Genomic DNA, 60,948 nt, shown 5'->3' with positions numbered 1-60,948 from the left:
ACAGTCAACTTAAGCGATAATAAATCATTTCATTTAATTAGTTATTAGAACTAAAGTGTTTTATTCAACATAAAAGCACAACACAAACTTATCACGGAGACTTGATCAATGCCAACCACAAGGAGAGTTGCTTTCTTTTTCTCCTCCCTGTGGAAAACCTGTCATTTCTCCACGGCCAAATCGTGGTTTTACTTCCATCATGCGTTCCGTCGTAATTTCACCGCCCACATCCTTTGTGAGCTGTGCCGCCCACATCCTTGTGTGAAATAGTGAGTTGTTTTAAGCCTCCCGACATCCGACCGACGATAGCTGTCATATAGACCGATCTTCTCAATTAGGGTCTTAATCCCATAAAAAGCGTATTTCTTGCCTGATTTCGCTGAAACTGTTACTTGTATATTTTGGGTTTTTAAGGACACTTTTATCATTTGTTAGCATTCACTTAGCTACCATTGCAAATTGCAAATTTTACCCATGAACATTCCACTAAGGAACAGGGGCAAACTTCTCACATATCAATGAGTGCAGTCCGATTCAAGTTTAAGCTCAATGATAAGGGGCCTCCTTTTTATAGCCCAGTCCGAACGGCGAGCCGCAGTGCGACACCACTTTGGAGATAAGTTTTACATGGCATAGTACCTCACAAATGTCGCCAGTATTAGGAGGGGAAAACCATCGCTGAAAATTTTTTCTAATGGTTTCGCCAGGATTCGAACTCAGGCGTTCAGTGTCATGGACGGACATGCTTACCTCTGCGCTACGGTGGCCTCCTTACAATAACCCTATAAAAACAATTTAAACCTGCCATCTTGGTGGTTTTGGTTTGTTTTTGTAGTCTCATTTTCATGTGGAGGTGGCGATCATCGTCAGGCTCCTGTAGGTGAGCAAGCTCGTTCAGGTTCAAAGGACCGATCGCCGCGGGAACAGGGTGGCCGTTGGTTACTTAAAGGCGCCAATAACCCGCCTTGTCATATCGAGCATCATAGGCACTCAGTATTTGTGCAAGAGTCGGTGACGCCCGGCCTCTCACTGACACTCTCCGCTCGATACCGCTGATGGTCCACGTTGCAGCTACTACGTATTGAGAATTCCACTATCCGCAACCTGTGGACGAGCCAGGTATCTCGCAGCAAAGCTTTTCGTTACAGCAATGAACACAACACAGATCGGACCTCAATGTTCCAGCCAGTTTTGTGGGCAAAGCCTCAGGAGCTAATTGGTATTTTGAACATTTTTAAATATGTGTTTTCTTGACACTCAGCAATCGATCAACTTCTTTCTTCTTGTTCTGATTGGTCGAAATCAATCAATCAACTTCTTTCTTCTTGCTCTGATTGGTCGAAATCAATTTGTCGAAAATTTTTTCAAATGTCATGGCGAATCGAATTTTCTTCGCCCTGTTTACAAATTTTGACATATCAAGTTCCCAAAAAAGATGCTTTGTTGTAACAATTCGCCAATGCGGCCACCTTATTAAATACGCCTTGGATATATCTATTCGTTTTTCAATGTTGCTATTTATTTTTGACACTTTACCAAATTAATAAAAAATATATATAGATATCTCTATTCGATTTTAATACCCACTGCCACTATATGGCAGCTATATCCAGATTTGGATATAGCTCACAAATGTCGCCATAGACCGATCTCTCGATTTAAGGTATTGCGCCCGTAAAAGGCGCATTTATTGTCCGATGACGCCGAAATTTGGTACAGTGAGTTAAGTTAAGCCCCTCGATATACTTCTGCAATATGGCACAGATCGGCCCAGATTTGGATATAGTTGCCATATAGACCGATCTTTGGATTTAAGGTTTTGGGCCCATAAAAGGCGCATTTACTGTCTTATTTCGCCGAAATTTTGGACAGTGAGTTGTGTTAGGCTCTTCGACATTTTTCTCCAACTTGGCCCAAATCGGTCCATATTTGGATATAGCTGCCATATAGACCGATCTCTCGATTTAAAGTCTTGGCCCCATAAAAGACGCATTTATAATCAGATTTCACTTGTCGTATATGGTTCAGATCAGTTTATATTTACATATAGCTAGTAAAAAGACCAAGAGTTTGTTATACACAATTGAACAATTTGGGACAGTGAAATACTACTTATTAGGATTTGGTCCAAATCGGAACATATTTCGATATAGCTGCTATGGGACATAAGGTATGCATTTTTCACCGGATTTTGGCGAAAGGTGGTTTACATATATACCTGAGATGGTGGGAACTTTACTTGTTGAGCACTATCCAGGAATTTGTTTTTTGAAAATCGGACCACAAATGAAGATTTGGATCAAATGACCGATCTCAAATGACATATTGTTTACTAGTTTTTTTCGTTTTTATCGCACTGTGCAACGGAAGTTAATGATATTGACTCCACGGCTGCATGATTTTGTAACGTATTTTTTTTTATCAGTGCACTATTTTACTTATAAATAATCATTAATGATCAAAACATTTACATGAATGACAAAGATTAACACTTCCTTTATTTCCTAATACATATGGTTATATAATAAGCGTTATAGGGGGTAAAGCAATGTGTTTGTAGGAGTATTATTAAGACCCGCCAACTGTATTGTTTTTATACGAAAAAAATGTGCGGATGACCGACTGGAGAATTATATCGCTGCTCTCAACAAAGCCCTCGATGTAATCCCATAATATCCAACCAACTATCCCGGCAATGAGTAACTTAGAGAAGCAATCCAAGCAATATTGGAACCGTAGTAAAAGGCGGGCTCGTGGAATTGTTTCGTCACTCTCCCCCAACATATACTTCCTGATTCCCATAATGTAGTGGTGTATATATTGCTCGAACTGCAGTTGATTTGTGTCCATATTAAAAATGTCGGCATCAGTTTTGTTCAGATTTGACATAAGCTCTTCAAATTTGTAGGTTTCAAACACCCACTCTTTTGTGGTGTAGTACTGCATTAATTTAATACCAGCGGATACCTTATGTTGCACTTTTACTAAGCTAAAATAGTCAGTAGAAATAAAGCTATGTTAAAACTATCAAAACGATAATATTTTTGTCGCTCTACTCACAAAGGTTTCTTTCGCAGTAGTAATAGGAGCGAATCCAAGAAATATGCTGGTAGATAGTGAAAGAAAATAACACAAAATTTGAAGTACAAATAGTTTTTTGTAACATCACCGTTTGGATACCACAACGAAAAACTTAATGGAGTTTTGTAAAATAGGCGTTTTCCAGTTTCGATACACTCTCCCCAGGTTTGCAGTGATTTGTTTGCTACTGACAAATTGACAAACTCGGTGGTAATCGACTTCTGAATGCATTTCTTATATCCAGCCACTATCATTCCGTTAATAGCAGTATCCACAGGAATAATGGTAGACGAATTATCGGGGTTACAGTACATGGTGCGAATCACGCCTCGAGCGCCGCCGATGATAAGACCTGTGGGCCCGTTGATACTTTCAACCCATCCGGGAAGGGGTTCTCTCCAAGCAGCTGTTACTGAAATTGAAAATATTTAAGAGTTTAACGTTTAATATAAAAGTAATAATATAAAAATAGATTTATATTATTTTTAATTCGCAATTTACAATAACTCAATTCGAATGACCAAATAGGAATGTTGGCTAAAAACGACCATTGTTTTAAATGATAAGGCCAAATTTTTTTCCAAATAGGGAAACGCATACCCTCCATTTTTTTAAAACTTTGCACAGATTCTTTTTTTTTCGTCCATAAGCAGATTAAGTTCGAAGATGGGCTATATCGGACTATATCTTGATATAGCCCCCATATAGACCGATCCGCCGATTTAGAGACTTAGGCCCATAAAAGCTATATTTATTTTGCGATTTCGCTGAAATTCGCTAAAATTTCGCTAAAATTCTGTGAAATTCGTTAAAAATTCTGGTTAAGCATAGCTCACCCTATTAAATTTCATAAAAATGGGATAAAAATACGCCATTTTTTGGGTTAGAGACCTTCAATCGTGACATCAGTCAATATAGAGGCTATATCCAAAAATGGTCCGATCCAAACCAAACTCGGTATATACTTTGAAGGGATGAACACAGCTCACTTTGTAAAATGAAATTTTAGTGAAATCGGATAAGCGGGAAATCGGTATATATGACAGCTATATCCAAACATGGATCCCCTTAGGACATACTCAGAAAGAATAATACAACTCTTTACTTTAATTGGCTATGACAGAACATTTGTTCAACTGTATTGTATTTGTATTTTGTATTGTATTTGTACTTATTTTTATTGTGATAATACCCATACAAAAGACTAGGTCTTATATCAAGTATGGGTAAGGTAAACGTACAGTTTGATTTTCAACTTAGTTAAAAAGTAAAAATTAAGTGATATATTTTAATTTTTACAAATTGAAGGGATTGAAAATTCAGAGATCGAATTAATAAAAGAGAAAAAAGTTTATAAATTGTATAAAGTAACTATGTAGTAAATTATAAATACACATGCATTTTCGCATTTAAACAATGTGTACCAACAACGAACGTAGAATGCAGTTCCAAGGACCTCGATCTTCTGAGATGATTTTATAGTCTCTGACACGAACTTTCGAAGTATCTTCCACCACTTGATCTTTCCATTGGGCTTTTGGTCGTCCCGGGTTGCGTGTACCACCGTGTTTGCCCTCAAAAGACATCTTTGCTGGAGCTTCTTCATCCATTCTGACAATATGACCTAGCCAAAGCAGCCGTTGTATTTTGATGCGTATAACTATGCTATCATTGTCATACAGTTCATAAAGCTCGTGGTTCATACGACGCCTATATTCTCCATTAACGCAAACTAGTCCATATATTTTACGAAGAATCTTTCTCTGAATCACTCCAAGCACTGCCTCACCCGTTTTCACAAGTACCTATGCTTCAGAAACGTATAACAACACGGGTAGTATCAGTGTATTGTATAGTGTAATCTTCGTTTCTTCGAGAGGTGGCCTAGTTTCTAAACTGCTTACTTAATCCAACGAAGCATCTGTTTGCCAGTATTATTCTTCGCTTTATTTCAAAACTGGTGTCATTTGTTTCGGTTATGCCGGTGCCATGGTAAATTAAGTTGCTGACTATCTCAAGGTTATGGTTTCCAACTTGCTCCAATTTATTTATCTGATCGGTAGTACATAGCGTTTTGAGAGTTGATACCATCCATTTCGTTTAATCTCCATTTACTGCCAGACTCATTTTCAGTGGTTCTCTTATGATTAGTGTCCCATATCTATTCACATCTGCATCTCGTATAATCATCTCCCACAGGATATTAAAGAGATCATACGATAGGCTGTCTCCTTGTCTGAAAGCTCGATTGGTATTAAATGGTTCGGAGAGATTCTTTCCCATTCTTACTGAGGAACGAGTATCAGCAAGTGCCATCCTGCAAAGTCTTATTAATTTTGCAGGGATACCAAACTCAGACATGGCTTGAAATACCTTTGAACGTATAGGGGTATCGAAAGCGTCTTTGTAGTCAAACAAAGAGATGGTAGGTGTTGATTTCTCCTTCTCGGGTCTTTTACAGGATTTGGCGCAGTGTGAATATCTGATCTAGGGTGGATTTACCAGGTCTGAAGCCGCATTATCTCATTGACTTTGGGTTTTAATCTTTCACACAGTATGCTCAAGAGTATCTTGGTTGCGACGGGGAGGACACTTATTCCTCTGTAATAGCCACATTCCGTCTTGTCTGCTTTCTTGTGCACGTGACATAGTATGCTGAAGTTCCAATCATTGGGTATCCGTTGTATGCTCTTATCAGCGTGTCGCCTCCGGTATTAAATAGTTCAGCGTGTAACCTGTCGGTTCCTGCTGCCTTGTTGTTTTTCAGTCGGGCCACAGTTACTTGGACCTCTTTCTGACTAGGAGGTAAACATTCTATACCATCATCAGGGGTTGGTTCTGCGGTATCCTCTTCGCCGCCATTGTCGGACACATCAGTTAAGTAAAATGTTTTTCCATATCTTCAGCATGCTATCTGTGTCAGTTACTAGATTACCTTCTTTGTCTCTGCAGGAGGATGTGCCGCACCAATGCCATCGGTTTGATGTTTAATTCTTTGGTAGAATTTTCGTACTTTTCTGACTCCTGTACATTGCAATTCGCTCACACTCACGTCTATCCACTTCCTTTTTCTTTCTGCGGAATAGATGTTTCTCCTCTCTGTATGCGGCATTATTGGCTTCAGTAGTATCTCGACACTCTTGGTCGTACCATGGGTTTCTTGGGGGAGGCTTCCGGTTTTTTGATAAAATGCTTCATGGAAAATATATTTATGCTCCAGTAAATTTGTGTGAAAATTAAATTCTATTTGTATGTAAAATTTTTGCACTCTTTCAAATAACGAAGCAAACTGTATGTCAAATAACGAAACAAAAACCCACTGATCGACACGCCACTATACACGCAACACCAAACAACAAAAACACACAAAAAAATCCTACACTTTACGATGATTGTGTGGACACAACAAGCGCTCACACACACTCATACTCACTCTCATACAAGGACACACTTTTGCCCGAAATTTAATTTTGAGGAAAAACCACGAACCGCTGCCCAAATATACCAACCCATACAAAGGCAGACAAAGCATATCCACACATACACATTCAGAGAAATACACAAAATTTTTTGACAAGAAGTTGTGATTTTCTTTGCTGAAATCTGTTAAAGATATTAAATTAGGATAAATGTGATTACCATTTGCCACCATTAATGAAAAATATGAAAAATAAACAATTGATTACAGCAAATGAATTTTGTTTTTTATGTGTGTAAAAAATTCCTAAAAAACTAATTTTGTTTCGTTAATGAAAATTTATGAAAAAAATCTTAACCAAACATGCTGATTGTTTTGTAAAGAAGTATATCTTCAACAAGATGTTAATGAAAATGTCTTAAAAGTGCATTTACATATTTAAAAGATCATGCATACCATATTTCATTCCCCACTTACTAAAAAATTGTATATTAAACTTGGCCTCACAACGTGGCGGGCTTCATACTGACATGTCCCGAAATTTAATGGTAATAAGCATCAGTAAAAATTTGCTACAAAAAAGTTATTTGGTTTGTTCCAGATTACAATTTAGGATGAAATTTCCCCTTCGGGGAGCATTTTTGAATTGAATTAAGTTTTTTAAACCGGTTGTAAGGAAAAATTTTTAGGAAATTTACCCACTTTAAGTATATGAACTAATTGAAATTTCTTTGATAACAGGATATGTTCTCGTAATTCAGCAAAATAAAATTTTTGAATAATATTTGGGTAAATGTTTTAATAGATAATACGATACCCTTTTTTAGTGGGGCTTCTTGAGCCCCATGAGGATACAACTATTATCCGATTTGTCTGAAATTATGTACTATGAGGTTTTTTTGTGACGTTGAACAGAGATGCCATGGAATTTTGCACAATGACTTCTACTATGGTCTCCAACATCCAAACCAAGTATGCCCTGAATCGGTCTATAACCTGATATAGCTCCAATAGCATAGTAATTCTTGTCCATTATCCTTTTTTGTTATAAATAGATACCAGGCGAAGAACTTGACAAATGCGATTGATAGTTGAGGGTATATAAGATTCGGCTCGACCGTACTTAGCACGCTTTTACTTATTTCGTCTTATATTTCCCTCCAAGTAAAAATTTTTTCTTATATTTCCCTCCAAGTAAAAATTTTGCTTCTTTTTATACCCTCCAGAGGATGGGGGTATACAAACTTCCCTATTCCGTTTGTAACGCCTCGAAATATTGATATTAGAACCCATAAAGTATATACAGAGGCACAGATAAGTCTACATACCTTTTCGTAAATGGATTCGTAAACTGAGAGTCACGTAATAACACAGATAAGTCTACATACCTTTTCGTAAATGGCAGCTTCGTAAATTGAGAGTCACGTAATAAGGATATGATATAACTCCATAAATGTTTGATAAAAATAAAAGTTCTGGCTAGGGAGAACAATTTTAGCAACCTTTGATATTTGGCGAAAAAAAATTTTCGTATATAAATTCGTTTTATATGTATGGTATGGTATGGTGTGTAGACTTTTCTATGCCATTGTATATTCTTAATCGTCTTGACATATTAAGTCGATCTAGCCCTTTCCGTATGGGACATGTCAGTCTATATTTAGATATAGCTGCCATATAAACCGATCTCCAGATTTTTCTTTTTTAGCCTCTAGAGGGTGTAATTTTTATCCAATTTTGCTGAAGTTTTGCACAATGACTTCTTCAATGACCTCCAATTTACGTGGCAAGTGTGGTTTAAATAGGTTTTCAACCTTGTACCAACCGCCCGATTTGACTTCTTCGGCCTCTAAGGGCGCAATTCTTATCGGATTTGGCTGACATTTTGTACTCTGACGCCTTCTATGGCATTTAATTTATGTACCAAGTATCAACCAACCGCCCGATTTGACTTCTTCGGCCTCTAAGGGCGCAATTCTTATCGGATTTGGCTGACATTTTGTACTCTGACGCCTTCTATGGCATTTAATGGATGTACCAAGTACGGTTCGAATCGGTCTAAAACCTGATAAAGCTCCCATATAAACCGATCTCCTGATTTTAGGTCTTAAGCCTCTAGAGGGCGTAATTCTTATCCGATTTTTCTGAAATTTCGAGCAGTCCCTGTACCTATGACCTCTAACAAACTTGCCAAATATGGCCATTTTACTTATTAAGTCCCTCTAGGGCGCAATTCTTATCCGATTTGGTTGACATTTTGCACAATAGGATCTAATATTGTCTTTAACATCTAAGCCAAATATGGCCCGAATCGGTTTATAACCTCGCATAGCTCCAATACCAAGATACTGGGCAAAGAACTTGACAAATGCGATCCATGGAGGAAGATATATAAGAATCGGCCCGGATGAACTTAGCACGCTATTACTTGTTTTTTTACTCATCACCATAGGATTGGGGTATACTAATAATCCAGTTGTTCCGTTTAAAACACCTGGAAATATTGATCTAAGATTCCCCTAAAGTGCATATATTCTTGATCGTCTCGTCATTCTGAGTCGATCTAGCCATGTCCGTCTGTTGAAATCGATAGCGGTCGAGCGCGTAAAGCTAGCCGCTTGAAATTTTGTACAGATACTGACTATTGATGTGGGTCGTTGGGGATTGTAAATGGGCCATATGGGATCAGATTTGGATATAGCTCCCATATAAACCGATTTCCCGATTGGACAACTTCAGCCCCCGGAAGCCGCAATTTTTTTCTGATTTAGCTAAAATTTTGCACATAGTGTTCTGTTATGAGTTCCAACAACTGTACCAAGTACGCTCAAAATAGGTCTATAACCTGATACAGCTTCCATACAAACCGATCTCCCGATTTGACTTCTTGAGCCCTTACAAGCCGCAATTTTTATCCGATTTGGCTGAAATATTGCATGTAGTGTTCTGTTATGATTTTCAACAACAGTACTTAGTAAAGTCCAAATCGACCTATAACCTGGTATATCTCCCATATAAACCGATTTGACATCTTGAGTACTTTCAAGCCGCAATTTTTGCCAGATTTGGCTAAAATTTGCACAATCCGTGGATGGGAGTTCTCAAGATTCTGTCCGGCCGAACTTCGCACGCTTTTACTGATATCGTTTACGGTTGAGTGCTCCAATAAAAAACTAAACATCGTTTCTGCGTAAAACTTAACAATATTTTTGAGAAGGGTGCCACTTTACACGAAAATATTTATTTTCATACTACTGCAACACTTCATTAGGGAACATGGGCAAACAGTTTCATAATAGATGTTTAATTTAGAGATTGCTCTATATGGCATCCATATCCGTGATTACTGATGGGTATAATGCATAACATTGTTCAAAATTCAGAAAGTCGGATATTAATTACTTCCTTAAAGAGTTACTGAATTTGATTATTGTAGCTAATATTCATGTAAATCGGTTTATTAGATAAAGAAGATGTAGGGTCCACAAGGTTGGGAAGGTCGGTTCTATGTCCTCTTCTACCAATGTCTAGAACATTTTGTATTGTTCAGATCAATAGATTAAAACTTTGGAACATACATATATCTATTTTTTTCGTTTCGACCGCTGTGCAATGTCAAAACGGGTTTAAAATTTTAACCTTTATTATAACTTTAAACTATCGCAGTGAATTGGGAAGTATTGAAAATTTGGTTACCATTTTTTAAAACAACACTTATTATTTTTGAAACCCAGTTTTGGACCGAACATTTTTTTGCGTTTTGCCATAAATTGAAGCTTGCAATTAAAATTTCAGTTTGAAAAAAAAAAATAAATCGACATTTTATTTTAAAAAATTTTACATTTTTGAATGAAAATTGTGATTAAAGTTTTGTCATTGGAAAAACATTTCATTCAAATTTTATTAAAAAAATTTGGCACAAAATGTCATATTCATTTTGTCATTCCGTTTGCAACAGGTTAAGTTTGAAGATGGGCTATATCGGACTATATCTTCTTAATTGAAATTTAGGCCCTTCGACATCCTTATTCAATTTGGCTAGATTTGGATATAGCTGCCACATAGACCGATCTCTCGATTTAAGGCTTTGGGCCCATCATAGGCGCATTTATTGTCCGATGTCGCCGAAATTTGGGACAGTGAGTTAAGTTAAGCCCCTCGACATACTTCTGCAATATGGCACAGATCAGTCCAGATTTGAATATAGCTGCCATATAGACCTATCTCCCGATTTAAGGTTTTGGGTCCATAGAAGGCGCATTTATTGTTCGATGTCACCAAAATTTGGGGCGGTGAGTTAAGTTAAGCCCTCGCCATATTTCTGCAATTTGGCCTAGATCGATCAAGATTTGCATATAGCTGCCATATAGACCGATCTCTCAATTTAAGGATTTGGGCCCATAAAAGGCGCATTTATTGTCCGATTTCACCGAAATTTGGGACAGTGAGTTGTGTTGGATCCTTCGACATTCTGCTTAAATTTGGCTCAGATCGGTACAGATTTGGATATAGCCGTCATAGAGACCGATCTTTCGATTTAAGGTTTTGGGGCCATAAAAGGCGCATTTATTGTCCGATTTCCCCGAAAATTGGGACAGTGAGTTGTGTTGTTCTGCAACTTGGCCTAAATCGGTCCAGATTTGGATAAACCTGCCATATAGACCGATATCTCGATTTAAAGTCTTGGCCCCATAAAAGGCACATTTATAATCCGATTTCACTGAAATTTTTGGTTGGTCCAAATTGGAACTTATTTCGATATAGCTGATATAGGGAATAAGGTATGCATTTTTCATCGGATTTTGACGAAAGGTGGTTTACATATATACCCGAGGTGGTGGCTATCCAAAGTTCGGCCCGGCCGAACTTCACGCCTTTTTATTTCTTTTTTTAAGCGTTCCCTATTGTCAGCCGCTGAATCATAAACTGTAAATGGAATAAGCAGAAAGGCTTTTAAAATTTCTAATGCACATTTTTTTAATTTTTTAAGAGGTTTACATTAATATAGATGTAATCAGTTTTTTAAAAATCTCGAAAACTTACACCGGGTTTTTCAAAAGCTTTTTTGCGATGTTTTGTAAATAGATTTAAGGAAAAACACGGTTTAGTGACCACCCTTGTTTAAACTAGTTCATATAGAATGATATCGTGCGGAGAACTGATGAAGAAGTGATTTTATTTTACGAACTGAATGCGGTTTTAGTTGTTACAAACTTCTGTTTTTAGTTAATATATAAAAATTTTTTAATGCATTTTTTCATTAAATAACTTTTGCATAATCCTACAAATGATTTTTATTTTTATTTCTTCCTGTATTTGTATGTTAAGACACTTACCAATTGATGGCCTTGTAATAACTATTGGAAATGTGTGCTCATATCGGTTAATTAAATCTTCTGACAGCGCCTTGCTGAAGGCATATGTGTTTGGCAAGCCATTTAATAACCTGCAGATAAAAATGTTATTGAACGGAAACCCGATCGAATTAAATTGTTTACCTTGGAGTAACCTGCGCTATTTCGTCATCAGTCATATTTTCGAGCATTTTAATAACTTCATAAGGATTGCAATGGGCTGGGTAAGCTCGTTCCTCTACGACTGGTTCGTTGCACTAAAATAAAAAAGAAAACCAGAAAAATGTGAGCAAAGAAAACAAGAATTCGATTGTTTTTTTATCAAGACAATTATGTCGTGTTGTTGTAAACAAATCTCAATAGGTACATGATTTAAAAAGAGAGTTTTAAAACATTGAATTGTGTTTATTATACCCTTCACCATGGGATGGGAGTTAGGGTGATGAATTTTTGAGTTTCATTCTCAAAACTTATTTCCTGTTGAACGAATTAATGAATTTTTGCTTATTAATGACTAAAATAAAATCCACTTTGAAATTAATTTTTATGAAATTCCTTAAATCGTTTTGTGCGTGAGGTTTTTTTTCGAAGATTTTCTCTAATCTAAAATAAAAATTCATCAAAACATGTTACAGGGAAACCACTACTACTAAATTTCGCTTGATATCAAAACTTCTCTGATATCAAAAAATGCAATTCGATCAAAGTTTAAGCTTAATGATAAAGGACCTGCTTTTTTCTTCCGAGTCCGAACAGCGCATAGTGTTGCCTCTTAGTGTATTCGTTGGACAAAAATAGTTAGAGTTATCATGGAGCTCTACAATTTTGTACAGAGGTATATTTGAGTGTAATATAGAAAAAGTGGAATATGATCCAAATCGGTCTATAACCTGATATAGCTCCCATATTATTTTCTCCCGATTTATTTTCTTGAGTCTCCAAAGGTCGCAATTATTGCACGATTTGGCTGAAATGAAATGGCTGCATGATGACATCTGTTAAGAGTCTCAACAACTACCACAGGAATGGTTTAAATCGATCTATAAGCTCATATAGCTCCCATATAAACTGCAATTGTTATCCAATTTGGCAGAAGTTTTGGACAATGACTTCTGCTATGACTCTCAAAAACTACACCAAGTATGGTCCAAATAGGTATATAACCTAATATAGCTCCCTCTTGATTTGAGTTCTGAAGCCTATAGAAGGCGTTTACTTTAACCTATGACTTTATCCCTTAATTGTGTTTTCCCTTTTTCTAATTTCTGGTGTTTATATTAAGTTTTTGGTTTTGGTGTATTCACCAAAATTTTCCGGCAAAAATTTTTGCAGAATATTTTGATATACTAGAATCCCAATTTAAAGGAGTTTTAAACCTGTTTCAAAATAATCCAAAATATTGATTTGGTGCAAGTCATTTTGCCACAATCCCAAAAAAATTGACCTCACCCAGTGCAAGAACTGGTGAGGGATTTAATTGCTAAACGTTATAAATAAAGTAATGGCAAGTCTTCTTCTGCAGCGTATTTCACCTGCACTTGATAGCATTTTGATGAAGGAACAGGCAGGTTTTCGGCCAGGACGTTCTTGTGTCGACCACATTAATTCCCTGTGCATAATCATTTTCAATCTGCAGAACTTAATACACACCTATACCTTTTATTCATTGACTTAGAGCGTGCTTTTGACACAGTTTCGCGAAGTTCCATGTGGAGGGCATCCCTGAAAAGATCGTGACACTAATTAGAAAGCTGTCCGTTTCAATAGAAAAGGAGCCGACTTTTAGGGATCGACAAAGGAGTGAAGCAGGGTTGCATCCTGTCACCGACGCTATTTTTATTTTATTAGACTACGTGTACGAAAAGATATGTATAACACGGTGCGGCCAGCCGTATAGCGACACCACTTAGAGAAGTTTAACACGACATAACCTCATAAATGTAGCCAGCATTAGTAAGGAAATAACCACCGCTGAAAATTTTTTTCTGATGTTCACGCTGGGATTTGAATCCAGGCATTCGGCGTCATAGGTGGACATCCTAGCCTCTGCCCCACGGTGGTTTACGTGTCAGTTGTGCAAAAGTCATCACCATAATGAATAAACAATAAGGATACTTTGCCTTCACTATGTTTCTGCCCGGCAAGTCAATTTGGGACCTTGTTCATATGGTGATGACTTTTTGTTTTTTTTTTCCAAAAATTATTTCCTGTTGCACCATGGATGAACACTTATACCATTAAAATATTAAAAAAAGGTCACGCACAAACTACTTCGAAATTAAATTTGTTAAGTTTTTTAATCATTATGTGCCCGAGGTTTTTTTATGAACCACCTTAATGTCAGATTTTATCTAATCTTACATAAAAACTCATCAAAATATCATACAGGGATATGAGGTTGTGAAATAGTCATCACCCTAAAGCGGTATACTAACATCGCCATTCCGTTTGTAACTCATCGAAATATTGATTTGAGACCTAACAAAGTATATATATTAGGGCGGGACGTTTTCCTAGATCATATAGCAAACACGTAAACTATTGTACATACAATTCTAAGAAGTTCTAAAATAAAATCCTAATCCGCACCTCTTGACTTCGAAACATTTTTCCCTATTCTTTCGATATTCTTGTAATGTGCCACTATGTGTGCATAACTTTATCAAAATCGCTCAAATTTTGTATTATAACGTTTTTTATGACAAATATTGTTTGAATCGGTCAAAAACCTGATTTTTGCCCCCATATAAACCGGACCCCCCGATTATACTTCTTGAGAGGCTCAAGGAATTTAATCGGAGGACGAGATTTCTATCCGATTTATTTATTATAACGTATATAGCATGATAGTACAAAAAGTGAAATTTGAAGATAAAAAAATTAAGCATTTTTAAATGTTGTATGAGTAAATGTGTCATGGTTCAGGAATTTAACAAAAAACATAAAAAGTAAAGAAAATTGAAAATTTAATTAAAAAAGAATTATTTACATTTAAAATAAAAATTATAACCGAAATCAACTATTGAAAATCGTATAGTAAAACGAAAAATAATAATTCAATTGGGCGGCAATATTCATTGTGTTGAAGAAAAATGTCTAAGAAGGTTACTTTTAAATGTATTGTAATTAGGTTATTTCAAAGACGCACAGTGTTAGTGAAGAATTGTCTTTCAGAAATTAGGTATATATATATATATCTAGTTGGTGTAACAAATTTTAATCTTGATGATAGAGAATTCAAACTTTCATGCAGGCATTTTGGTTCACCAGAATAAATAATCTTTTGAAGAGTTTAAGTACAACGGTAGCAGTTGCGCAAAACTCATTTGGTAAAAATCTTGGGATAAGTGTCTCACACTTTTATATCTCTTAACATCATACTCGAACCGGACTATATCATTAGATGCGATTCTAAGTTTGTTTCTGTGATTTGAGTCACAATTGGAAAAAACTTAACAGCAATACAGCAGTTTTAGAAAAAGATACAAGTTAGCTATGTCGTGCCGAATGGGCATTCGAATGAAATATTGGACATACCACATTGTACGTTTGCCCCATGACAGCTTGCTTTCAAAAATAACTTCACATCATCTACAAGTCTACATAATTATTAATATAAAGGCACAAAACGTCATCCTCAATAATACCACGTCTCGATACAACTAAACATTTTGTCTTCCTAAGATTCATTTGGAGACCATTTATCGAAGCCCAACGGCTTATTTGCTTCATGTTTTCGTTAATATTGCTGACACAAGCTATTCAATACTCACCATTGTACTCGAAAAACAAAGTTGGATATCATCGGAGTAAAAATGGATATCACAATCACTAGGTATGTTAACAACGTCCTTAACATAGAGCGAAAAAATCAAAGAAGTCAGTAATAGTCAGCTTTCCCCATCAGCGGAGACAGGCAGGTAGGAATCCATGAGTTTAACAGCACAGGGACGAAATTTGAATCTGTCTGCAAGTTTTGATATTAAAACATCATGACACACTGTGTGAAAAGCTTTGGAATGGACGATTAGAACCAAAAACAAACACTATTGTCATCAATTTTTGATCTTGTATTCTCTGTGGCGTCCAGGAGAACGGTGGTGCAACAACGTTGAGTTCTTAACCAGTTTTGCCTCAGTCAGCAAATTGTTGTCAGTTATAAATTCATCAATCTGTTTATGAAAGAGGTTTCAAACGGCCTATATTAACCTCTTCTCTTGGGAATTGGTACAATCCTCGCCCGTTTCCAGCATAACATAATTTAGTTTCCATACAAACTGATCTCTCGATTTGACATTTTAATCATCTACAGAAAGTAACTTTTATCCAAATATAAAAGAATTCATGGGTATTTCTTGTTATGACTTCCCATTATCTTTCATAAGCTTCTGCCTGGAAGGAGAACCCTCTTTGAACTTAAGAAACGCGATTCATTTCGGAGGGTATATAAGATTCGGCCCAGCTGAACATGGAATGCGCCTTATGTCTTTCATTAGCTATTGTCTGTAAGGAGAAATCGTGCAAAGAACTTTACAAACGCGATCCATGGTAGTGGGTATATAAGATTCAGCCCAGCCGAAGTATAATATAAAAATAAACAAATATTTGGCTCACTTGAATGGCACCATCCTTATTAAATTATTATAGACGTGAATGTTTAATTTAAATATATATTTTTTTATTATTGTATCTAAATTGAGAATGAAGTTTTTAATACATATTCAGTAAATGGTACCTCTCTTCTGTTTAATGATCCATTGCGTTATCTAGCTATTTTTTGAAAGAACGCTGTTCTTCCATCTTTTAAAATATGATCTAGCGAATTCAACGTTTCATGCAGGCCTTTTCGCTTTCGCTTTCTTGATAGAAACATATCTTAGAGCAAAGATCCCTGGAGATCGCCTGTCTCGGAAACAGCATTTATACAGTAAGAGAAAGTTCATTGAAACAACCCTTCACGACTTAGGTATCATTTCTGGACATTGAAGGTGATTTCCATTATGTAAAATCGACGTCAATCATGAAGGAGTTGGAGTTTCTAGGCATCCACACTACCATAAGAAAGTTTAATAATAACTTACTTATTGAAAGGTGTATTACGTCAGGCTTGGGATCTTTAAAACTGAAAAGATGGATCAGCAGAGGAACAACTCAAGCAAGTGGTGTACAATCTCCTCTACTTTTGAATATAGCCATTAACAGTACATTATTGTCTTTGGAAGAAAATGGTGTTGAAGTGGTCGCGTATGCTTATGGCGTGGCTATTGCGTTAGAGGAAAGTTTCCCAGCACTCTTAGAGACATACTTCAGGAAAATCTTAATGCTACAGCTAAGTGGGCTACTGAAAGTGGTCTTGGCGTATATCCGTGAAAGACAGGAGTAGATCTTTTCAACAAAAGAAACAAGTTACTTACGGTGGCACCTGTCTCCTTGGGAGGACCGAATGTACCATTTACTGAAAGCGCAACATACCTGGGTGTTTTTCTGGACAGGAAATTTAACTCAAATCTAAAATTTTGGAAAGGGAAAGAAAGACAACTCTTGCCCTATTCACCTAAAAGAGAGCCATTGGCAAAAGTTAGGGGTTTAAACTGCGTGTTATGCGTTATGCTGCAGTTGTCAGACCTATTAAGCTATAGGGTGTAGTGGTTTGTCGGAAATTTCACCTATTGTTCAATACTCAGGCGAATCCGAAGGATGGCTTGTTTATGCATCACAGCCGGACTGAAGACTACGCCATTTAATGTACTAAATTTAATGCTACCCCTAATGCCTCTAAACATTGTGGCTAGACAAATTGCTGCGACCACTGCAGTGAGGCAAACATAGTTCTATGATATTAGTTTTAAATTTTAATAGCTCCAATATTCTACATTTTATTTATTTTTCTATTTTATAATAAAAGTGTCGCTATGCCCAGTTTTTAAATAAAATAAGAGAATAATATAAATGTAAACATAGATGCATTTCACTAGAAAAATTCGAAAAACTATAGAAACGGCTTGTTTAAATTGCATTTGCAAAATTGTGAGTATGTTTCAAACATACAATTTACACACCTAAGCTAGTAATCGGCTTGTTGTGTGCTCTTTATACTAAAAAGTAACCTCGAACAACTAAAAAGGCATTAATTTCGGCCAGGCCGAACTTTGGATACTCACCACCTCGGGTATATGTAAACCACCTTTTATCATATTCCTATAAAAAATTAATAATTTATGCCCCCATAGCAGCTTTACCGAAATATGGTCCCATTTGCACTAAATTCGACACGGATATTGAGATGTCTAATAAGTACAAGTCATTGTTCAATTTTGTAGAACAAAATATTGGTATTTTTGGTAGCCATATCCAAATATAGACCGATCTGAACCATATACGACACGGATGTCGAAAAGTCACAAGTCACGGTCCCAAATTTCGGCCAATTCGATCAATAAATGCGCCTTTTATGGACCCAAAACCTTAAATCGAGAGACCGGTCTTATGGCAGTTATATCTGAATCTGGACCGATCTGGGCTTAATTGCAGAAAGTTGTCGAAGAGCCTAACGCAACTCACTGTCTCAAATTTCGGCGAAATCGGACAATAAAGGTGCCTTTTATGAGCTAAAAACCTTATATCGAGAGATCGGTCTATATGGCAGCTATATCCAAATCTGAATCGATCAGAGCCAAATTAAAGAAGAATGTTTAAGGGCCTAACACAACGCACTGTTCAAAATTTCGGGGCCTTTTATATGCCCAAGACCTTCAATCGAGAGATCGGTATATCCAAATCCAGACCGATCTATGCCATATTCCACTGTCCCGAATTTTGGCAAAATCGGACAATAATGCGCCTTTTATGGGCTCAAGACCTTAAATCGAGAGATCAGTCTACATGCAAATCTGGACCGATCTGAGCCAAATTCACTGTTCCGAATTTCAGTAAAATTGGATAATAAATGTGGCTTTTATGGGCCTAAGACCCTAAAACGACGGATTGGTCTATATGGGGGCTATATCAAGATATATTCCGATATAGCCCATCTTCGAACCTAATCTGCTTATGAACAAAAAAAAAAAAAGAATCTGTGCAATGTTTCAGCTCATTATCTCTATTTTTAAAGACTGTTGCATGATTTCAACAGACAGACGGATGAACATGGCTAGATCGTCTTTTACTTTATAGGGTCGGAAATGGATATTTCGATGTGTTGCAAACGGAATGACAAAATAAATATACCCCCATCCTTCGGTGGTGGGTATAAAAAGAAAATCTAAGTCAGGAATTCCGTGCTACTTTCAAAATCCCTAATTGTCTTCAATACCACGCCCCTAGGTTGGTACCTAAATACCGATGTCTGTTAGCCGGGCCGGTCATTGTCATAGGAAATACTTTTGGTAACATGCAATGCTTATTATTGTTTTGATTTATTTTAGTCCTATCCAGTGCCAGTCAGATGTTCTGGTTAGAATATCAGTGCAAAGTTGTACTGGAAAGTTATCAGTATCATACGATTACAGATACTAATAACGTGATTTGCACTATATAACACAAAAATAAAACACAGCATATGTTACAAAATTTTCAAAAATGAAAATAAAAACGTTTCTAAAATTCACTTTAGGTTAGGTTGAAAAGAGGTTGCGGATATTAATGCGTCCTTTGCCACTATGGACGTACACCTTAGCCAGTAATCGGCTTGTGGTGTGATCTAACTACTAAAGGTAACCTCGAATCGAATTTTCGTCGTTTTACCGACTGTTTCGCTGTTCTATAATGTTAAATGTGCGTTCGTAGCCCACGATCTTAACTTTATTGACGGCAGTCCTCTGTCCTTCATTGTCAATTCGTCTGCTTTCTCATTGCCAGTAACTCCGCTGTCCCGCCAACCAAAAGATACGAATCTTGCCATCCTTAGAGAAGGCGTTAATATCCTTCTTACACTCCAAAACTGTTCGTGACCTTACCGTCCTGGTTGTTACTGCCCTGATAGCCAGTTTACTGTCCGTAAAGATATTAACACTCGACGTCCTTACGTTAGCACCACACCACTTCACGCATTCCGTGATCGCCCGGATTTCCGCCCTCAAGACCGTATTATGGTCAGGCAGTCTAAAACAGAGTTCCTGGATTCCCAATGAAGACTCCCAGACCCACTCTGCCCTCTAGCTTTGATTCATCCGTGTAACATGATCTTCCAGATGGCAATACTAGGGTTCCGTCAGTCCAAGACTGTGCCGCTGGCAACAATGCCTCGCACTCGACCTTAATCTGTCATCTCAGGTATCCGATCGGAAACCTCTTTCTTTCCTTCCAGATTTCCTATCGTTGCCTCGATTATACCGCGATGGTATGAGCTGCACCCATCCTCAATCCATTCTCCCATCGCCGTAAGTCTTATAGCCGCATTGGCTGCCTCACACTTCATCCCCTAGTGGGCATGGTCCTGTTCTCTGAACTTGTTGTATGGTCCTAATGTTGTACTTTTTTTCCATAGCAGTCCACCAAACTATTAAAGCGTAAGTAAGTATTGGTCTAATCACACTTCTGTAGAGATAGTTGACTATCCTCGGAATCAGGCTTCATTTTGAGCCTACGGCCCATCTTCATAGAGCCCAACATCTGTAAGCCTTCTCGGAACGCTCCTAAATGAGACACTTCCAATTCAGTTTCCGGTCCTAGATCACTTCTAAATATTTGACCTTGTTAGATATCGAAATCGTTGTATTGAGGAAACGTGGAGCGTTAAATTGGTTCAACTTTGTCTTCTTTGTGAACAAGCAGATTTCGATTGAATTCATTTTAACAATTTTAACAAATGATGTTGCAGAAAAAAACTGAATTTCTTACATGTATTCATGGAGAATATGAAAAACATTGTGCAAAGAATGTTCCAATTTCATTTTGCGGCAGCAGAAGCGCACCTTGATAAAATGCAAGGTATACGAGATTTCTTCAGCAGAATATTCATCTATTGTATTTGCCACATGACGTGTCAAATTAATCTTATGACAGATACATGCCAATTAGAGCGCGCTCTATTCATATCTGACTTACATAAGGAAAGCTATAAGAATATAGATAGTGGCATGTCATATGACAAATACATATCGTCTATATAAAGCTTCAATAATAGGGGTGTTTTATTTACCCATCAAGCGGATTTCGCTCGCAAAGTTGGTATGTAGAAAAATGCTATCCATGATTAGCTAATATTATCTATAATATTATTATATATTCTTAAAACATTTAATCATATGTTGTGAACATTTAATTTAATTGACAAAACTATAAGAGGATATGGCCCATTTGCAATCCCCAACGACCTACATCAATAAGAAGTAACTGTGCAAAATTTCAAGCGGCTTAGCTTTACACGTTCGACCCCTTTCGTGATTTCGACAGAGGACGGTCGGACGGACGGACATGTCTAGATCGACTTAGAATGTCGAGACGATCAAGAATATATATATACTTTATAGAGTTTCAGGTCAATATTTCGAGGTGTTACAAACGGAATGACTTGATTAGTATTGACCCATCCTATGGTGGTGGGTATAAAAAATGATGCCAGTAACACAAACAAAAATGATGCCGGCAATGGTTTCAAGGGTTGCCACAAGAATTTTTTAGCCAATTCCTCATTAGAAGCAGAGTGCTACTTTTCTGCCTATTCTTCGCCAACGTTTCGTTGACATATTTTTTATATGGAATTCTCTGCTAAACAGAATACTCTCCTTAAGTTAACGAATCCGCTAGACAGCCAAATAAAACAACCCAAATATTGTGATAAAATGCAAACAGCCTTACCTGACAAAAGGTTGTAGACACATGCACGAACACTTTGAGATTTTCCATACTTGAAGCTAACTCCAGAACCTTTAGTGTCCCCATCACATTCATCTGAATCATGGGACGAAGTGGTTGATCAAAGCGTACATTAGCAGCACAATGAAATATAACATCTATATTTCTAATTAAATTATCTCTGTCGATTGAGTGTATACCGAGATTATCCTCCAAGACATCACCTCCAATAACGTGGATCTTTTTTCCAATGTCAGGGTAAGTTGCAACCACTTTGTTAAAAATCTGAAAAACGAAAAAAAAGAATTTTTACAACTCTAAATAAGACTTTTGTTTTCAGCCAACAGTTCTAAGACTATTGAGACTATTGTCTTCCCGTCCGTCCGTTAGTTGTAATCACGCTTTCAAAAGTGAACATGCTAAACTGAAGTTTTGCGTAGATTTCTGTTTTATGAAACAAAAACCTTCATACGATACGAAGACCGATCATGTCAATATGGATTCAAATTAAAAGTAAATTGAAGTAGAGTACGAATTTGACATTAAAATTTAAGTTGAAGTATCCGAAACCCGAAATCTTTATATATGGATAGCTAAAAAGTATTAAATGCATTTCCAAGAATAGTACAAATCATTCTTTAAACGATGTCACAAATTTCCCTCCAGACTACTTATTTGTTGTTGTTTTAGCACTGTGTTGTGTTCTATCTTTCGCTTGCTTGATTCTGCTGAATATCCAGATCTAGGATCATAAAATTATATAGCCTATGTTTCCTTCCAGACCATTCTACACAATCTGTGAAAATTAAAAGAAAATAGGTTCAGCCGTTTTTAAATCTACGAAACAAACAAACAAACCGAGTCCCATATAGTCATAATTTGTTAATGTGTCCATTTTTTAGTGTCCCGATCTGTATACATTTTTTTTTGGGTGGTACTTTTGGGGTAAAGCCCCAAAAGTACTACCTATCCTATGTTTCCTTCCAGACCAACCTACACAATCTGCGAAAATTTCAAGGTAATCGGTTCAGCCGTTTTTGAGTCTATACGGAACAAACCGCTGCGCCTGTTTTCATTCTCTTATTTTTCTGAGCCCTATGCCGTCACGTCGGGAAATAAGTCCTGTTTGGGGGTGCTTTCAGACATTTCGAGCCATTTTGGGCATTATATTGGTGCTCTTCTCCCAAATACCTTTCATTGGATCCGTATATTGCTATGGTCGGTAAATATGTCCGGTATGGAGGTGTTTTTGAGAGTGAGGCGGATTCCCATACATCAGATTCGTGCTCTGGTCTCAAATGCTTTTCATTTGAGTCCCACATTGTAATTAATGGTTTATATTCTATTTGGCTGGTGGCTTTAAGGTTGCGCGGCCCCCTAGATATCCCACCCATCTCCGAGATCTGGGGTTTTTGGAAATAGGGTAAGGGGAGGGTCCACCCATTAATGTTTAGATGTTAGATCTACTTCATTCTCTTGGATTTGGTGGTGGATTGGAGTAGCCAAACTCTTTGCCCCAAAAGTGGATATCAGATTGTGGTTTATATATGAGTGGTTTAGGGGGAGTTTATGAGGTGAGGCGTCCCTGAAACACTTGGCCATGAAACAGATACAGATTTGAGCACCTTTTTGCCATAATACACAAATATGTCCAGTTTGAGGGGTATGTAGGGTGGGACGGCCACACACGTACTTACAAACAAACAACAAATTTTGCCCATGAACATTCCACTAAGGAAAAGGGGTAAACTTCTCACATATCAATGAGTGAAGTCGGCTTCAAGTTTTAAGCTCAATGATAAGGGGCCTCCTTTTATATCCGAGTCCCAACGGCTTGGCATCTTAAAGATCCGCAGGGCTTCCTGTTTCCATACTAATTTGATGGTAAAAAGTATACTCTACTACTAAAGACCTTTTATTTCTGTCCTTTTCTATCCTGATTGGCCTTTATAAATTATTTCATGTTATTCATATATTATTCTTAATTCCTTTTTTTTGGGTAGGATAGGGGGATTGCCCTCTGACACGTCCTTTCATTGAGTAAAATATATTTTCGGTCATCTTACATGAGTGCAATATATTCTCGATCATCCGACGCAAAGAACCAAACGACAATTTATTTGAGTCTTTTATTGTCGCGATCTACTGTCCTGCGGAACGGTAGGACGTGACCCAGATACCTGAATGCTTATACTAACATTAGATTCGAAATATCCTGTCATAGTCCTTTCTTTTAATTGACATATTATCCCGATCGAACTACACGTCCTATTAAAGGGTATTTAGTAGGTGGGCCGGTCCCAGACTCTGCCCTAATTGTGCATGCCAGATTCGTAGTCAAGTCCCAAGGACCTTTAATTCGATACCCATTTTGTGACGTTGTACATTTATGCTCGTTTTGGGGGTTTTTTTGGATTGGGGAGGCCCCCTAGACACCTTGGACCAAATTCTTATAACAGATGTGTACTCAGCTTCCAAATGTCTTTCGTCTGATACCCATATTATCCGAATCGGTAAACATGTCCTGTTGAGGGGTTTTGGGGGTGGGGAGGCGCCTCAGACACCAAGGAATAAATTTGTATATAAGCATTGGACTCTACCTTTAAATAGCTTTCATTTGATATCCGTATTTTCCCAATCGGTAAATTTGTACTGCTATGGGGTTATGGGTGGTGGGGAAGGCCCTCAGGTCCAACAAACGTTTGCAAATAGTGAGTCCCCCTTGAATCTTTTTTGAAGACGCAGTAGGGTTCCTTTTGCTACATAATAAATCGAAGGTTATCAATATGTTTGATGTTTTACGTATGAGTTCGAGTGTTTCGGTCATTTCCTACTATTGTTTTTTCATAGTATTTTGATTAGTTTTCGTAGTTTTGGGCCAATTCTCGCCTTTCTTTGGAACAGTGCTTTTTACGTCCCTCTATTACAGAAATTATTGTTTTAACCTTATTCTAAACAATTGCAACCGCTTTATTATGACTTTTATATATTCAGAATTCACTTCTTTGGTTTACTTTTATAACAAATCATTCATACTCCTAGTTTTTTGAACAAAGCGATTCAAAAACCAAACGACAAAACAATCAATCCCATTAAAAAAATAAACTATTTATTATGATCTTCTATTTGTAATTTTACTTCTAACATAACCTTAGAATAGCACCTAATTTGGATGTTGATATACCAACAAATTGAACTTGTGAAAATGTGAGGTGGTAGCACTCCTATTTTTTCAAACACAGCTGTATGTATGTTTGAGCAACTATTATTTTAATGCTATTCAGAAAAGTCCGGTAAAACATATCAATGGAGATATGTACATATGTATGCAAAAACGATAGTTAAGTGAATTAGTTGATAATGAATGTTGGCATGTGTATTTAGTTTATTTACATACCACACATTTCAAATATTGGTCTTTACGATCTGCCGGTGTGAGATCTCTTTTCGGCCGTATCAGCAGGTACAGACCCTCCAAGTCAGAGCAGCTTCTAAGAAGTTTTTCCACCAATACTTTACCCATGAAGCCTGTGGCCCCGGTTATAAGTACTTTTTTGCCAGCATACCAAGATGCTACCTGCGATTGCTCTTCTTCAAGACTCTCCTTCAACGACTCCATGACGTTGTAACTGGTTGTTTGGATGTTTTTGTACTAGTCCACAGATTGCTGCAAATAAACATGGACAAGACTTAAATAAATAAACCATTACAGTGCGGTATCATAGTCCCCATCATGTTCATGTCACCATGAATTTAAGCCACAATTTATGATGGTAGCGGAGCCGATGATGACGTTTAATGGGGAAACCATTTTTCCCACAAGTGTGAATCATTGCTTATTTACTAGTTAATCTAGCCAACAACATTCTGTGGGACTTCCACAGATTGCATTAGTAGTTTTTTTTTACATTTGATATTTGCTGAGTGTTTACTTTGTGTAATTACCATGAATGGTTTTTGGGGAGGGAATAAAAGGTGCCAAGTACAAATTCATAGTAAATCATAGTGTAATTTCAATCAACCTCTAAGTTGGTCAAGTTCACTTTCAATGACCTGACATAAATGTCATCTACGGTATATTAAAATTTTTTTTTTCAACAAGTCGAAACGCTTTAGGTTCTTCCGAGTCGATTCGATTTCACAGTTTTTATATGAATTTCAAGGTTTTTGAACATTATTGAGATACATTTGTTAACCCTTTTTGTATTTTAGAAAATTTGCATTTAATCAAAAAAAGAATGGGATATATGTCTCATGTTTCTTTCTCATATATGTAGTAACATTTTTACTATTTTGGCGATAGTCGATAAGATTATTTTAAGTGTAAATAGGTTAGCTTAGGGAACCCATGATGGTTTGAAAAGTCGACTTTTCGGCTTTTATCAAAATACCAAAAATCGATTTTTCGACTTTTTGACTTATTTTTGCGAAAAGTCGACTTTTCGACCTTATTAAGGTCGACTTTTGCTGACTTTTTGTCAAAAATTTCCAAAATTTTCTAAATAATTTTCTATTTCCTATAAGTCTTCGTAGACTTTTGCCATGGAGATATATTCATTTCTTTGTATTTTCCTAAAGGGGAGTTAATAGGAAAAATTTTAAATGCAAATTTGGCTCATTTTTATGTCAAAACTACCCCGCTGTCTTAAAGCCAGTATGGCTGATTGCAAAAGTTCCACATTCCTGTTTATTTTGCCTTTTTTGTGGTTGAATTAAAGCTTGAAATGGTTTACCTAGACGACTTTCAACTAGTGTTGCTCCCAAGTAGAACATCACATTTTATTGCAGTAACGAAGTTTTATTCTTTATCACTTTCTCTATAAAACCCCAGAAGAAACACAAAATTATCTCTATTCTATCAGATTTTATGCATCCGGCATTAACAAAGACCATTTTTCAAAAATGAAATTAAACATGACAACAGACCGTCTTCACCAAATCGGAATTTAGAATAGATCTAAATTCCAACTTGACTTCGCTAAATTCGGCGCAAAAATCTCTATTTGTGAAATGTACCCCTATAGGGAAACTACTATAAAATATTGTTTGATTCGTCCATGGATTGGACTATACTTTTACCATGTTGCTTGCTAAATTTAAAACTAATATGTCTGTGCAGCTTTCTTTTGGACTTCAAAATCGACTATTCTACTTATTAATCATTGATAGTCGACTTCGACTTTTTTGCACAAAAAGTCGACTGATCGACTAGTCGAAAGTCGACTTTGCGATCCCTAGGTTAGTTTGAAAAGAGGGTGCTGATAATAACCCGCCTCACGCCACTGTGGACAAACACCTAGGCCTGTAATCGGCTTGTTGTGCGTTTAAAATACTAAAAAGTAACATCGAAGAAAATTTAAGTCAAGAATTCCTCCTACTCACAAAATCCCTAATTGTTTTCAGTACCACGCCCGATAAGTTGATTTATGTCTAATATTGTGTCCAAACCTAAGTGCCGGTGCGGGTTAACCTCGAAAGCTGAACAGTGACATAATACAAATAACGTGTGCAATAAAATCAAAACCTTGGAGAGCGACTAATTCTTCGTACTCAACGGGTTAATTTGCTAACATATATATTGTCTGATAGCATCTTTGCAGTGCACAACCACAGGCTAATTCACCCAAGAACAAATTCAATGGAAATGAAAATAGGTTAAGTGCTTCATTAATATTTGATGATGAAGACGATGATTACACCTACAGAGAGTGAGGCATAAGGAAGAGAACACAACACGGTTGTAGTATACGGTCTATTACACTCAACCAAATTTGTTATTAAAAACAGCAAAAATGTTTGCTAAAACAGCAGTTTTTGTCTGCTGAAAATGGGAAAGCAGACATTATTGCTGTTTCAGCAAACATAGGGCTTCTGTATTAGCAAACATTTCTTACTGCTATTTCAACTAATAAAGAAAAAGGAAATGGAAAGTAGTGAGTGTAAGCGAATTAATATGTACAGGAGTCAGAATAAAGTCCGGAAATTCTACCAAAGAATCCAACCGGTGACTTTGGTGCGGGCACATCCTTCTAGAGAATCAGTGAATGTGGGTCTGGCAGTAAATGGAGCTAAGGAAAATTGGTGGTGTCAACTCCCAAAACGCCTTGTACAACCGATCAGATAAAGAAAATGGAGAAAGTTGGGAAACACAACTTTGAGATAGGTTAGGTAAGGTTAAGTGGTTGTCTGCCATCAGACTCACTTAGACGTTTTCGTCCATTGTGATACCACAGGAACAGAAGAAGTAAGATGGCGTTTAGTTCTAACCGTTGAAACATCCAGATCGCTATAAAAAGCCCAACAACTTGCGAATTTTCACATCCGCTAAATTGGACAGGTTCTCAAAGAAATGAGAAGACCAAGTTTATTGACGGCAGTCCTCTGGTCTTCACCGCCAAATTGTCTGCCCTTTCTTTCCCCTTACTCCGTTATGGCCGGCACCCAAACGATGCGGATTTTACCATCCTCAGAGAAAGCGTTAATCTCCTAATTATACTGCAAGACTGTTCGCGAACTTACCGTCCTGGTTGTTATTGACCTTATGGTAATTTTGCTGTTCTTAAAGATGTTCACACTCGACGTCCTCGCGTTAGCACTACACCACACCTCATCACGCATTCCGTGATCCTGTCTTAGATTACACTTAAGTATTTGACCTTGTCAGTTATCGAAATCGTCTTATTGAAGAAACGTGTTGTCAGTTTTCTCTGGGTTAACATTGAGACCTCTGGGTCTAGCCTATTCGTTTGACATATGCAAGACTCTTTTGGCCCTTCTGCATAGCTGGTTCGGATCCTTACCCCTAAGAAGTATTATAACATCGTCTGCATAGCAGACGGGTTCAAATTCCTCCTTAGTCAGCATCCGTAATAGGACATTTATGGTTGGTCACCCATAGGAGTGGCGATAAAATGTCCCCCTGTGGCGTGCCCTACACCACTTTCTCCCTTATATTAATGCCATGGGAAACACAATTTATCCACCTTTTCCTTAGCATATGGTTTATACAGTCTCTAAGGACCGAGTCCACCCGATACTGGTCTAAGGATTGGATCAGTGTGTCGGTCCGCACACAATAAAAAGCTCGTTCGATGTCAATGCATACCGCCAGGGTGTACGTTTTGGCTTCGAAGGATTCTTCTATTTTATGCACAACCTCGTGCAGGGCAGTCTCCACTGACCTTCCCTTGACATAGGCATACTGTTTGTATTTAAGCAGTTCGCTGGATGTCCTACTCTTACCATGGTGTCCACAATAGGTTCCGTGGTTTTTAGCATATGTTGCCTTGATGGGAAGCGGTATAAATACGACCCTGGCATTCTGCCAGGCTTTCGAGGTATATGCAAGCCCCAGGTGAGGCGCCAGATAGTCTGCCTCTTCCTGTAGTACCGCCGAAAATATTCCATCAGGTCCGGGTGACTTAAATGATTTGTAGCTCCTCAAGGATTCCTTCACCATAAATTCCGTAATTATAAACTTTCGATCAACATTATTATTCCAAGATTCCGATGTCTCCGTGAGTCCCGTCGTATCTTGTGGAAAGTGGGCTTTCATCAAAAGCCTCAACATGTCTTCCTTTGTCTCTGCTCTCACTCCCATGTCGTCTACTAACGTTACAGTTTGGACATGGGTTTTTGAGAGAGATTTTTTTTAGCTTGGCTTAGCCATCGACCTGTTCGCAGAAAACCTTTCAAGAGGCACGTTTTGCCGCTCTGGCAATCTTTTTGTATTCCTTGAGCTGTGTGTAATACACATCCCAAAAATCTTCCGCTTTTTACGACGTGCTCTGTTAAAAAGTTTGCGGACCTCTTTGTCAATATTGCGAGTCTCCCCGGTCATCCAGAGTTTTTCTTGGGCTGATTTCCATTCCCCTCATCGGGACTATCTTCAAAGAACCCCACCAGTGCAGTCGTAACATTTCGTTGACATATTCGTCAATGTCTTCTATGCTTGGACAATCTAAATTATCTTCCCAATTCTTCTTCTGAGTAGCCTTCTGAATTTTGTCCAGTTGGTTTTAAAATTATTCCGGAAGCTTTAGGGATTCGGCGCTGGCCTTACTATTTTAAACCTAAAAGACCTAACCTAGAACCTAAAAGAGAAAGAGTGTTCCATGGAGACACTCCAATCCTGATCCTCATCGATTAGATTTTCCGAACATATCGTCACATCTAATACCTCCTCCCTAATCCTATTGACAAAGATGTGTTACCAATATTAAGGCGCATTTTAGTGTTGGTACTACCCTACGAAATGTGGTGAGAGTTCGCATCGCACCCGTTTATTACCTCGTTTCCTGTCTGTTTTGCTTTCCTCGTCATCCGTTGCAGCTCCGACGTGGGTGGCGGTGTCGGAGAGTCAAAAGGCACATAAAGTGATGCCTGGTATGCTCCACCGTCTCCCTCTCTCACCACTGTCGCATCCGACGTTGACAACTTTGGGGAAAATATATAATTAATGTTTATGACAAATAACGCAGGTCCTCGGCCAAGTACCAGTGTTAGCATAGAATAATTGGTAGTTAATATGGTTCAGTCTAGAAACTTTGTTCCGGGTAGTCCATGGCTCCTGAATTAGGGTAATATGAATCTTGCCCTTGCTGATTTTCTCCATCATAGCGTGAGTAGCTGTCTCGCTCCGGTGGACGTTTATCTGGATTACCTCAATCATTGGTCCTGCAGTAGATGGGCATCTTGGGAGAGGGTAATCTCATCGTCTGCTCCCTGTTCTCTAGACTGCATAGCCTTTCCTGTCAATGCACTGCCTGATGTCATCGTATTAGGTTCGATGCCAATCCTAGTCTTCCGAATCTTTATGAAGTCGGTAATGATTCCGTCGTCGGGTCCCTGTTCTTTAGGCTTTTTTGAGTTTCCATTACCTGTACTGCTTAATGTTTCTATACTAGGATCTTTGCCTATCTTAGTCTTCCAAATTCTAAGTAAATGGGCTTCTTGGGGGTTGGTGATGGTACCATCGTCTCCTCACTGTTCGTTAGGCTGCATTGAGACTCCTGTCGTTGCGCTGCCAAATGTTTCAATATTAGGATCTTTACCTATCCTAGTCTTCCGAATCTTGAAGTCGGTGATGGGTCCGTTGTCGGGTCCCTGTTTGTGAGGCTGTGTTGGGTCTCTCGCCACTGCACTCCCTGATATTTTAATATTAAGATCTTTGCATATCCTAGTCCTTCCAATATTGAGATAGGATGTGATTGTCTCGTCGTCAGCCTCCTGTTCATTGGGCGGTATTGAGTCACCTGCCACTGCACGGCCTGATGTCTCAACATGAGGATTTCTACCTAACCTAGTGTATCCAATTTTGAATAAGTTATGACCTTAATTTTGTTCTGCAGACTAATATACAGCCAATGTGTGCATTTAAATTTTCGCCAAGTCACTGAAAACGCTACATTTGTCTAAAATGGGTTCAAAAATTAAATAAAATTGGACAGCCAAATAAAGAGAGTGACGAAGTGGGATTACCTATAACTCAGCTCAGGAGGAGGAGCACCACCGCCCGTCTTTTGATGGCAACCATATATATAAAATCGGTTTATTGACCCTTTAGGTGGTCACAGCTAGATGAGTGAGGGGCCAATCGCCTTCTTCGTAGGACAAGTCCATGTTTCTTTCTATGCCTGAATTCATGGGTATTAGATTATGCTGGGACTAGCTTTGGTGCGTGAAGAGCTAGCGAAAATACACGCTTTTTGTTAGTCCTCGCTTTTTCAACACGCAAACACAAAAAATTATATGGTATATACGAGAAACTAGTAGTCATTGAAAATGTAACGCATTTAACAGCAACTTTTATTTTATGGCTGCCTGTAGTGCGTTTATGGTCAACATTGAATGAGTTTAGTGTTGTTCCTCTTTTTTGTGTGAACTTCAATAAAAAAAGAGTTTAAAAAATTCGTTGGGAGATTAGTTTGAGAGAGGATTTCATCTTGAGCTTTAAGACAATTCGCTACAGAAAAGTATTCATTTGGGAATAAATCGTTACAGAAAGGCTGAAAAAATATGTTATTGGAGCTGCATTAAGTAATGGTCCAATTCCGACCATAACTGAATAGAAGGTTGGAGATCATAGTAGAAGTCATTGCGTAAAATTTCAGCCAATTCGGATAGGAATTGCGCACTTTGGGGGCTCAAGAAGTAAAAACAGGAGATCGGTTTATATGGCTTATCAGGTTATAGACCGATTCAGACCATATTTGACACGTGTGTTGAAGGTCATAGGAGAAGCCGTTGTACATCATTTCAGTCAAATCGGATAAGAATTTCACTCCCTAGAAGCTCAAGAAGTCGAGATCCCATATCGGTTTATACGGCAGCTATATCAGGTTATGAACAGATTTGAACCATACTTAGCAGAGTTGTTGGAAACAAAAACAAAAAAATCATGCAGAATTTCAGCCAAAAAAGTCAAGAAGTCAAAATCCAAGATCGGTTTATATGACAGCTATATCAAAACATGGACCGATATGGCTCATTTACTATCCCAACCGTCCTAAGTAAGAAGTATTTGCGCTTGAGCGCCTAGCTTTATTCCTTCAAAAGTTACCGTGCTTTCGACAGTCAGACGAACGGACGGACGGACACGGCTAGATCGACTTAAAATGTCATGACGGTCAAGAATATATATACTTATGGGGTCTTAGATGAATATTTCGAGGTGCTACAAAGGGTGTAAGGTATAAATATATAGGAATACTTTTTTGAAGTTTATCATAAAATTGCAAGGAAATGTTCCATTCAGTGTTGCCACTCAAGAAAATTATGTCCTACCAAAACTTAAGAAAAATCCTACCAAACTCGACTTAAACCTAACAAATGCTATGCAAGCCAAACATGTGCTATAGAATGTATTTTTATCCACCACCGAACAGTTGGCCTTTTTGCCATTACATTTGGAACATTTCAAATTATATTATATACAATGGCCTCTATCTTGACGTAGTACCCTTTATACTGAGAAATCTTGAGTTTATAAAGTCGTATTCGTGCCCCGATTTCAATGAACCTACCGTGACGAGTTTGGATAAAGCGGTCCCCCAATTTAAGTGTTTTAGCCCAGAAACGCGCTTTTACTACCCATTTTTGCAGTTATAGTGGGTCCATGCGGACCCTGAGTATGGACTATATTTGACTATATTTGTATGCAGCTGCCACATATCGCAGTTTTTCGACAGAAGGCTTTGAACGCCGCATTTCCTATCTAGAATTTACGAAATTTAGAAGAGATCCCTTTCGACAGAAGGCTTTGAACGCACAAAGGCCGCATTTCCTATCCAAAATTTACCAGTTATAGTCAGCATTAGAACTTACGCCCTTTTCAGGAATTTTGAATCAGTGAGACCTCTTGTTACAGAATTTGGCAATTCGACTTCCATGGTTTTGCTGCTTCACTTTCAAACATCTTCAGTTTGGTCTATAATTTAACCATTAATCGTCTTAAAAACGAACAATACTTGCAAGTACAATAATATATATTTTGTTATCAAAATGTGTGCTCTGTTAACAAAGTTCATCGCGCGTTTCTTCCATTGAGCGACGAAGGTCATTTTTAGTAATTTTTTATTGCAGCATTTAGCGCTATTTTTTTAAGTCACCGTAAGCAATTATATAGTATAACACAGCTTTAGAGCCACATATATGAAACATTACATAGGTCCATCAAACACACAAGGAAGTTATACATTCAAGTTGTCATTGGAGAGGATTAATCTTAGTGGGAGGTTGTCCTTATTGCGGCAGAAATTGTATAAGTGTTGAATAAATTTGATCGCACGCTCACAGCACTGGTTGTATCGGGAAATTTTGATTGGAGATTAATCTCTCTTCCAGTGGGTCTTCAAGCTTTTGGGTGGTCATTCAGAACTACAGATAGTTTTTTTGAAATCCCTAGGGCTGTACAATTGACTGCTCAACCAATGATCATCCCATGAGTGAGAATAAATGAACAGATTTTACGCACCCTGTTCCGGGTTTCAGGCATCAAAATAATCGCAGGAACAGCTAGAATAGTACGAGAGTTCCAGCATGTATTGCAGATATTTGAGATCTACTTAAACTTTAAAAAAAGGGATCCCACTCCTCTCTGTCAAGTGATGGAAGACACGAGTTTGTTGGAAGAGAAACTTCATTTCAGTTTTACCATTGCTGAGGGCTTCTTTCAATTGGTCATAATTGCTCTTTAAATCCTGCACAAAAAAGTGCAGGATGAGCCATGGAGCTCATCGCCCATGACAAAACCAAACACGCACATGGTGCTGGAAATTGTTGAACGTGGATGGGGGTTGGATATTTATCATCGAACGTTTGCTGCAGTCAAACCACAATCCTACACTTTCTGGAGTTCTTCTGCGATTTTGTTCTCAAGTAGTTTGTCTTCAAAAAGCTTGTTCCACTTCTCCGTGCTTACCAAGTAATCCTTCACCCGAGTAGCTTTTTTGTGGATTCCTGGCTAACAAGCACTCACAAAAAAAGTTTGCTGAAAATAGCAAACACTATCTGCTGAATAATAGTAGTGAATTTTGCTGCTATATAGCAGTAGTTTTGCTGTTACAACAGTAGCTCTGCAATTGTAGTGCAGCAGTCATATACACTCAGCTCAGCCACATTTCGAAATGTAATCCATAAATTAAAATCATTTCTTCCAACAAAATTTCTCAAAAATTTATAAAAAGATGCCTAAAGTAATCAAAACAAGTAACAGGTAAACGTAAAAAAAACAAAAATTTTTTCAGCAGATTTTTGACTTAAAATAGCAGATGTTGTTTGTTGATTTAGCTGATCGAAATGTTTGCTAATATAGCAGCAGACAAAAACTGCTGTTTTAGCAAGCAGTTTTGCTGTTTTTGTCAAAAAATTTGGTTGAGTGTACCATGAAAAAGTCCCCCATATCCATTATGTTGCCTCCATCAGGATTAATTGCCTTTAAAATATATTGAGAGTCAAGTTAATTTGTTGACTTGCAAGGTAAAATACTACGGCGTGCACCAAACAAAAAATTTGACCCTCAGCACGGTGTGCCTGGAGAAATTTTAAATAAAAATTTTTTGAGATTCCGAAACTTCAATGTCCACAAACAAGAAAATCAAAAAACAAACAAGTAAGAGCGTGCTAAGCTCGGCCGGGCCGAATCTTATATACCCTCCACCATGGATCGCATTTGTCGAGTTCTTTTCCCGGCATCTCTTCTTAGGCAAAAAAAGGATATAAGAAAAGATTTGCTCTGCTATTAGATCGATATCAAGATATGGTCCGGTTTGGACTACAATTAAATTATATGTTGGAGACCTATGTAAAAAGTCAGCCAATTCGAATAAGAATTGCACCCTTTGGGGGCTTAAGGAAGTAAAATAGAGAGATCGATTTATATGGGAGCTGTATCGGGCTATAGACCGATTCAGACCATAATAAACACGTATGTTGATGGTCATGAGAGGATCCGTTGTACAAAATTTCAGGCAAATCGAATAATAATTGCGACCTCTAGAGGCTCAAGAAGTCAAGATCCCAGATCGGTTTATATGGCAGCTATTAGGTTATGAACCGATTTGAACCTTATTTGACACAGTTGTTGAAAGTAAGAATAAAATACGTTTTGCAAAATTTCAGCTAAATCGGATAGGAATTGCGCCCTCTAGAAGCTCAAGAAGTCAAGTCCCCAGATTTGTTTATATGACAGCTATATCAGGTTATGAACCGATTTGAATCATACTTGGCACAGTTGTTAGATAACATAACAAAACACGTCGTGCAAAATTTCATCCCAATCGGATAAGAATTGCGCACTCTAGAGGCTCAAGAAGTCAAGACCCAAGATCGGTTTATACGGCAGCTGTATCAAAACATGGACCGATATGGCCCATTTGCAATCCCAACCGACATACACTAATAAGAATTATTTGTGCAAAATTTCAAGCGGCTAGCTTTACTCCTTCGGAAGTTAGCGTGCTTTCGACAGACGGTCGGACGGACAGACGGACGGACATGGCTAGATTGACATAAAATGGCGCGACGATCAAGAATATATATACTTTATGGGGTCTCAGACGAATATTTCGAGTAGTTACAAACAGAATGACGAAATTAGTATACCCCCATCCTATGGTGGAGGGTATAAAAATCCGTGGAGAAATTTTTAAATAAATCCACATTGAAAATTCATGCTCACGAAGTATGAATTTTTTTTTTTGAAAACGAACACTTGTATTTGAAATATTCCAAGAAAAAATTAATAAAGATATTTTATTGATTTTTTCTGCGTTTTTTGGAAAAAAGTGTTCTTAAAAATTAATTCTGCCCGAATCTTTTTACAAAAATACCCAAAATACCCATTTCAGGCAAAGATGGTTTACAAATCGACATTTTTGTGTAAACTGGCTGTGGAAGCTAGAAATATAATTTGAAGCAACATATTTTTTGCCTGTGTTTAAGTAGTAAAATAAAGAGATCGGTTTATATGGGAGCTGTATCAGGATATAGACCGATTCGGACCATTTCAGCCAAATCGGATGATAATTACGGCCCCTGGAGACTCAAGAAATCAAGATCCTAGATCGGTTTAAATGGCAGCTATATATGGTTATGGAGCGATTTGAGCCATATTGAGCACAGTTGTTAGAAATCAAAAATTGCGCCCTCTAGTGGCTCAAGAATTCAAGATCGGTTTATATGGCAGCTATAGCTTTTTAACCGATTTAAACCATACTAAGCACAGTTGTTGGAAGACATAACGTAACACGTCGTGCAAAATTTCAGTCAAATCAAATTTAAAAAGCAAATATTTCACAGACAAGAAGAGATATTGTATACCTCAAGCTGACTTCTTTGTAGAAATGTGTCAGCACTATCCAGCAAAAAAAAATTTAAAGTGAAGATTTGGCAGCCGGAACAATTTTTCGAAATGCCGAGGTGACCAAATTTAGGGGCCTATCAAGAGTCGCCCGGACTACCTAGGGCATTAAAATTTTGCACATGATCTCAGCTTTAAAAATTTCATATTTCAAAGAGTTATCTTCATCCATTATCAAATTACTAGTTCCTTTCGGTTCTTTCCCACTGTGCGCCGAGTCCGAGTGGCGCACAAAGGGAGTTTAAGGTCTTTATAAAAAAAAACTTGCTTTTATTCCTCAATTTTTGCTGTTTATTTTGTAAAGAGAACATGTTGTACATGCGTTTGAAGTGAAATAAATATCAACTTTAACGGGTATTAAAATAGGCAATGTCCCCGTAATAGGCAATATTTGTGGCATCCACTGCCAATTAAAAAAAATGGCGATTTGGAAACCATATTTGCCTAAAAATGCTATTTTCGATATTTTTGTGAAAAAAATTCGGGCTGAATTTATATATTAAGGATACTTTTATCTGCAAAACGCAAACAAAATCATTAAAATATATTTATTCGTTTTTTCTTAGAATTCTTTCAATTTAAGTTTTCGTTTTCAAAAAAAAAAAAAAAAAAAATTAATCGTACTTCTTGCGCTTGAATTTTCAAAGTGGATTTATTCAAATATCTCTCCACCAGTTTTTTTCTCGTTTATGAACATTGAAGTTTCAAAATCTCAAATAATTTTCCAGGTGTAAGACCTTTTTTTTTCAAAGTTGGTTCAGGCGCACTGTGTTAGTAGCAACATCATAATATTAAAATGCTTTTTCATGGTATATTGTGGTTCCTAAACGTAAAAAAATTCAAAGTATGGATCACCATTTCCATAGAGATATAACGGAGAAAGTAATTAAAGCATTTGTGTTTCACAACATGCCAACTTCATTCGTTATTATGGACGACAATGCTCCAAAACTTGCTTCCAGGGGCGTTTAACCTAGGTTTTATAATAAAAACATAGATTTATTCTGGTCTGACCCTCTCAGATCACCGTATTCAAACCCATTTAAAAACTCTCGGAAGCTTTAGGGAGGAGAACAAGTTAAAACTCGGCCCCTGTTCCTATTCCAATATGTACAAGAATTTTGACTAAATATCTCCCACGTTCCCTAAAAAGTTAGATGCAGGCCTTCCCCCCCGTTTGAAGAGCAGTATTAACATAAAAGGATTACCCAACTAGTTATTAGAGCTGCCTGTGCCCTAAGAACTAATTTAAGTTACACAAATCATACCTCTTTTTACTTAATACATGAAAAACGTAAGTGTCCTGAATTAGCTGTCCAAGCTGTTAGATGAAATATTTCCTTGCTTTTTTATATTAACTCAACAACTTTTTCGCCTATATTTTTTAAATACACATTTTCCTGATCATGACGTATGGGATTACTAATGAAAAATTATGTTTTTATCATTTAATTTCAATAAAACGTAAATTTTTCAAAACTAAAAACGGTGTTCCTGTTTATACAACCATCAATGTACATTTGGTTCAAAACGAGATAGGTTAGGCCGAATGGGTTGCCCATCAAAGTTGAGTTCACTCGGAGGCCAGTTTGATCCATAGTAGTACCTCAGAGAGAGCAAGGAAAGACAAAGAAGATGTGAGACCTCGGACTAGAGATTATATACGATTAAAAGAAAGACAGGAGGAATAGAGAACCCGAGCGGGGGTGAAGAAACGCCCGTCCCCACGCAAGCACGGATGTACCTACACCGTCGGAACCATCCTGTTTGTCCAACAAACCTCAGAAAACATAACAGAGGTACGTTCGCAAGTTTACCCAGTTCACAGAAGAAACGGCTCCCCAGAAAGGAGAGCCTACGTCTCTGCAGACGCGAACAAGAACACAGCAAGTGCTCAATAGTCTCCTCCTCATCCTCATCGAGGCAACTCCCACAGAAGTCATTGTGCGGTATTCCCATGCGCGACGCCTTGCGGCCTATGGCACTGTGCCTGGATATGAGCCCTGTCAAGGTTCACATCGACCTCTTATCGAATGCCAGCAACTCTCTCGTCCTCCTCTGGTCGATGACTGGCCATAGCGCCTTTACGGTCCAGCAATCATCCACCGAGTCCCACCTCGCCACCGACGCTTGCTTGGCCATCCCCTCTACCATGTTCAGTAGCTCGACAAATGGCACTTAGGCAAGACCGATGACTGGTCTTCCGGCGCAGACGAACCCCTCCTGGCGCACTCGACCGCCCTCATTTCAGCGTCACATAGTGGACCCGGAGCCTATCCAGGGACTCCAAACAATCCGCAACGTATCTCGACCTCATAATCCTCGACCCTAAGGCCTTGAGCGCCGCCATACTGTCCACATAAATTCTGAGTTTCGGGGGCGATAAATCCCTTACCAGAATTTCTCTTGCGGTCACTGCAATGGCACAGATCTCTGCCCGAATGGCCGTACACTCGTCCGGCAGTCTCAGGGACATACTAATATTGAGTGCATCATAATATATACCATAAAATTGGTATGTCAAAACAAGATACCTTCACTTAATCTTCTTGTATAAAAGTCAATTTGTGTTTATTTGTTCCGTATAGACACAAAACGGCTTGAAATTTTCGCAGATATAATTGCACACATGAAGGGCGAAGTGTCCCCACCCTTAAAAGACATTAGAGAGTGCACCGGTGCAGAGAAGGTGCACCGGAGAGAGCCCGGTTCGGCTAGGTGTATATAAAAAGGAGAGATGTTCAACGATTTCTATGATCAATGTCTCATTTTGTTTATTGGTTATATGGATTTTCGCAAAAGGTTATAAGCCATGACACTTTTTTTCAGTTTTGGATTTATAAGTTTTAAAAAATATGAACAAATTAAAATTTTTTTCACAAAAATATAACTTCTAAGTGGTATGTGCGTGATCTTTTTCAACATTTAAGCAGAATTACCGTCATTTTAGTCATTAATAGGCAAAACTTCATGTCGGAAAGAGGAAACACAGGTAATTATTTTTGAGAAAAAAAAGTCCAAAAGTCATCACCTTAATGTATATGAGACCTATATCTAAACCTTAAACGATTATCACCAAAATGAATAGCGTTTGTCACAATGAATTTGACGTTTGGCAATACGTCAATCAGCTTCATGAAGAGATGTGCATTTCGCCATATGGTTTTTATACTGTTGTAGAAATGAGACAACCTTTAAATAATTCAGCCATGATGGAGGGTGAAATTTCTTGTTTGGAGCAGCGTTGCAGAGCAAAGTCTGCTCGACTCCGAGCAAACTTTGCTCTGCTTTTAAATTAAATGCCATTAATATATGATTTTTATACCCACCACCATAAGATAGGGAATCTAATCATTTAGTCCTTCCGTTTCCAACACAACGGGACATCCATTTCCGACCCTGCAAAATATATACCCCAGACAAATAATTATATGTGCACAGTGTAAAACTGCCCTAAAAAATTAAATTTTTTTTCCTTTTTGATTTTGTTTCTTTACTTATTTAATATTACCACATAAAATTTTAGGGTTCAATATCAATTTCGTACTATTTCGTCATTATCGCCTTCGTTTCAAGTTCTTAAGCGCCCAAATAGTATGCGCCAGAAATTTTCAACGTGATTCAAATCGGGAACCATGGCAGGCCGTTATTGTACAGGTACGTTACTTGATCTAAAATATATCTTTTTCAACCGTTCAACATGGAGGCATCATTGTTTTATGAGAAAGTCCACTCAATTCGTCAGCAAATTCAATTCAATTCAATTCAATTATATTTTTTAGGAGGTTTTTATACATATGTTTACATTCATTTTAGTTGGAACAAAGCATATTTTTGACTTTTCAAGTCTTCCAAATGCACCAAATACCATAAGGGATCTAAGCCATGGTTTTGGTTGCACTATTGTTGTCGAGTGTACCTAAAATATTTATGATGACTATTGCAAATGCAGATTTGCCCATAAACATTCCATCAAACATCTCAAAAATCAATGAGTGCTTTCCGATTCAAATTTAAGCTCAACGAGTCCAAACGGCGTGCCGCAGAGCGACACCCTTTTTGGGGAGAAGTTTTTACATGGCAAAGTACCTCACAAATGACGCAAGCTTTAGCCACCGCTGAAAAATTTTCTGATGTACCTGCCAGGATTCGAGCCCAGGTGTTCAGCGTTATATGCGGACATGCTATCCTCTGCGCTACGGTGGACTTCATGATGACTATTGGGTCCATCAATGATGACTATTGGGTCCATCAATGATGACTATTGGGTCCATCAATGATGACTATTGGGTCCATCAATATTGAAGTATATTTTGCCATAAAATTTTACAAATCGATTTCTTCCTCCCAAAATTTTTATTTTTCAGCAATCAAAATTCTTGTGTATTTATAGCGCTGAGTTATGGAAGTTTTGGAACTTCACATTGCGATTGTTGGCTTTTTAGCTCCTGGAACTTCAATTTTTATATTTCATAAATATTTTCTATGGAAATTTTAAACTTCCCCATAAATTTAGAATAATGGTACTTTGAATGATGTTGAAACAGAATAGTTTATGTGATGGAAAAGTGTTCAAGGTAGTGAACTTTTTGTCCCCTAGTTGTTGTTTTCATTTAGTTGGAAAACTGCAACATTTTTGCACATATAATTATTTGTCTGGGGTATATCTTGGTCCTCGTAAAAGACGATCTACCGATGTACTGTGTGTTGACAAAGACCTGCATTTTTTCTATACACAGGTTAAGGTTTTAAACGGAAAAATATTTAGTATCTTAAGCCCATCAATGCCGCATTTACTACTCAATATAGCTGAAATACTGAATAGTGGGTTGCACTGTGCCATTCATACTGACTATTTACCAGATAGGACAATATGTATATATACCTGCTATATAAACTGATCTTTCCGATTTAGGCTCCTCTTCCTCATTCCGAAAATGATAAGGATCGGCACATTTTTATACCTACCACCATAGGGTGGGAGGTGTACTAATCCAGTCATTCTGTTTGTGCAAGAGCAAATTTTAAGGACTCAAGTGTAAGCTTACTTCCTCCATTTTTTGCCGAGTACGAACGACGTGTCGCAGTGGCACACTTCTTTACATGGCTGCCATACTAAATGATACAGTACCTCGCAAATGTCGTCTACATTAGTAGGGGCCAACCACCGCTGAAATTTTTATACCCTCCACCATAAGATGGGGGGTATACTAATTTCGTCATTCTGTTTGTAACTACTCGAAATATTCGTCTGAGACCCCATAAAGTATATATATTCTTGATCGTCGTGAAATTTTATGTCGATCTAGCCATGTCCGTCCGTCTGTCCGTCCGTCCGTCCGTCCGTCCGTCCGTCCGTCCGTCCGTCTGTCTGTCGAAAGCACGCTAACTTCCGAAGGAGTAAAGCTAGCCACTTGAAATTTTGCACAAATACTTCTTATTAGTGTAGGTCGGTTGGTATTGTAAATGGGCCATATCGGTCCATGTTTTGATATAGCTGCCATATAAACCGATCTTGGGTCTTGACTTCTTGAGCCTCTAGAGTGCGCAATTCTTATCCGATTGATATGAAATTTTGCACGACATGTTTTCTTATGATATCCAACAATTGTGCCAAGTGTGGTTCAAATCGGTCCATAACCTGATATAGCTGCCATATAAACCGATCGGGGGTCTTGACTTCTTGAGCCTCTAGAGTGCGTAATTCTTATCCGATTAAGATGAAAGTTTGCACCACGTGTTTTGTTATTATATCCAACAACTGTGTCAAGTATGGTTTAAATCGGCCAATAACCTGATATAGCTGCCATATAAACCGATCTTGGGTCTTGACTTCTTGAGCCTCTAGAGGGCGTAATTCTTATCCGATTGGAATGGAATTTCGCACGACCTGTTTTGTTATGATACCCAACAACTGTGCTAAGTATGGTTTAAATCGGTTCATAACCTGATATAGCTGCCATATAAACCGATCTTGGGTCTTGACTTCTTGAGCCTCTAGAGCGCACAATTCTTATCCGATTTGAATGAGTTTTTGCACGAAGTATTTTGTCATGTGTCCAACAACTGTGCCAAGTATGGTTGAAATCGGTCCATAACCTGATATAGCTGTCATATAAACAGATCTGGGAATTTGACTTCTTGAGCTTCTAGAGGGCGCAATTCCTATCCGATTTGGCTGAAATTTTGCATGACGTATTTTATTTTTACTTTCAACAACTGTCTCAAATAAGGTTCAAATCGGTTCATAACCTGATATAGCTGCTATATAAACCGATCTGGGATCTTGACTTCTTGACCCCTAGAGATCGCAATTATTATCCGATATGCCTGAACTTTTGTACGACGGATCCTCTCATGACCATCAACAAACGTGTTTATTATGTTCTGAATCGGTCTATAGCCCGATACAGATCCCATATAAATCGTTCTCTCTATTTTACTTCGTGAGCCCCAATGGGCGCAATTCTTATACGAATTGGCTGAAATTTTACACAGGTCTCCAACATATAATTTAATTGTGGTCCGAACCGGACCATATCTTGATATCGCTCTAATAGCAGAGCAACTCTTTTCTTATATCCTTTTTAGCCTAAGAAGAGATGCCGGGAAAAGAACTCGACAAATGCGATCCATGGTGGAGGGTATATAAGATTCGGCCCGGCCGAACTTAGCACGCTTTTACTTGTTTTCTGATGTTCCCGCCAGGCTCGAACCCAGGCATTCAGCGTCATAGGCGGACATGCTAACCTCTGCGCTACGGTGGCTTCCTTCCGTTTGTAACACCTCTGCGACCACATAAAATATATATATTCTTTATCGTCCTAACAGTCCATCTAGCCATGTTCATTCTCGTGTCCGTCCATCTGTGAAAATCACGATGATGGTCGAACGCGTAGAGCTAGCCACATAAAATTTTGCATATACTTATTATTGATGTATGTCGTTGGGAATTGCAAATAGGCCATATGGATACTGATTTGGATACAGCTCCCATATAAAGTAATCCTTCGACTTGACTTGTCGAACCCCTAGAAGCTAAAATTATTATCTGATTGCACATAGTATTCTTTTACGACTTCCTACAATCGTGGGAAGTATGGTCCAAATCGGTCTATCACCTGATGTTGTTCTCTTATTAACCGATTTGGCATCTTAAGCCCCTAAAAGACGCAATTGGTATCCGATTGTGCTGAAATTTTGCACCAATCGCGCGAAGTATGGTCTACGTCGGTGTATAGTCTGATATAGCTCTCATATAAACCGATCTCCCGATTTGTCATCTTGAGCACCTGAAGACATTAATAGTTATCTGATTGGATCCTGCTCTATTTATGATGTCATTGTTAGGAGGAGAGTACACTAAAATGAAATGAAAAAGAATATTTTAGTTATACCATTCACAAATACTGTGGTGCAGGGTATTATAACTTGGTGAATTTGTTTGTAACACCAAGAAGAAAGAAATATAGAACAATTGATAAGTAAACCGATCGTCTCAGGATCACTTTCTGATTATATTTAGCTATGTCCGTCTGTCTTTCTGACCATGTTAATTTGAGCACAAAGTATTTTCCTCCGATTGCCTTCAAATTCGGCACAAGCATTTTCTTGGGCCTAGAGACGAAACCTATTGAAATAGGAAAAAATCGGTTCAGATTTGGATATAGATCCCATATATATGTTCGTCCGATTTGGACTAAAATTGCAATTATATCGTTATTTGTAAACCGATTCTCCCGAAATTTGCAAAACTGATTCTCGACATTATTAGTGAATTTCATAGAAATCGGTTCAGATTTAGATATAGCTCCCATATAAATGTGCGTCCGATTTGACTAAAATTGCAATTATATCGTCATTTGTTAACCGATTCAAACGAAAATTGGCACAAAGGATTCCCTTATAACTCCCGGTATTGCTATTGAATATAATATAAATCGGTTTAAATTTGGATATAGCTCCCATATATATTTTCGCCCCATTTTGAATAACACTCAATAATTTAGTAACTTTTTAACCGATCTTCACAAAATTTGGCACGTAGGTTTCTCTCATAACTCTTCTGATGGCTGATGCATTTCATATAAATTTTTTCGGTTATAAATATACCACCCATATATATGCATCTCCCGATTTTCACTTATATGGCATTTGCTAACCCATTTATAAATCGATCTCCTCAACAAATCATATTAAAGCAAATTTTATATTCGACGACTTATCCTGCATACCCAATGTGGTGTATGGTATCAAAAGGTCGGCTTTGTCCGACTTTAGCCCATCCTTACTTGTTTTTGGAAAGAAAATGTTAAAAATTACTGTACCACTTTTCCTGATAGAACCGATTGGAACTACGATATCCCTCCAAGGTAGATACGTTCCGGCAGATGCAGCCGCCTCAATTCCCACAGAGCTAGGATTGATGCCGACGTGCAAGATGTATGTCCCGATTGTAACCAGGGACCGCACGATACACGTCACCTATTTAACTGCCCGGCCAGACCTACTCGACTCAGACCCAGATCCTTGTGGACGCACCCCATCTTAGTCGCGGAGTTCCTGGGTCTTGACACTCAACAGAATCAAGCTGACGATAGATAGAACACAATAAACTGCTACAACAACAACAACGATATCCCTGGTAACAGAAGTTACATAGACTTCTATACGGATGGTTCCAAATTAAACGACTAGATGGGCTTTGGGGTGTACTCTAAAGATTTAGAACTTGTCATATCGAAAAGGTTACCCAACCACTGCAGTGTATATCAAGCAGAGATCCTTGCAATTAAGGAAGTAGTGGAATGTCGAAGATATAAAGTCATTACGACGATTGACATAAATATCTTCTCAGGCGGCCATTAAATTCCTGGAGAATGTATTTCTGAACACAAAAACTGCCCTCGCCTGTCGCAGATCTCTCAACGAGATGGCCGAACAGTTCAAGATTCACCTGTTCTGGGTGCCGGACTACAGAGATATTCCAGGGAATTGTAAAGCGGATGAGCTTGCGAGACTAGGAACTACCCTACACTTTCCAGGGATACTGGAATCTGTGGGTATGCCTCTAGCGACATGTAAGCTAAGTTTTTAGGACCAGGCCCGAAGGACAACGAATGATAGATGGTCACAAAGAGGGGGCTGTGAGTATTTCAAAACTATGTGGCCTTATCTAGGCATGAAGAGGTCTACTGCTTTACTGTCATTGGCTAGAACAGACGTCTCAGTCATTAAGTTCGTCATGACAGGTCACTGGCTAATCGGAAAACATGCTGACAGATTGAAGGTTGCCAGAAACGAATTTTGCAGTAGCTGTGAGCACATCGAAGAAGAAGAGACTATAGAACACCTTCTGTGTGTGTGTCCCGCACTAGCAGTCAGAAGGAGTTCCACTTAGGTTATCATTTCTTTGAGAACCTGTGTGATTTTTCGCAAGTTATTGTGCTTTTTAAAGCGATCTGGATGGTATAACGGTAGGAACTAGGAGACATCTTCCTTCTTCTGTCACAATGGACGAAAACGTCTAAGTGAGTCTGATAGCAGACTGCCACTTAAACCTAACCTAAAGTAATCAAATCACATGGCCGAATACTGACATCCTGTCCACCAGTGTTGTTTATATCTCCAATTTAAATTGTTTTGTGGCAACAATCCCTACGCTTAATTTAGAATATTATTTTGCTTTATGTAAATTTCTCAAATGTTATGAACATTTCCAAACTATGGAAATCATATCCTAAAGTATGATTTTTAAGCTATTATCTTTTTGCCAACACTGTCACTGTCAAACATCTTCAGTTTGGTCTATAATTTAACCATGAATCGTCTTACAAATGAACAACGCTTGCAAATTATTGAATTTTACTATCAAAATGTCTGGTGTATGGGCTGGTGGCATCATTGGACCGTACTTCTTCAAAGATGATGCGAATGGTGAGCGCTTTCGTGAGATGATATCCAATTTTTTTTTTGCCAAAATACAAGAGCTTTACTTGCATGCGTGTGGTTTGAACAAGACGGTGCCACATGCCACACAGTACGCGCAACAATAGATTTATTAAAAGACGAGTTCGTTGAACATTTAATTTCACTTTCGGGACCGGTCAATTGACCGCCTAGAACGCCTTTAGACTATTTTTTGAGCGGCTATGTTAAAGCTCATGTCTATACAGACAAGCTCGCTTCAATTGACGCATTGGAAGACTACATAGAAGCATTTATTCGTGAGATACCGGCCGAAATGAAAAGAGTATTCCTAAATTGGACTAAGCGGATGGACTATTTGAAGCGCAGTCGCGATCATCATTTGCATGAAATAATCTTCAAACATTAAATTATATGGACCGTACTATCGATTTAAATAAAGATTTCATTTCAAGATTTTCTATAGCTCTTAAAAAATCATGCATTACCTTATAGGGTCTCAGACGCATATTTCGAGTTGCTACAAACGGAATGACGAAATAAGTATACCCCCATCCTATGGTGGAGGATATAAAAATGTTGATACAAGCATATTTAAGGAACTTTCTTGAATTATATCTTGACCACTAGGCAAATGAAGATGTGTGCCTCTCAAATGTAGACCAAAAAGAAAATGTTGACACAAACAGGTAAAGGAAGTTCTTGAATGAGATATTGGCCAGTAGGCAATAGGTCCAGTGTCACAGTGGCTGTTGACATGTTTTTTTTTTCATATAATATCGATATTAGTAGAAATGAGCTACAAAGCCAGTAGCCACGGGAGTGTGGGCATTAGCAGAGCAATAAAATTTATGAAAGATTTTTCGTCACCTTTCGAAATGAATACCAATGACCGTATTGTCTACATGTACAAGGATCTGTTAATCAGGTTATTTCCACAAATTAATAATCAGTAATTTTCCACAAATAAAAATCTTCTTTTCCAACATAATTTGTGTTGTTCATTAGCTCAACTCCCTTTGAAAAAAAATGTCCAATATAATCAAAACGCATAACCGGTCATAAAATGCAAACATAAACAAATTTTTGGAATATTTTAGCAGATTTCATTAGCTGAAATAGCAGTACGAAATGTTTGCTAAAACCAAAACTGTTGTTTGATCAAACATTTTTGATATTTGGAAAAACAAATTTCGTTGAGTGTAGCACTAGATGCCCACTAATTGATGTTAAATGTGCTAGCGGCAAACGTGAGTGTAACATAAAACTTGCACCAATAGAAAAAAATTTGCTGACTAATAGGATTTAACAAAGTTCTTTCCCTTTTCTAAACATTTCCTTCCTAGGAAATTTGAAATTTTTTTTTATCATTGAATTTGACTCATCAAATTTCATTACAGTTTTTCGTACATAACACTTAATAAAATCTTTTTTCGCCAAATCTTTTCATTGTAAAAAGATTTTCTTTGAAGAAAATCTAAAATTCACGCAACATTTTGAAAATTTGTTAAAAAGTGTTTCACTGTGCCTAAATCTACGGTCCAAGCCTACAGAACTAATAAATTTCTCTGGACTTGATAGATTTCAACTTTTAATCATAGTGATCATAGTTGTTGCTCCAGGTTCGAATCCCGGTCGGGCTCTGCTGAATTTTTATTTTCAAGTTTTTTGTCTGTTAGGGTGAGGATTATTTTATATTATTCTATTATATAAAATAAGAATTCGGCGGAGCCCGGCCAGGATACTCGCAGCAACAGCGAGAGACACTGTCATTGTCTAGACTTCGAAGCCAATTGACACAACTTCCAAAGGATGCACAGAAACATGTGTATGTCATGTGAGTAATGTAGCTGAGTAGAAATAAAGTCTGCCACTACACACACAAACATGTATTAGAACAAGTAAAAAGGCGTTAAGTTCGGCCGGGCCGAACTTTGGATACCCACCACCTCGGGTATATATGTAAAGCACTTTTCATCAAAATCCAGTGAAATTTGCATACCTTTTGTTCAATAGCAGTCATATCGAAATATGATCCGATTTGGACAAAATACTAATAAGTACAAGTCAATGTTCAATTATGTATAACAAAATATTGGTCTTTTTAGTAGCTATATCTAAAAATAAACCGATCTGAACCATATACAACATGGATGTCGAAAAGCCTAACATAAGTCAATGTGTCAAATTTCAGTTAAATCGGATTATAAATGCGTCTCTTTTGGGACCAAGACTTTAAATCGAGATATCGGTCTATATGGCAGCTATATCCAAATCATGATCGATCTTAGTGAAATTGAAAAAGGATGTCGAAGGGCCCAACACAACTCACTGTCCCAAATTGCATCGAAATCGGACAATAAATGCGCTTTTTCTGGCCCCAAAACCTAAAACCGAGAGATCGGTCTATATGGCAGCTATATCCAAATCTTGACCGATCTGTCCCATAATGTAGAACTATGTCAAGGGATTTAACCTAACTCAATGTCTCAAATTTCGGCGACATCGGATAATAAATGCGCCTTGTATGGGCCTAAGACCCTCAATCGGAGGATTGGTCTATATGACAGCTATATCCAAATCTGGACCGATCTGAGCCAAATTGACGAAGGATGTCGAAGGGCCAAATATAATTCACTGTCCCAAATTTCGGCGACATCGGATAATAAATGCGCCTTTTATGGGCAAAAACCCTTAAATCGAGAGATCGGTCTATATGGCAGCTATATCCAAATCTGGACCGATCTGAGCAAAATTAACGAAGGATGTCGAGGAGCCTAACATAACTTACTGTCCCAAATTTCAGCAACATCGGATGATAAATGTGGTTTTTATGGGCCTAAGACCCCAAATCGGAGGATCGGTCTATATGGCAGCTATATCCAAATCTGGACCGATCTGGGCGAAATTGACGGAGGATGTCGAGCCTAACACAACTCACTGTCCCAAATTTCAGCAAAATCGGATAATAAATGTGGCTTTTATGGGCCCAAGATTCTAAATCTGAGGATCGGTCTATATGGCAGCTATATCCAAATCTGGGCCAAATTGACGAAGGGTGTCGAAGGGTCTAACACAAGTCACTGTCCTAAATTTCAGCAAAATCGGATAATAAATGTGGCTTTTATGGGCCAAAGACCCCAAATCGGCGGATCGGTCTATATGGGGGCTATATCAAAATATAGTCCGATATAGCCCATCTTTGAACTTAACCTGCTTATGAACAAAAAAATACTCTGTGCAAAATTTCAGCTCAATATCTCTATTTTTGAGGACTGTCGCGTGATTTCAACAGACAGACGGACGGACATGTCTAGATCGTCTTAGATTTTTACGCTGATCAAGAATATATATACTTTATAGGATCGCTAATGGATATTTCGATGTGTTGCAAACGGAATGACAAAATGAATATACCCCCATCCTTCGGTGGTGGGTATAAAAGAACACCGAGCAAACAGTGTGTCGAGCTCTTTAGTGTGGTATTTATATCGCAGGGACATTTTCGAGCTTTGTTAGTGTGGTATTTATATCACAGGGACATTTTCGCAATGAATTCGAAATAAGTACAACCTACCAACGTTCGGCATTGAAGTCTTCACAATTAAAAGTTTCCGAAGATGACCCTCCTTAACCAAGAGATCGAAACGCGTCACACTATGGTTGTTGTTGTTGTATCTTCTGGCTTTAATTTTCCATTGCATAGAAAAAAAATCATTATTCGTTAATCGAGCTCGTCTCAAAAGAGAAATAGAAATGAAAGGCATTAAGTTCGACCGGAAATTTGGATACCCAGCTATATCGAAATATATTCCGATTTGGACCAAATACTAATTAGTACAAGTCATTGGTCAATTATGTATAACAATATATAGGTCTTTTAAGTAGCTACATCTAAAATTAGCAGATGTGAACCATATACGACACGGATGTCGAAAAGCCTAACATAAGTTACTGTGTCAAATTTCAGTGAAATTAAATTAGATCGGTCTATATGGCAGCTATAGCCAAATCTTGACCGATCCGAGTCAAATTGAAAAAAAAATGTCAAGGGGCTTAACACAACTCACTGTCCCAAATTTCAGCAAAATCGGATAATAAATGTGGATTTTATGGGCCTAAGAAACTAAATCGGCGGTTCGGTCTATATGGGGGCTATATCAAGTTATAGTCCGATATAGCTCGTCTTCGAACTTAATCTGCTTATGGAAAAAAAACGAATCTGTGCAAAGTTTTAGTTCAATATCTTCATTTGTAAAGACTGTAGCGTGATTTCAACAGACAGACGGACGGCTAGATCATCTTAGATTTTTACGCTGGTCAAGAATATATGCTTTATAGGGTCGGAAATGGATATTTCGATGTATTGCAAACGGATTGGCCAGTCTTCGGTGGTGGGTATAATTATAAAATAAAATGATCTTCGCCTTAACAGGCAAAAACAACTTAAGAAAAAATAAAATTTGGCGGAGCCCGGAAGGTATTTGAACCTGGACACTCGGAGCAACATCGAGAGCCGCTGCCGTTGTCTAGCATTCGAAACCATTTGACACAACTTTGACACTACACACAAAAGCACATGCATTGGAGAAAGCAGACACGGTGTCGAGCTTTGTTAGTGTGGTATTAATAACTTAGAGGCAATTAATTCGATATATGTACAACCTACCAACGTTCGGCCCTTGAAGCCTTCACACCTAAAAGTGTCCGAAGATGACCTTCCTTAACTAGAAGGTCTAGAAAATGAAATGAAAATACTCTTTGCTTTTTGGAGGCCACCGTGGCGCATAGGTTAGCATGTCCGCCTATGACGCCAAATGCCTGGGTTCAAATCCAGACGTGAACATCAACAAAATGTTCAGCGTTGGCTATCCTCTTATTAATACTGGCTACATTTATGAGGTATCCTGCCACGTTAATCAAGTGGTTTCGCTAAGCCGCACGCCGCTCGGACTCGGCATGATATAAGAGGAGTATCCCCTGCTCCTTAATGGAATTTTCATGGGAAATTTAGTAGAAGTATTACCCACTTTTGATCAGGGTATCCCGTTGTGCTTTTGGAATAGTTGTGATTCTTATTTACAGGAAATTATTATAAATATACTGCAATTGATTATTCTTTTATAGTCCACAGCATAGTTTCCACTTTTTTATTTATTTACAATTTCTGGAGTTTTTAAGGTGTCTGCGTGAAAAGAGGAACAGACCCGACCAGACCTAAGGGTCGGTACTACGTTTGTTCACTTTTCTGCAAATTTTCGGTACCCATAATTGCAACAACTCTATTTTAAAGTTGCAATTAATTTGTTTTAATTTTGCTCCTGTTCCTTTATGAAATGTTCATGGGCAAATTTGCATTTTTTGAAACATTTCCTTACAGAAAAAAACCAAAATTCTTTAGAAAACTGTCATTCCATAGAGGGCTTCCTTACTTTCTGTTTATATCCTCCACCATAGGATGGGTGGTATACTAATTTCGTCATTCGGTTTGTAATTCCTCGAAACATTCGTCTAAGATCCTATGAAGTACGTATATTCGTGATCGCCATGACATTTTAAGTCGATCTAGGCATGTCCGTCCGTCTGTCTATCGAAAGCACACTTACTTTCAAAGGAGTAAAGCAAGCCGATTGAAATTTTGCACAAATGCTTCTTATTAGTGTAGGTCGGTTGGGATTGTAAATGGGTCATATCGGTCCATGTTTTGATATAGCTGCCATATGAACCGATCTTGGATCTTGACTTCTTGAGCCTCTACAAGGCGCAATTCTTATCCGATTTGGCTGAAATTTTGCACGACGTGTTTTGTTGTGACTTCCAACAGCTGCGCTAAGTATGGTGGAAATCTGTCCATAACCTAATATAGCTGTCTTATAAACTGAATTTGGATCTTGACTTCTTGAGCCTCTAGAAGGCGCAATTCTTATTCGATTTGGCTGAAATTTGGCATGACGTGTTTTGTTGACTTCCAACAATCGGTCCATAACCTTATATAGCTATCATATAAAGCGATCTAGGATCTTGACTTCTTGAGCCTCTAGAGGGCGTAATTATTATCCAATTTGGCTGAAATTTTGTACAACCGCTTTTCCCGTAACCTTCAACATACGTGTTGATGGTCCGAATCCGTCTATTGCCTGATACAGCTCCCATATAAACCTATCTCCCTTTTTTATTTCTTAAGCCTTTAGAAGGCGCAATTCCTATGCTAATTGGATGAAATTTGGCATGACGTATTTTGTTATGACTTCCAACAACTGTACTAAGTATGGTTCAAACCGGTCCATAACCTGATATAGCTTTCATATAAACCGATCTGGGATCTTGACTTCTTGACCTCTAGAGGGAGCAATTATTATCCGATTTGGCTGAAATTTTGACAACGGTTTCTCCCATTTAACATATATGTCAAATATGGTCTGAATCGGTCTATAACCTGAAACAGCACCCATATAAACCGATCTCCATATTGTACTTCTTGAGCCCCTAAAGGGCTCAATCTTTATTCGAATTGGCTGAAATTTTATACAATAACTTCTACTATGGTCTCCAACATTTAATTCAATTATGGTCCAAATCTTACCATAACTTGATATAGCTTCAATAGCATAGCAATTCTGATCTTTCATCCTTTGTTTGCCTAAAAAGAGCTACCAGGAAAAGAACTCGACAAATGCGATCCATGGTGGAGGGTGTATAAGTTTCGGCCCGGCCGAACTTAGCACACTTTTACTTGTTTAAAAATAAGATTTTGCCAGAGAAAAGCAGACATGGTACAATCCTTTAGAGGGTAAAAAATTTTTTAGAAGTCTCTCTCATAAATACATAGGAACGTATGTGTATTGCATCGAAATGACACCTTAAAAGAAGCACTTTCGATAGTGTACATATATTCAACTAGAACTAGTAACATTAGCCTCGGATAGCTGGTGATGGTTGTGGTACCATGTTGACGAAAAATATTTGCTGGTTTCCGTCACCATATATTCTCAGATAAGAAACCATGTACATCATAGGTTAGCAATTTTAAATACTTTGTTTTTTTTTTAAATATTCTTTGACTATTTCTAGTTTTTTGTTTTTTTATCATATTAGCTTCTGGTAATTTTTTTTGGCACTGTTGAAATTTTTGAATATTTTTTAACACATCACTTTTTGAATCGCAAACGCTCATCGAATCTTCTTATTATGTCAAAATTATCACTTATGTGTAAAAATTGCTAAGTTAAATATTTAATTATGAACTCACTTCCCGCAAAGTGTTTTTTCAACTACAACTGCTTCAAAACGATTTCAAATAATTTATTTCCTCGTTATGTTATTTAAAGTTTGCTAACGAACCCCGAACTCTATTCCTTGACGATTTGTGTGCGACCATCGACAACTTGTCTGCATGAGATCACGAACTCGACTAAACTTAAAACGGCAATGAGTTAGGAGCAAATATACGCATAGCCAACAGGTGACCCTGGTGCGCATTACATGGATGCTGCTTTTGTAAGTTGCGCTTAAAACAACACCAAAAAGGGAATGAATGACACGACAGCAAAGGGAAAACCTGCTATCGTAGTTAATGATATGGGTACTTTTTATGCCAGAAACTTGTCTTCACTTACGAGAATTTTTTATGTTACGCTATCGCTCCAGTCGGAAGTGGATAAATTCAGGTCCTTAACGTGAACTACCTAGTATGAGTTTCGATTGATATTTTTGAATGCCGCTCACTTGAATGAAGCAAACCCACAATAAAAAGAAAGTGGTAGGGAAGTATATTTGAATTTTTTAATTAATTTTTATTCCGAATTGAGCACGAAGTGTTTCCAACAATTATAGTAAGTGGTACCTCTATCCTGTATAAGGATTCATTGCGTTACCCTGTTTGATATAAAGATCGTCTAAATTCGAGTATTATGCTTTGCAAAAAAAAAAATACGAATAATGAAAGCTTAACATTTTCTGCTTGTATTTACAAATGTAAAAAAAAAACAAGTAGGAGAGTGCTAAGTTCGGCCGGGCCGAATCTTATATACCCTCCACCATGGATCTGATTTTTAGGTCGAGTTCTATGCGCGGTATCTCTTTTTCAGCAAACAAAGAATATTGAATAAGAACTGTTATGCTATTGGAGCTATATCAAGTTATAGTCCGATTCGGAATGCCGATCATTGTAGAAGTCATTGTGTAATATTTCAGTTCATTCGGATAAGAATTGCGCCTTATAGGGGCTCAAGAAGCAAAATCGGGAGATCGGTTTACATGGGAGCTGTATCAAGCTATAGATCGATTCAGACCATATTAGACACGTATGTTGAAGGTCATGAGAGAAGCCGTTGTACAAAATTTCTGCCAAATCGGATGACTATTGCGCCCTCTAGAGGCTCAAGAAATCAAGATTCCAGATCGGTTTATATGGCAGCTACATCAGGTTATATACCGATTTCTGCTATACTTAGCACAGTTATTGGAAGTCATAACAAAACGCCAAAATTTCAGCCAAATCGGATGAGAATTGTGCGCTCTATTGGCTCAAAAAGTCAAGATCCAAGATCGGTTTATATGACAGCTATACGAGATTATGAACCGATTTGAATCATACTTAACACAGTTGTTGGAAGAGATACCAAAACACCATGTGCAAAATTTCAGTCAAATCGGATGAGAATTGCGCCCTCTAGAGGCTCAAGAAGTCAAGAACCAAGATCGGTTTATATGGCAGCTATATCAAAACATGGACCGATTTGGTCCATTTACAATCCCAACCGACCTACACTAATAAAAAGTATTTGTGCAAAATTTCCAGCGCCCAGCTTTACTCTTTCGAAAATTAGCGTACTTTCGACAGACGGACGGACTGACATAACTAGATCGACTTTAAATGACATGAAGATCAAGAATATGTATTCTTTATGGGGTCTCAGACGCCTGTTTCGAGGTGCTACAAACAGAATGACGAAATTAGTATACCCCCATCCTATGATGGGAGATATAAAAAAGTAAAATATATCCATATTTTACGCTTTATTTAAATCCAAACCAATTTTTATGGAATTCGGCGGAGGAGTTGAGAATGGCGATTTACTTACTACGGTCTTATAAGTGAAAATCGGTCAATGCATATGTAATGGGAGGAATATCTAAATCTAAACCAATTTTGATGAAATAAGACAATTAATAAAATATTCTCCCCGAATTTCGTGGAGACTGTTCGTAAAATGTTCGACCTTATAGGTAAAAACCGAACAAATTATATATTGAGAGTCATATTCTAATATTTATGATCCGATTTCATCAAAACTTAGTGGTAGTCATAGAGGAAAATATTGTTCAAAAATGTTGTTATCGATTAATGAAACGGCTTGTAAAGGGTCTAGGAGTGTAAATAGGACGATGCAAATGTATGGGTTTAAATTTAAAATGTCAAGTCAAAATCGGACACAATTAGCTAAACATAGTAGAAGTTATTGTGTAGCGTTTTAAGAAGGCCGGTTGATAAATGCTCTTCCAAAGGCTTTAGAAGTTAAAATCGGGCGAAACATTTATATGGGATCTATATTATAATGTAAACCGATTTTCATAAAATTCACTAGTAATCTCAAGAGTCTTAAGAAAATCGTTCCCAATTTCGTGAAAATCATTTGACAAATGGCCAAATTATTGCAATATTAGTCCAAATCGGATGAATATATATATATATATATATATATATGGGAACTATATCTAAGTCTGAACCGATTTTAACCAATTTCAGTTTGGTTCAAAACCTCAAAACTCAGCTGTGCCAAGTTTCAAAAAATCAGATCAAAAATACCAAATGATTGCTTTATTGTTCGACTTTCTTATCAAGAATTTAAGAAAAAAAATACTCCAGAAGTTGGAGTGAATTTTTTACTCAAATTTGATCGAATCGAACACAACATTTTTCTACGACCCTACCAAAATAAACTAAACATTTTTTTCGTTTTCGTCGACGTTTTCTATGGGGTCAGTTTTATCACAAAAAAGGTCTCGTTTCTCTGGTGATTTAAATGTGAGCTTAGTGCCTTATACTACCTTATACTTTTCTATAATTTTTGAATTCGGTTGCACCGGAGGTATGGTATTTTAGGTATTTTCTTTTTTAAAAAGTTAATATTCAAGACTCGAAAGTCGTCAAAGTTGATCGCATAAGTCGGTCCTAAACGATCGCCTAATCAATGTCAGAATACGGATTTGGATTTCTAGGTTAACTAATATATTCGAGCTAGACTTCCTCGTAGCAGACATAGTTGATGGCGTATTTATTACCATTTCCTTGCGCCGAAACTGATTTTTATTTGAACATGTATACCAAAACGTGAACTTAATTTCGAACTAACTTTTCATTGAATCAATGAGTTCTTAATAGAAAAGTTTAAGCTGATTATGTTTGGCTTGACCGAATCTTAGATATCTTCCACCAACGATGGCGTTTGTTATGTTCTTTATATTGTACTAATATATTTATAAGCTGAATTTAAAAGCTAGTTCAAGCTTATTTCAGGTACTCAACAGTTTAAATTTAGAGATCGATTTTTATAGTTTGGAAGTCATACCAGGAGTGTGTTACAAACGGAAAACCGAAATTCAAGTAACCCTTTCCCATACAGGAGCCATTAGAATCTCACTATTTAAGGACGCATTTAACAAGTGTTGTTATGAGGGCAAATGCATCAACTCCGAGTCGAAACCTCCATTCGAAAAAATTTTCTACATCAAATATCTAACTTAAAGTCATAAATTTTGTCCAAATTTTTAAAGAAAATATTCTATTTGGAGCTGTGCGGCTTCTCAATATTTAAAAAAATATTTATCAGCAGTTTATTCTTAGAAATTTATATACATTATTTATTGTATAGCTAAGCTACCCCCCTCAGAGCCCACCTAGCTACGCCAATGCTTGCGTAATAAGCTTCTATAAATCCGTGCACAATGGTGCACTGTGTCCGCCTTTAAGTTAAAAGTTCATGAGTTCGTCAGTTGGTGTATTAATGATATATAATATTTCTAGCTTATATCTACATACGTTTATAATTGTTCTCTTGTGTTAAAATTTTCACGTCCTTTAGATTTGGGATGTGCCCTGTCGAAACGCAATGTGCGGAAAGTGCCGTCTTTTGCTGTATAGGTTTTTGAGACATTTTCTGGTCTATCCTAGTTTTCTCTATCCTAGTTTTCGTCTTGCTGAACAGATTACCTTCGATTTTGCTGCTCTTAAATGCTAGTCTAAAGTTAGTTTCATATTTGAACCGTTCAGTTACTTTGATTTTTTTATGTGGAGTTTCCCTTTTTGTGTTTTAATCTTTTTATTTTATTATTATTGCTTATTGCTTGTTTTATAAGAATGTTTATGGTGCTGTTAGGAAAGTCGTTCAATCTGATGATTTGTCTTATTTTATTCATGTTCTCGTTGTAAAATATAGTGTCACTGATTTTAAAAACCCTTTCGATTAAATTTGTCGCCGTGTTCTTTATACGTCTTGGATGTTTCGAGCGGAAATGAATTAACCTTCCTTGCTGTATCATTTTGGTACCAATTTAATTTTATCTGGTTGTTGTGTCTGTATACCACGGTCTCCAGATGTGGCAACTTATTTTAATTCTTGTTTTTCATTGTAAATTTAATTTGCGTGTCAAATGAAAACAGAAAATATCATCTACTTATTTCGTCGATAACCTTGGGTTTCTTATCAAATTCCTCATTGTAACATCTAGTAATTCCTTCATTATAATGACTGCAATAATGGGTGAAATTGGAGACCCCATTAGCATGCCTTGCTTTTTTATACCATCCACCATAGGATGGGGGGTATACTAATTTCGTAATTCTGTTTGTAACTACTCGAAATATTCGTCTGAGACCCCATAAAGTATATATATTCTTGATCGTCGTGAAATTTTGCACAAATACTTCTTATTAGTGTAGGTCGGTTGGGATTGTAAATGGGCCATATCGGTCCATGTTTTGATATAGCTTGGTGTTGAAGTAGGAGAAATGAAAACACCCGTACGGTTTGGTTGTATCTTCAAATCTAATTTATTATGCCATTCAATCCTGTTTATATACTATCTTACCAACTAATTCTTAAACTACACTAAGCGAACAATCTTATCTTCCTTATTAGACGAATAACAACAGTACCTAATTACAGCGTCCCTTTTAAGTGATAAGCCGGTCATAAACTACCTAAGCGTCTTCCATATGCGCGGCAGGAAAACCCTAAACAATTATCGCTTGTAAACTCATTTACTTTATGGCTACATTAGATATGCATTAAGAAACCATAAACTGTAAAGAGATAAACAATCTCTATTGAAAGAGTAGGGATAAATGATCCTAATGACCTGAACTATTTTGATAAGAAAAGTATGCTTAAGATATTTTATTACTCCACCTTAAGATTATTCTAATGTATAGATTGTGTTCATATTTTTATGAACATTCTCCCGGCCGGCAAATAAACATTCTAGACCGTCGGCACCCCTGGGAACTGAATTGCAGCTATGCGCCTCTTCCTTATCTTTCCTCTTATGCATAGAATTATTAGAATTATTGATATTATTATAACTAAAATAAATGCCAAATGACCGGACCAATGATGGAACTCTAAGCCTCTTAATTTTATTCCTTCCTTCTTTAAATTGTCCACGACCTTCTTCAGTTGGTTGATCTCTTCGTGATGATTGACCAGTACATTTCCAAGGGGTTTTATGATTTCTCTTTCAGCCGGACTCACATCCTTCAAAAGAACTGAGGGAAATTTGGAAGATATCTCATCCTTTTGCTGATGGACCGCCACCAATGTGATTTGGTCTATCCTTGCCGCACAGTCTGGCTCTAGGACTAAAATACCTTGCTGTGGAAGCTCCATTAGGGTTTGCTGTTTGTCCGAACATTTCACGTGAGCTGTTGTGTTAGCAAATATCTTGAATAACCAGTTTGCCTTGCGTTTGAGCTGTATAAAATATGGACTGTTTTCTACTTCATCGTAAGTGCACTTCAAGTTTATGTGTGGCCTCAGAGGAGCTAACTCGCAATCATTTGTAGACGCATCTCTCCACGGGAAATTTTCTTCGCAAACAATTTCATCATCCAAGGTGCCTTTACACTCGTTCAACATGGCTTGCGTTAGATAGTGAAATGAATCCAATTCGAAATTGTACACTATATACGGTGCCTTTGTCCTCGCTATCATGACGACATTATTTCGTTCAAACGGTATCGGAATAACTCTGTATAGTTGCGATGACTGCCTATTGAAAAGAGGTATTTTCAAGTCGATTACCAACTGAGTGCCTACAAACATCCCATGACCTCTCATTAAATGCAACACCTCCTTCAGTTCTGCACCAGTGCTTTTACCGGGTAAAACATACTTCTCTGGTAGAGCATTACGTATTCTTATTATCTCAGACTGCAGTTGACTGGGACTCATGAGCACGGGGTGAAAGTGACCATTGTTCACTTCCAACAATACGTCGATGACCTCTTTCTGCGCCTCGTCACATTCTGTGATACTCTCGTGTATTTCTTTGGTGATTATAAAGAACCGAATTGATTCTCTATAAACGTAATAATTCTCGTTCATTGTGGCGCTTATGTTCTCAATTTTGCACTTCATTTCCGTAAAGTGCGAATTGACTTCATCTGTCGTTCTCTTTAGCAGATTGACCGTAGCATCAACTACAGATGTCTGCTTCCTTTCTAGTTCTTTAAGATCATGCTGGTTCGCTAATAGGTTTCTCACGTTGTTTTCCATTGCCACGCGATCTTCGTCGTCCATCACTCCGAAAACCCAATGTTGAAAAGAGCCTACGAACTTCAATGGAGCTCCTCTTTTCTGGCGTCTATCTTCTTTCATGAATAAACGATTATTCGCCTTTATTTTACTTATTTTGTATTCCATGTTCCTTATAACTGACCAGCACTGATCTTGAAATGTTTGGAGTCTCGGACATATTTCTTTTGATTTGTCCAGTAATCTTGCTGCAAGCTCCAAAGCATCCAAATAACTTCGCATTTCGAAATATATGACCATATTCCACAAAGATGATGACATATGGGTCTGTGATATCGGATCCAAGTACATTGCCGTGGAACTGTTCAGCTCGTGCACAAACGTAGCTTTAGTCGGCATCAACATACAAATGTTTACCAACATAATCATCATCATTGTGGGATTTCCCAGTATACTTGGTAATCGCCTAGTCGTGCTTAACTGCGCATTTTTCCGCTGCAAGTTTTCCATATTCTTCTCCTCCAATCTTTCATCTTCGTGCTCTAGCGGGCATAACTTATGGACCGGTCTCTTCAATTCCCCACTTTGTGTCTTAACCGTCACCACTCTTACCACTCCATCTTTGCCCGTATGTACTTCTGTGACTTTTGCTAGTGGCCACCGAGCTGGGTGAGTATCCTCATTTCGTAGTATCACCATTTGTCCAACCTCTAAATTCCGCTCTTTCTTTCTCCATTTTGTTCGATTTTGCAAGGATGT

General features: G+C 37.7%; 1 protein-coding gene across 1 annotated transcript; it reads right to left on the bottom strand.

Annotated features, from left to right (window-relative positions):
• Positions 1 to 2,466: 2,466 nt before the first annotated feature.
• LOC106086860 (putative fatty acyl-CoA reductase CG5065) lies at positions 2,467 to 53,846 on the bottom strand. The gene is made up of 7 exons (XM_013251674.1): positions 53,685 to 53,846; positions 25,046 to 25,315; positions 21,652 to 21,933; positions 11,998 to 12,110; positions 11,836 to 11,945; positions 3,061 to 3,493; positions 2,467 to 2,989 (listed from the first exon to the last, which is right to left on the bottom strand). Exons 2-7 carry the CDS (start codon positions 25,265 to 25,267, stop codon positions 2,569 to 2,571), a joined length of 1,581 nt encoding a protein of 526 aa, XP_013107128.1. The 5' UTR covers positions 25,268 to 25,315; positions 53,685 to 53,846; the 3' UTR covers positions 2,467 to 2,568.
• Positions 53,847 to 60,948: the final 7,102 nt, after the last annotated feature.

Source organism: Stomoxys calcitrans, chromosome 2, assembly GCF_963082655.1.
Source record: "Stomoxys calcitrans chromosome 2, idStoCalc2.1, whole genome shotgun sequence".
Lineage (NCBI taxonomy): Eukaryota > Metazoa > Arthropoda > Insecta > Diptera > Muscidae > Stomoxys > Stomoxys calcitrans.
Note: the sequence above shows the minus strand (reverse complement) of the source record. Positions and strands in the feature narration are given on the sequence as shown.

Excerpts from the sequence above, each read along its gene's own strand:
- LOC106086860 (XM_013251674.1), bottom strand. The coding sequence starts at position 25,267 with ATGGAGTCGTTGAAGGAGAGTCTTGAAGAAGAGCAATCGCAGGTAGCA. Across the intron at positions 12,111-21,651 it reads TGTCTACAACCTTTTGTCAG|TGCAACGAACCAGTCGTAGA; the intron begins GTAAGGCTGTTT and ends TTTTTATTTTAG. Across the intron at positions 3,494-11,835 it reads TATTACAAGGCCATCAATTG|TAACAGCTGCTTGGAGAGAA; the intron begins GTAAGTGTCTTA and ends TTTCAATTTCAG.